The sequence below is a fragment of the Amblyomma americanum genome, chromosome 2 (assembly GCF_052857255.1).
Source record: "Amblyomma americanum isolate KBUSLIRL-KWMA chromosome 2, ASM5285725v1, whole genome shotgun sequence".
NCBI lineage: Eukaryota > Metazoa > Arthropoda > Arachnida > Ixodida > Ixodidae > Amblyomma > Amblyomma americanum.
Window position 1 is genome coordinate 113,111,613 of NC_135498.1, and position 72,089 is coordinate 113,183,701.

Here is a 72,089-nt window from a genome sequence, read left to right on the forward strand (position 1 = left end):
TCGTGGCGACGCCGCCACCCTGCGGCGGTGCGCAACCCTGTGGCGGTGCGCCACCCTGTGACGGCGCCACCACGCTGTCACGTGGTGCGGAGCAGCTGCCGGTGGCGCGGCGCCATGGCTAATCACGTGGTTAATCAAGTGGTTGGTCCGTGACCAATTTCCACTCGGCCAGCTCTAGCTATCGCGTCATTCCAGGTTTAACCACAGCTAAACCACCGCCAATTTTTGTTTATGCTTTCCCATTTCATCCTGTGACACACCTACTTATCAGCACACTGCCCTAAGGCAACCCATGGACTAAGGTCGCATTTATTCGCCAAAAATCAACGTGGCGTTGAGGCCTATGAGTTGCGTGCTCGGCTGGGAATCTGGAGGCCCTTGGTTCATTTCACCGCGCACCTCCGGCAGAAACATTTTTCTTTTCTGATGGCGTTATTGAGCGTTTTTGGAGCACTTTTCCTGGACGCTGATACCGCTGGGTTTCCTTGCTACTGGACCATATAAGCCTTTCGCTTTAATACAATGTTGCGTGAAAAGGGGCCAAAGCCTGTAGCTTAACCCTGCGAGGAAATTTATTTCCGGCGTCGAAGGGAACTATTGTGGTGTCGAAGAGAAAACTGAGTTGCAGGCTGTGCTTCTTCACTAGTGCATATTTTCTGCGCTGCCAGCACGCCGGTAAACACGTCCGCAAGGAGCTCCGCACTGCGCTGCGACACCTGGTTGCCCAGATTGAAAATAACCGGAAAGAGCTCAGCGACTAGGCAGTGTCAAGTAGACGCGAATGTTCAGAAGCTGTCGGCGTGGTCAAAGCGCAAACTCAAACCCAACTTACAGCACTGCAGGCGTCTTGCAGCAAATCGCAACTCGCCCAAACCCGTGCCAAGACGTCTAGAAACGATAAACCATACGTAAGGCTCGGACTACGGGAAAATTACCAAGGAGGTGTCTCTGACACAGGAAGCAAAATATCCTATCATAGATAGTAAACTCAAGAATAGGAGTGACAACCATCTAAATATATGGCAATAGTATTGTAGAGGGCGTAAGAGGAAACAGGGCAACTTACACTAGTATTTTAGTACCAGAGGGAATAAGCCAGATATCCGGGCGCTTCAGGAAACCACTTCATTAGCCAGACTAACAAGGTATGCAATACAGACACACCAGGAAGGCAAGAGAGTGTGTACACTGGTCAGGAAAGACATAACCGCTGTGCAACACGAGATCGAGGAACCAACGGCAGATTACATGCTGAGAGAAATCTTGCCGCATAACAGAAAGAGAAAGAGCACGTTCATACCTAACCTTTACTGTAAACCAAAGGAGAAGGACAGGAAGCAATAAGTTAGTCATATTGAGGTACTTCAACCTGGCCAGCCCGGTATGGGACTGCGCGCAGGAATGCAGGCGGGGTTGGAGAGTACACAACATCATGTTAAGGGAGGGCTTTACACTTATCACGCACCCCACGGGGCCTACACGAAAGGGCAATAGCATAACGAGGGACAAACTCCCTGATCTAACAATTGTCAGAAACATAGGCACGCAGAATATTAAAGTACAGAAGAGAACCTAGGAAGCGACATGAACACATTAGAAATAATTCGAAAAAATAAATTCACAAGAAAGCTCAAGGAGGTAAAAAACTAATTGGGATGCGGTTAGGGAGCTCAGAGGGTATAGAGACGGTGCGGAAATTAGGAAATTTGAAGGATGGTTAGATTATCTTCAAGCGGACATACAAAACAAAAAAATACAATGGAGGTACAGACAAACATGGAAAACCCGGCGGTAGATAAACACCTGATGCACCCGTGGGAGGCGGATAAAATATGTTACGCAGTGGAAAAGGCAAAAGCACAATCAAAAGTTACATTCCTGAATAGCGAAGCTAACCCAGCAGGCAGAGGAGTATGTTGCAGAGCTGTGCAAACAAAATTGGCACTAGGTATGCTGCAGCATGCAAGACGCCCTCGGGATGTCGAGAACATGGAATCTGCTTAAATACATTATAGACCCACATCACACTAGGCGCGAACAATGCAAAACTGTGCAGAAAATTATACGGGATCGCAAGGAAAAGGAAGGGGCCCTAATCAAGCAAATAAAAGAAAAAAATTCGCGGTGGTTTAGCTCTGGTTAAACCTGGAGTGACGAGATAGCTACAGCTAGCCGAGTGGAACTTGCTCACGTGACCAAACACCTGACGAACCACGTGATCAGCCACTGCGCCGCACCACCAGCAGGTGGTGCGCATCACGTGACCAACCGCATGACAGCGTGGCGGCGCTGCCACGCCGAAGGCTCGGAAAGCTACCACTACAAAATACGTAATCAGAGAGAGAAGCAAGACCACCTGCCCTATAGATGGGCAGAACATGAGGAACTAGACTCGGAAATAACGGAAGATGAAGACTGGGAGGCCCTAGTTACGCTGCGAAAAAACCCGACCCCGGGGAAGGATCGGATAATCAACAAGGCTCTAACCAATCTTGATGAATATGCAATAACCGAGCTCACTGCCCAAGCAGCACAAGTCATCGGCCCAATATTGCAACAGGATGGTCCCACTGTGGTCCTTTGTAGAGCCGGCCTTTGCGAATACGGCTCCAACTTTGGGCTAATTACTTGTGCTGCTTGGGTGCGTACTTTAACAAATGCTGGCATGAAGGCGTGATCCCACACGCATGGAAGGACGCAGAAGTCAGACTCATACCAAAACCCGGGAACAAACCAGGAATTGCAAACCTCAGGCCAATATCACTGACATCATAAGTGGGAAAGCTGATGAAACACATCACCCTGGAAAGACTGCACAGACACATGGAAGAAGACGGCATGCTTTCAGACACAACGTTTGGATTCGGACAGCACTCATCTACACTGGAAGCAATAATGCAGCTTAAAGAAGAAATAATTGCAAAGGTAATAAGAGACCTATCAAGGCAATATTAGCATTTGCCTTTAAGAGAGCATTCGACAATGTAAAACATGAAGTCATACTGCACAAATTAAAATACAAAAATTGTGGCAGAAGAATATATGACTACGTTAGAGACATTCTTAGCGACAGAACAGCAAATATAACCAAAGGGGTACCCGCCGAAGTGGCTGAGTGGTTAGGGCGCTCGGCTACTGATCCGGAGTACCCGGGTTTAAACCCGACCGAAACGCATAGGCACCCGTGGGCTGTGCGATGTCAGTGCACGTTAAAGATCCCCAGGTGGCTGAAATTATTCCGGAGCCCTCCACTATGGCATCTCTTTCTTAATTTCTTCTCTTAGTCAGTCCTTTATCCCTTACATTACGGCGCGGTTCAGGTGTCCGCCGATATGTGAGACAGATTCTGCTCCATTTCATTTCCACAAAAGCTAATTTTCAATTTTCAACCACAGGGGAAGTCAGGCCAGAACAGATCCAGCTAGGCAGTAAGAGCACACCGGAAGAAGTGGAACTGTCGCCCATGGTATTCAAAATAATGATAAGGAACTTGCCAGCTAAATTAGCAGGAATAGAGTCGATTACACAAACCCTCTACGCCGACGACATCCCAATGTGGAAGAGTAGCGGATTTGACGAAGCAGCTAACGTGCTGCAGCAGTGCGCAGAGACGTGCGGAGTCGAGTGCTCGCCACAAAAGTTCGAATTATTACTTATTAGGAAGAAAAAACGTGCAGAGGAAAACGACTCCAATAATCATGTAGAATCGGGTGAGAACATATAACAATTGCCAACACCATTAAGATACTGGGCATGCACATCGAAGCGGATACTGGAAACGTCACGGCACTCAAGAAGCTCACCGACCCCACCAATCAAGTATTACGACTGATAAAGCGAATCATGAACAAGAAACATGGGATGAAGGAAAAGGATGCGGTTAAGCTTACAGGACTTTATTATTACCATAATCACGTACGCAATGCCCTACAGTTCGCCAAATACCAGCGAGAAAGAAAAGATCTTTGTCATCAACACGAACCGGAAGGAAAGTATTGGAAACGCTTAGCATTAAGCCATTAGAGCAGAATAAGAACGAGGACCTACGCAAGGAACTCAGGAAAAGAATAAAAATCTTGCAGGTACCAAAATAATATGCATCCCGAATACCAGAAATCAAGAAGAGCAGAAAGAACAAGAGAGAGAGAGGATTTATTGACGGGAAAGGCAGAGAGCTTCGCCTGAAAGATAAATATCTGGCCTCTAGTCTACACCGAGGAACGGGAAGAGGATAAAAAAGAGGATCACGATGGGAAATTTTGATGATGGAAGGAGGCAGATGAAAAATACATAGGAAAAACAAGGCCCACTTTCTAACATCAGAAACGCGTGATAAGATCCGTGTCGCTTAAAAAGCTTGAGAGCGCTCGCGTTGCCTGTGCAGTTTTCAAACAATCTGGCCAAACGGCGAGGATCAAATCATCCGAGAGGGGCCTTGTGCCCATGACTTCAAAGCTGACGCGAGCACGAGTCTTTCACGTGCATGTGCTAGACACACCACTAAAACACGTTCTATGTTTCTAGCACGCCACATGTGGTGCAGTCCGGGGAGTCTGCTTGTCTTATTAAGTGTAAGTATTTGCGCGTGAAGGCAACGTTTAAACGTAATCTATGGATTATGCATGCAATAGGGCGTAGTATTCCGCGAGGAACAGAAAGGTCATCGCCGGATCTAGTCATTGAAGGCGGATGTGTCGACTGTCTGGCAGGGCCCAGTACCTAGGCGTCACACTCCTCACTGATTCCGAAAGGAGACAAGTGGTGTCCAGTCTAGAGAACAGCGCAGCTGTACGCAGGCCACTGCTGAAGGTGCTCCTTGCTTCAGAGTCGGCGGTCTCTTTTCCATCGAGTCTGCGGTGTCCGGGGATCCACTGGAACACTGTACGGTGGCCCTTTTCCTGAGCAGGTGACAGGAGACTAATGATATCAAGAGCCAGACCTTGGTAGGCGGCGTTGCATAGGAAGCATCCCAAAATTTGCCGCGCAGGTTTACAGTCAGTGAAAATGCACCACTCCTGAGGCCGTTCAGATGTGGCGAATCGCTTCCCGGAGGCACGCAAGCTCTGCAGCGGTTGAAATAGACTTGTGTCCTAAAATGAATCTGCGGGTCGTCTGCTGAGCGGGAATTATGAAAGCTGCTGCGGATGCCTTTGGTGACTCAGATCCATCTGTGTAGACGCGGACACTCTTTTGGTATTCTGACCAGATGTAGGCAAGAGCAAGTTGCTTCAGTCCGCTAAACGGCATCGCAGATTTCTGGGTTATGCCAGGAACATGCAGGCATACTGAAGGCTGAGCCATCACCCATGGTAGCTGCAAGAGATGATAAGGCAAGGCGTCGTCTGATGGCAATTCGGATCTATAGAAGCGTAGTAGACGTGAAGGACTGCTGTCCGGTCGCTCATCAAAAATCTTAGTCAGCGGGTGAGAGTGGTGCCGTGTAAGCGCGCGTAAATATACACGAAGTGGGTTCGTGTGACAGGTAGATCATTATTGGGCACGCACAAGATTCCTCAATTGTGCCTTTGTTCAAGGCACAACGTGGTAATCCGAGGCATATCTTGAGCACTTGTGCTTGGACACTCTAATATCCGCAAGCATGAAAAGCTCATGGTAGAGTACACGAAGGCTGTAACGAGTGTAGCCTATAAAGAGAGTATAGTAAAGTCTTAGCAAGGAATGCTCCGTTGGGCCCCCTTTAAATACCTGCTACGAAGTGAAGGACATGGCAAAAAAGAGTGAGTCTTTTCTTTAGCATACTTCTATGCCTCGACCATGACAGATCGTGGTCAATGATAATGCCCAAAATCTGTGGTGGGGGACATGGTATTGCAACCCCTTGGAGTGTTACCGGGTAGAGGCAGACAGACTTGCGCGTGAATGCGACCATTGCACATTTTTCAGCTGCTGAGTGCAAACCCTGACGTCGTAGGTACCTTGAAGTAGATGACACTGCACGCTGTAATCTCGCGCGCATTTGCGGACGTGTGGAAACCGACGCTCAGATGCAGATATCATCAGCGTAGGCACTGATGTGAATGTGAGTGGGAAGTTCACTCACCAGTTCAATCAATGCCACGTTAAATAGGGTTGGGCTGAGAAATCCTCCCTCAGGAACTCCACGGCGAACCTGATGACGCGTAGTCTCTCCATCAGGCGTAGACATGTAAACGGACCGTCCGTTGAGGTGGCTCACAATCGATGTGTACATCCGACCGCCAACGCCTATGTCGTCAAGGGCATCAAGGATAGCGTCATGAAGTACATTATCGTAGGCCCCTTTGATGTCCAAGAAGACAGCAGCGACGACTCGGCGACTACGTTTTTCATGCTACACTGTCGATATGAGGTCGATTACGCTGTCAATCGAAGAACGTCCCTTTTGGGAACCCGGTCATCATGTCCGAATAGAGAGCATTCTGCTCTAAGAACCATTCGAGCCGCGCCAGAACCATTCGCTCCATAACCTTACTGACGCAGATTGCTAGTGCAACTGGCAGATATGAGGTAAGCTCATAACGAGGCTTTCCAGGCTTCAAAAGAGCAACAAGGCGGCTGATCTCCAAGTGTTCTGGAGCGATTGCGGAAGTCCATGTATCATTGTAGTAACTGAGCAGCACAGTTCGGCCTTCCATGCCAAGGTGAGAGAGAGACAGTACGAAATCCCGTCAGGACCAGGTGTAGATGTGCGCCTACACGAGGAAAGAGCAGCTTCCAGCTCAGGCATTGTGTATAGAATGTCGTAGTGGTCGTCTCGTGAAGGTGGCACAAAAGCTCCAAACTGTGGTATTCAGAACGCGACCTACTTGATTATCTGAAACTACAAGGTGTACTGCACGTGAAACGATTTGTGCGTCGTGTGGAGTTTCCAGGAAAAGAATGGGCTGCGAAACCTACCAACTCTATGGTGTTGACATTCGCTCCCAACTCAGAGCGCCCCGAAAAAATTGATTTGGGATTCACAAAACACGCAGTTGCAGATTTCACTGAAGCTCCTCCACGGTGTTTTAGATGCCAACGGTTTGCGCACGTGGCCAAAGTTTGCACAAAGGATCGACGCTGTAAGCGGTGCGGAGGCGACCACGACTTTAAAACCTGCAGGGCAGATTTTGCTTGCGCCAATTGCGGTGGCGATCATCCAGCGAGTTTCGGAGGCTGCCCCTTTCATGTGAGCGCTCTGCACCATCGGATGTCCTTTATTGCTGGTCCAAAAACCCCACCGACTGAGACGCCTGTCCCTGGATTAGACGAGTTCCCAGTATTGGAGTCTGATGTTGTTGCGTTGTCCAACAATGCCCCTAAGAGACTTGAGTCCAGCAAGACGCCAAGGCCCAGTGCGCGCGAGTCGACTGTTCGACCTCCAGCAAAAAGTGTCCATGTTCTTGAGCGGCCGGATCACAGCCAGACTCCACGGCAAGGGGGACCCTCATATGCACAAGTGACAAAAAAACCAGGTACTGCGGCCAAGAGTGTGTCCCAGTCGGCATCTTTTATCGATGTTGTAAGTGAGTGCGTTGCGCAAAATAAGGAGCTCAAAAATCAAGGTATGTCTGACCTTCATGTTTTGGGGCCCTGCGTTCACATGTTCCAGCGATGGCGCCTGGGAGCCTGAAGAACTTCCTACAGATGGTGCTTTGTTTTGAGTCCCTATTTTCCACCTTCGCAGCAAACGTCCTGGCGAACTAAAATACATGGGGCTGAACCTCGTGGATCTCATATGCACCGAAAAGTGCCGTTTATATTGCAGTGGAACAGCGCTGGGATTATAAGTCGGTTAGCAGAACTCAAACTATTCTTCAAAGAGACTTGTGTTCCAGTATTGGCCCCGTCAGAAGCTGGCCTGTCAAGCGGGAGATGTTTGACTTGATATGTCGCCCATAAAAACTGCAGCATAAAGTCATTTCCTGCAGGAAGAACTGCGCTTTACATAAGAAGAGAAATACCACATGTTTCTCTAAGCGTTGCCGATCTTTGCACGGGTGACATTGAGGTAGCGGCTGCAAGAATACAGCTCGGCTCTCGAACCCATTCTATTGCATCCGTGTACGTGTCTCCGCGGAAGAAGGTAGCATTAGATTTGTTTCTACAGCAGCTCTGCGACCGCTTCCCAGCACCTAGATTCATCTGCGGTGATTTCAATGCCCATCAAGCCATTTGGGGACACCGGAACACGGATTCCCGTGGACGCAAACTTGTAGAGGTTATTGACAGTTTGGACCTGTGTGTTGCCAATGACGGAAGCCCCACTTTTTTCCGGCCTCCAGCCTCAGCGACAGCTGTAGACCTGACACTGCATTCACCTGACGTCCACGTGAGTTGGTCAACAGCACCCGACCGCATGGGATGTGATCACTATCCGATTTTTGTGTTTGCTGCCGACTTTCGTATGCATGCTCCTAAAATTAGCAACGTCGTCAACTGCGACGAGTACAGAAAGTACCTAGAACGTGTTTCTGGTGATGTTGACAAAATGATTTCTAGTAAGCCAGCAGCAACTACGGCGGTCAAGTTACCTGATTATTTTCCGGCCCCGTATTTAAAACTCAGGAACCTTTGCGCAGCGAGAAGAATGACGGAGCGTCAACTCGTGCGGAAGAAGGACGACAGGCAACTGAAGACGACCTTCTATAGGCTGAATTCTGCTATTAGACGGCACACGAACAAGCTGTACAGGTAGCAATGGGCCTCATTCTGTGCTAGTTTCACTGTGTTCTCACCGATAACGAGAATATGGCGAGATATTGGCAGCCTTGCTGGAGAATCTCGCCCTTCGAATCCTTTTGAAGCTCTTGCAATACGCAAGGAAAAACCTATTGCGTACTTGGCAGAGGAATTTGCGGACGCACTCGTACGCGCTGATTCTGGAATAAATATATATTCACCACCTGCTTCCTCCAGGTGTATCATGGACGTCCCGTTCACACTTCGTGAGCTTCAGACTGCGCTCAGTGGCCTGCGGCGCCGGTCTTCACCAGGTTCCGATGGCATCACCAATGAAATGCTGAATAATCTGGCCTTGCAACTCAGAAAGGAGCTCCGCAACTTCATCAATCGAGTTTGGGAGACTGGCGATGTTCCTCCGTCATGGAAGGTGGCACACGTAGTTCCGGAACTGAAGCCTAGCAAAGACATGACAGACCTTGCCTCGTATCGCCCAGTGTCATTGACCTCCTGTGTAGCTAAGTTGATGGATAAGCTGGTAAATGAACGCTTATCATGGTGGCTTGAGGACAGCAAGGCACTACCATCCTGTATGACAGGATTCCGCCGAGGTCTTAGTGCCCAAGATAGCGTCCTAGACTTGATCAGTCACATTGAACACCAGAGAGCTTTCGGCCTTTCCACCTTAGCCATTTTTCTTGATGTTGCGAAAGCTTACAACGTGCTTCAGAGCTCAATTCTAAACAGTTTGCAAGGCATGGGCATACAGGGCCATATGTTAAAATTCCTTTACAAGTTTATAAGTGATCGCGCGGTTCGTGTACGGTTAGGGAGTACGTTAAGCACCAAAAGGGTTCTGTCACGAGGTGTGCCTAAAGGAAGTGTTCTTTCCCCCACGCTCTTTAACGCCGTAATGGCTGACCTACCCGATTCGTTGAAAAAAGTTGCAGGCAAGTGCGTATGTCACTTTATGCTGACGACATCTGTATTTGGATTACTGGCTACCAACACAAGTGATTAGCCCTGATAGCTCGACAGGCTATACTTTCGGCACAAGCTTACCTTCAAGGTGTGGGGTTGTCTTTGTCAGTGGACAAATCCGGCTTTATTCTGTTTCCAGGTGTAGTAAGACGTCAAGCGCGGTTGAAGATAGACCTCGGTCACTCTTGCATCCGTCAATTCAATCACGCGCGTTTCCTGGGCGTCATTATTGACTCCCGTCTACAGTGGCGAAAAGCTGTAGACGCGATTGTTTCATCTATATCTTCTCGTCTCAATGTGATCCGTAGAATTGCACGTGAGCAATGGGGAAACCATCCTTCTTCAATGGTCAAACTTCATGAAGCGCTGGTGGTCAGCCGGGTAATGTGTCAATTACCTTTAATTTCCCCCTCGCCATCACAACCTCAGCGTCTCGAAGTTGTCCGCAGAAAGGGCCTAAGAAGAGCCATTGGAGTTCCCCAGGCAGCTGTGAATAAGGCAGTACTTCATGAGTCCCCATCAAAACCTCTTAGCCTTATCGCTTCTCAGAGACTATTAATGCATCTTGACCGCTTAGGAGAGACGGTAGCTGGGCGATCCCTTCTCCAGCGGCTCTGCAAGAGATATGAGTCGAAGGCTTACTTGGCACTCAATACTCTTAGTTCTTTAGACATTAATGTCCGAAGGCAAAGGAAACGGTTGAAACACCCCTGGTCTTTTCCGACCCTCGACTGTAAGGTCACAATTCCCCATGTGAGCGCAAATCGCAGCTCTCCTTTGGCAGCAACGTGTTCGCTTGTACTGGAATACTTGGAAACAGAGTATGCCTGCCATCTTCAAATTTTCACGGATGGTTCTGTGGACAAGGTCAAACAAGCTAGCGCAGCGGCTTTTTACATTCCTTGTTTGGACTGTAAGTGGTCCGTACGTTGTACTGCTGTTGTATCCTCCATAATGGCTGAAAGTGTTGCTATTGAGGCCGCTTTACGGAAGTTAGGGTCTTGTCCGGCTCAACCTGTTGTCATCCTAACTGATTCAAAATCTGCCCTTGAGAGGTTAGAGCGCGGATTCCCTACTGGCACCTTGTCTCTAAGCTCTCTGCGCTTGGTGCAGAATCTGCACAGCAGAGGCTTTACTCTACATTTCCAGTGGGTGCCCTCTCACATAGGAGTCAACGGTAATGAGGTGGCATACAGTCTCGCCCATAAAGCTCTCTCAAGGATTCCATCAAAAAAGTACCTCAAGATGGGAAAAGTCTCTGCAGGAGAACGGTGCTAGATCACTTCAGTACCCTGTGGAGTGCGTCCCACAAGCCATGTGTGACCAAGGGACTGAGAACATCTCAGGCGACCCTTCTATATCGAATTTGCACGGCCTCTGATCGCACTCCTGCATGGATGCATAAGACCGGCATAGCATCGCCTCCGCTCTGCTCTTTATGTGGTGTGTGCGGGGATATCGAACATTATATTATGTACTGCCCAAAGTACAACGCGGAAAGGCATGTGATGTTCGCTTCCTTCAAGTAGACAGGAACCCGTCACAGCACAGTGCAGGACATTGTCTACCCGAGTGGAAACCAGACATGCAGAATGGAGGCTGCACGCCTTCTTTTAACATTTCTGCAGAACACGGATCTTGTTTTTAAATGGTGACAGCTGGAACGGACAATGGCCTACTGTGATTGAATGTGTGCGTAGATGGTGTCTTCCGGAGTGGACTACTTTATACTGTGAGTGAATGTGTGTATGGAGTGTGGCACTACAATGGCCTATGTTCTAGTGTGACTGAATATGTGCACAGATGGTGACTTCTGGAGTTGACTGTGATGTGAACTGTGTGGATTGATTGTGTGCATAGATGGTGACTGCGGGAGAGAGTGTGTGCTATTATAAGAGTCTGTGCGCTTAGCGGGGTAGATGCGGCATTGTTAATATCGAAGGGACGGTGCGGTGGAGCAATTGCCGGCAGACAAAGCAAGGCTAACCCCACCTGTAGCATTCAATACCTCAACCTCAACTCCAAACTGTTTGATGCTACCCGAGTTGTGTCCACAACCATTTTGCAGAATTATTCTTCTGCTACCTCTAAATTATTACGGCGTTGGTAAATGGACAGGGCATGGAAAGGTTCCCGTTCTTGTGGGTTAATCGCAAGCTTCTGGCTGCATGCCAAATACGCTACAGCGGTTTTTGCAAACGCCCAGCGATGAACAGAACTGCCTCCAGCGTTGTCTCCCTAAACTCGTGAGGCGGCGCTTTGTTTGTAGTTGAGCTCGGCGACAAAGGGCGATATCACACGTGGATTTTGTTCTTCTGTATTTCCTTCCTACGTGCCGACGGACTGCGCATAGTCTTTAGAATTCCGCGTAAATAGTAGATCCTGGCGTAGGCGCACATATATACCGCGTGGTATCACGGCCTTCTATTTTAGACGGTGTTGTGAGGTCCACACAGGAAGTCTCAACGGACGTCCGAAAGGCAGGCTAGTCTGTATATCGCACGCGATACCAAGTAGTCGGTGCGTACTATTTGACGCATATATACGTTGGAAAGTGGTCACTCCAATGTGTTTACACGTCACTGCACCAGCTAACATAAGACTGGAGACTTGCTGAAACAAACGCCAGATCCAAGCAGCTGCTCTACGACGTGCCACGAAGAAACGTAGGTGAACCATCATTGATATTGACGAAATTCTGGGAATGCATAAAGTCAAACAGGTTCTAGCCTCATTATTCATAACAGCACTGCCCCACTGAGGGCGATAAGCTTTAAAATCGCTTACTATTACATGTGGGGCTGTGCTACTATGGACAGGAGAATACAGGTACGAAGTACTAATGACATATCTGGGTGGAATCTAGGCACCAATTATCAAAAAGACCCGTCCTTTTAGCGTGACTGTCAAACAGATGTAATGGTTTGTATTGTGTGGCTGTAGGACTTGGCGTATGCAAAGTAACATTTTGATTGTTTCGTTATCTTCGCGAGACCAAAGCAGCACGTACCCAGAAAGGCGGAAAGGAGATGGCATGTTGGGCTCACATATAACAAGCACAGGGAAGCGGTAGTTTTGGACACGTTAACGGAAGTCACTCGGACGACCTCGTAGGCCTCGGGAATTCTATTGCACCACTACACTACGGCGCACGTGCATTGTCATAGAGGAGGTGGGTTTTGGTTGTGCTATAATTAATTGCTGCAATGCCGCCAAGAGCGGCTCAAGTGCATCCAAAAACTTCCCAATAATCTTTCCTGTTGGCGAGGTAATGCCTGAAAGGAGCACGCGCATTGAACATACAAGCCTTTTCAACATAATAATCACATACTGACCTTCGAGCTTGCCAGCAGTGTCATCTGGAGTAGCAACCAGTCTTGGTATTGTCGTAGCGATGTCCTTGGATGGCAGAGCAGGCCATTCAGCATCAGAGCAAGTTGATAACACAAACGCATTAGGCTGAGCCACTGCAGTAACAAGGGACACTGTCGCAGGCGTCTTGTTATCGCTTTTAGGCTCATGCTGCTGTGCTGGCTGAGCTGATACTTCCTGCGATTTCGGTGCAGCTGGACTGGTATTGTGTAGATCCGGACGACACCGCCGGGAACAATGTTTGCGGGGACGAATACGCGCAGCCGCTTCTTGGTGGGTCGAAATGCCCTTCACAATCTTTCTCAGGATGAGACTCTTGTTTTTCATCTTAGGGCAGTCCTTAGCTGTGGCTTCATGGGCACCTGAGAAGTTGGCGCACTTTATAGTCTCCGTCGTGCAGGTGTCATGCTGGTGCATCCCGGCGCATCGACGGCAGGATACCTCATTTTTGAAAACAGCACTCACATGACCTATCTTGTTGCACTTGTGGCACTGAACAGGCGTTGGAACATACAGGCGGACAGGATGCCTCACATGGCCCACCTTGACGTGGGATGAGAGAGCGTCAGCTTAAAAACTAACTTGACACAATTGGAGTGGCCGAAACGCTGAACGTCAACTATCCGGGCCGTAGATTTAATCAGCCTCCGGAGGTCCTTGTCATCTATCTGCGGGTCAACATCAGTGATAACCCCAGTGGTAGTCCGCTTCCAGTGAGCAACGTAGGAGCGGACCGCCATGCCACCGAGGACAATAGTTTCTTTCAGGTTGTCTACTAATGCATGAGATTTAACATCTACTGTCAGGACATTCTTCCATGCGTTAATTCTGACTTCACAGACTGGTCCCGGAACCACTCGCAAGATACATTCAGGACTTGTATGGCAAATAAGCCGAAGTTCTATTAACGGATTTGTTAGAATACAGATACAAAGAGGCTATGATTGTGGCAGAGGTAGATTAACAACCTTAACATCAAAGCGGCAGGAACCCTTAAAGGAGGTAAACCGAAGGAAACCGAGGAGACAGCGATTGCATTAGTGATAGCAGATCCAAGTAACCAGATTGTGATCACAGACTCGGAAGCTGCCTGCAGAAACCTCGTCAGAAGGAGAATTGACAAGAAGGCGGCAACTATCATGAAGCAAAATTTCACCAGGATAGGGAAGGTCACCCTAATATGGACACCCGTTTACAAACCCCTTTGAGGCAACAATGATGCCCATGCCGCAGCGCGAGCACTTTCTTACCGGGAGTTATCCGAAGTTAGTGAGAAGGAAAGACTAACCACATACTGGGAGTTATTTCTGCATTACAGACTGGAAAGGAAAACATGCCCACTGGCTCACAAAGAACAAAGGAGGAAGAATAGTACTACGGGAACTGCATACTAATACTTACCCACCCCTCAGCCTTCTGCATGAAATACAATTACGTTATTTTCAGATAAATGTCCATTTTGTGAGGAATACTCGAATATAGTTCATATGGTGCGGGCATGCCAAAAAATCGAGGAGGTAGCGATCATGAGAAAACCCACAATTGAGCAGTGGGATGGCATGCTGACCAGCTCAAGCCTGGGGGGCCAGAAAGTCCTGGTGCAGTGTCCGAAACGGCGGGTCCTGGACTAAGGACTCCACTAACATCTTTTGCTGCTCATAAATAAAGTTTTATTCATCCATTCAAAGCTTCTCGGCTTTGCATAGCTGACAATAAGTAATGTAAACGTTGAGCATCATCTTACTGGATTTAGAAATGGCGCGGCAGTAGTAGTAAGGAAGTGGAACGTTGCCCCCTAGAAGCGCTGACAAATATATGCCCTTGTTACTGAGGATTAAAAAATACAATAAAAGTAGCTCGCGAACCTTTCCGTTAGAACAGTGTCCGACGAAACGTCTTCCCAAACAGGGGAAGGATCGGTGGCTACATAGCCTTCTTCCTGTTTGACTTGAGGTTGTATTGTTTCTACCGTTGCATTGCCCAGCCCCTGCGCATGACAGTTCACGTCTTAAAAGATCGTCAGGCAGTAATTCAACGCTAACAATGAAATAGCATCGATGACGCTTGAGCAAGCGCTCCATTTCGTTACGGTTAAAAAGCTCCCTAGAAAAGAAAATCAGTAATAGAGGTCGAGAATAACGCAATTGAAATAGCGTACGATGCTACAAATGATGTATTTGGAATTAAAGGGTCCGTGCAACGGTTTAACTGCATGCAAGAAAAGCGAAATACTTATAGGAAATGAATTGCCCATCATGCTCTTGAAAACATTTTCCATCTCTAGCTGACGTAGCAGCGGAGATTCTACCTCTGCATGGCTCTAAGTAGCTGCCACCGCCCCCCTTCTGATCTGCGCGCTGACATCGTGAAGGGAGTCGCCGTACCGCGGACCACGCTCCGCCTTAGTGGCATGACGCGATAGCCAATGGGGTAGCGACCCTATACGCATAATTGGTCTTTCGTTACGTTCTCGTACCGCTCCTGGAGCAGTAGTTCAGCGATTAAACGGTGCGCCACTGCTCTGGGATGGCAGGTGCTGCCACCTGATGCAAGCGCGCGCACACACACACACACACACACACACACACACACACACACACACACACACACACACACACACACACACACACACACACACACACACACACACACACACACACACACACACACACACACACACACACACACACACACACACACACACACACACACACACACACACACTGCCATGCCACTGCAGTCGGTCGATGCCATTGGGTGCAAGGGTTCCTTTGAGATGCACTTGTCTCTTCGTTCTTGAGTTGCATCCAACTATGCTAAGTACGCGCTTAGTGTTTGGATTTTATCCTTGTCAGTAGGGACATAGATTGCTGACTTATCGTGGGCCTTGCAGTGCGTACTCAAAGATGGGTCCATGAAAATCTAGCGTGGAGGCCACAGAGTGCATTTGTGTACTGCAAATATTTCGTGGCAAAACTGTACGTTACACGCACGAGCCTTTCTTGACACGCCAGAAAACAGGACGCTGCTTAAACGCCATTTTGATCATTGTATTTGGCAATAATCTATCATATCTATCTGCAGTGTAGAGGCAATTAAGCCGGTATGGGAGTAAAGAGAGAGTAACCTGACCTCTAGCGCGCTCTCTTTAAAAGACACGGTGTTTTTTCCAAGTTCCGGAGAAGATTTTGATCACTAAATATAAAGAATGCTTATTCTTGTTTCTAACAGACACATATTGCTAGTACAAGGCATAGTAACTTGACGCAGTAAGTAGTGGGAGGATTGTTTCAAACGCAGCGCCAGTCGTCTTTACGTTAGCAAATAAAGGAGACTGAAGACTTGGTTATGGTCTTCGTAACTGCTAGAACTCAGGACATTTTCAAGAAAGATAATTTCTTTCCGCTGGCACCTGTAAGGATTCCGCATTTTACTAAGAAATCTACCCCAGGGCTTATAAAACACGCCCTCCTCCTAAAAAGGAGTGTGCTAGAGGACAGCTTATACCATTTAAAGCGTATATAGGCTGATTCCTGTTTAGAATGTAAGAAGCTGTGGCTCTTCGTCCTCTTGCTGCGTTAGCGGTATGGGTATCATTCCCCGAAAATAGCGGTGTGCAAAACCTGCATGCGCCAAAAGCACCGCCCTTACCCACCTTTCCACAACCCCTAGCTAAGAAGCTGCCAACCCACCCACTTTTACCCTTCATCCATCTCTCCACCTCATCTCACTCTCCAGAAGACTCCACTCATCAGGAGTATATGAGAGGAATCTACCACGCCCCAGTAAAATTACTGAACTACAGCCACCACCCATCTACACCCTGCAGACTGTCTTCCTCCACCGACCATACATCTCCATTGACCAGAAGCACACGCAGTAGTGGGACGAATACAGTGACGTGTTAAGTCGATCAGCGTAATTTTGAAATGTGGGTACAATCAAAACAGCTAATGCAGGATTGTCGTACCACGTCGTATGATTACCCGAACATTTTTAGTTTTCTCAATTTATTTTTCGTTTCCATATGTTTGTGACGGCTTTGGGTAATACCAACAAGTCAGCGTCTTGTACAGTGTGTCTTCATCTACTTGTAAGCATGTCAGTTGTTTTTGAGAGGGGTGTACGTAATTTACGATCGACGGGTGGAGGTCTAGTTTCCTCGCCTGATGGGGTTCTCCCGACATAAATGGGATTACTAATAGGAGGAACAAGTAGCCGAAGTTCCCAGGGAATTGAATCGCCATATCTCGTTGCGGAGATGCGTAGGCAGTGCAGCTGTATCGTTTCCTTTGCAGGGCAATCATACCGAGCAACAAACGCGGTAAGGAAGCGCCACCAAGAAGGTACTCACTTTGCCTTCCGACTACTGGTGAGGACTGGACATCTTCCAGTGTATGAATGAAACTCAGGTATTGTTTCCATTATAAAAATATCTGAATATTTCACTTACGCCGCGCTTTCTGATTTCACTGCGAGAGCATTGGGAAAGCCTTAAAGGCAAACACTGTCCGGAGGCGGCATCTGTTTGAAGCGACCGCCCGTCAACCGTGACCGATGGTGCTTAGGGAATCTTCCTCTATCTACCTGCCACTTGCCAACTGCCCCTCTCCATTTGTTGAGGAGAGGGGCCTAAAAGCGGAGTGTAAGTGTGCCCCGAGTTTCTTGAATACGACTAGTGAGGCCTAGAAACAAGCCAACGCTCTTAGAAGTTTTGTTGGCTAGCACTGAAGTCGTCGCGTGCGTAGTGCAGGGCGCGGCAGATGTTGTGTGTACTATGGAGAACAAGTGGGCCACCACCGGTGTAAAAGAGGTGAGTCACTGCTGCAGCTTGGAAAGGGTTGAGGTCATTAAGGGAAGTATGCGAATAGGATTCCAATAGTTGAGAAAACTGTGAAGCTGGGGTGGTGCCGAGATCTGGGAGCACCATGCCAGTGAACGCTTCCGTCGAAAAATTAGGAAGTCGGCCGTTGTCGGCGGTTGCTGGAGAGTTGCAGCGCTTAATGGAGGCATTTGACAACTACAGAGTTGACAAAGTGTATACTGGGATATCCTTGAAAGAAGCACTAGTGAGAAACCAAATTTAACGAGCAGTGGAAGAGTGCGTTCGCCTTGATTGAGACGATGCTCTTGGATCAGCGATATGCTTAGATGTGACATAAAAAGGTTAGGGCTCATTTAATCTTTTTTGAAAAATGCAATGGTTGCAGAGTATATTTGTTTGTTTTCTCAACGAAACGAACTACCGGGCAAAATGAGGCGCTGAAAGTTGCAAGGGAATATGTCTACTTAGAGAAGGTAGTTTAGATCAATTTCGAGCTGGGCGAGATGGTGCACGACTATTGCTAAGAACGAGTTGCGCACATATAAAAAGACGAGCACATGAAAGATGATGAATACGCATAGAATGCAGTTAAGTCTTCATCGTGATTCCTGTTTTCGTAATTTATGTGTGCGCAACACGTCATTACCAATAGGGCAGGTAGTGACCAGAGATCCGGATCACAAAAGTGAAACAACTAGACGAATAAGAATGAGGCGGAGCGCTATCAAGAAGTTCTCTCAGATAATGAATGGAAAGTTACCAATATCTCTCCGGAGAAAAGCATATAAAACCTGTATCTTACCGTGTAGCAGGATTCGGCAGAAAGACGGGCGGATGAGATTAAGAAGTTTCCGGGGATCAGGTGGCCGCAGCTGGTACAGGACAGGGTTATTTGAAGACATATGGAAGAAGCCTTTGTCCTGCAATGGACGTAGTCAGGCTGATGATGACAATAATGATTCTTTTCTTATGAGGTAGTACTCTACATTTTAACTCATCGGACAAAAAACAAAAGACATAATGTAAGAACGATTTGTTTTTACGTCGCAAGCTTCACAATTGGAATATGTGAGTCGACACTTTAAACAACTTCTGGGGTAGGTAATCTACTGTGGAAAATTAGAGAATTGAAACCACTGTGCAACAAGATTTATATAGAGCGAATTGACAAGGACAAAAGACGGTAAACTCAGTTTTTTCTCTTGCTTTTGACCTTGTCAATTCGTTTTAAAACAGCTTGCTCAATATCTGAATCCAACTGGCCCGGGAGCCAGCTCATGGAGTGAGAGATTGCAGATGAGTTCTAGCCTTACTGTGATGTGAATTCGTACTGGATATCGTTCTTCAGGCAAGATAGGACCGAACCACATTCGGTGCTTCGAAAATGCTTCACACTAATATAAATATACACTTCTGCCAGAAATGAGATGGATATCATAAGTTGCATGCTATCATTAAACTGTCATTAAATTCGTTGTTAATAATTATATTTCAAGCAGTTTTGTTAGAAGTTTCTGCGCGAAAAAAATAGTTTCATTAATAGCTTTTGCAGGTACGAAAAAAATTCCTCACGTACACGTCTTTGCCAGCAAAAAACGAGAAGACTGCGGAGTTTTTTTTACAAGTACTTTTATTATGCCGTTAATGGATCATTTAAGAAAGGCATTTTACCCACTAGCCGCCGTGCTGCCGGTTGCGCCTTAATAGATTCTTGCAAGTGGGATGGTAAAGATCAAAAGAATATCCAGGACAATGGTTCAGGTAGACACCCTGACAAGTAGACGGAACAGGTTTTGGTGCAGTGTAGGCCGTCTGAAGTAGCAGACATTCTGTGGAAAAAAATCATTTCAAGGACCGTCAAAAAGCGTTCTTTAGTCACCCACATAGCAGTCACTGAAGAACGCGAGAAGCGTTAAACAAACTTCGAATTGTTCTTCTTGAGAGTGTGCAGAGTTTTCAAGCAGCAATTCCCGTGTGCCTTGTAACTCACTTGCTACTGAAAAATAACTTGCGGGGTTTACTCAAATGTAATCCCTATATCTAAAGGCTGTTCAGTGAACTCTAGCACTGTTGGCGCTTTTTGCATCACATGTACCTAAGCGCCAAGTTAAGACAGAGCTCTCGCTGCCTTAAGTATTTCATTTCAGCAACAAACTGTAAAATGAAACTTAGATTGCAGTAATCTGGTCAGTTGCTGCCTCATAGCATAAGGGTCGGACTGCTACTTTATTGCATTAACAAGCTGCAAAACTAACGAAAATGCTGATAAATTAGCGATGCTGTCAACCATTGCCACAAACTTTCAGGAAGTCCTAGAGATATAACACATTAAAACATTGGTAATTATTGCGGCAGAGAGCTGCGCCGTATAAAACGTTAGCAGAAAACTCTACAATATTCAAAGGTATCTCTATACGGCGTGTCTAGCAAATGCATTTTCAGAAAGGTAACCTTTTCGGACATGGCACCGAAACACTTAAAAACGCTGATTGCAAAATTCTTGTACGTAAGTGAATAATAATCATCAGTGTAATCGTGCCAGCTGCAAGAGAAAACAACTTGGGAGTTACCCCCAGTTAACCCAGTCTTGCGTCAGCTGTGGCCGGTTTTTCACCTCAAGTTTCCCAGTCTCATTGAGCGCCTTACTCTCTTCCCCACCAGCAACATTTTCCTGCACTTGGATTCCTCTTCGTTGCCGTAGCTGGCCATATAAGCTCTCTGCTCTCCTCATTACATGCCCTGCCTGAGCTCACATTTTCATCCTCACTAAAGCTAAGATATAAATACTCGAGTTTTGTTTTCAGTCTCTTTACTGCCTTTAGTCATGTAACGTTACCCTTAGTTTTCCATTCCATAACATGCTACATTGTTATCGATTAAATTTCAAGCATTTTGTTGCAAGGTTCGGCGCGAAAAAATGTCATCGTTCAAAACTCGCCTCTTACGCCGTGGGCGCGGGTGCGCACCAAGATGAAGCAGCCTTGGGGACCAGCGGCATACATAAGATTGAAAAGGCTCATCTCTCCACCTATAATAAAAACACCGCAAAGGATAGTAAATAAATTGCACAGTCTACGCTCTTGGGCTAAGGCTTCATGGCTAACATTCACTTTTTTCTTTGGCCAAAAGTTTATATATCTTAATCCATGATCGAAAAAATTCTGTACACCATTGAAGCCTCACTGTAGCGTCGCTTGTTTTATCACCTTATCATGGAAGTTGACAGGAGCTCCTGGTCGATTTAGGCCAAGATCGTAAATGCGTTTTCTTTGTTTGAAATTTGCGACTAGGGATCTAATTTTGTAGGGGTAATTTTGTAGCCATAAATCCCTGAAGCCAATTCATTATTAAACTGAGAAATTTGCAGGCTACAAAGCTTCACCTCTATGTCAAGGAGAGCTCAGTACGAAATCTCGTCATGACGAGGTGAAGGTGAGAGCCTCCATTGGGCAAGTGCAGCGTCTAACCAAGCATTGTAAAAAAACCATGCGAGATGGGGAGACTGACGTGTGGCTGCGACATGCCTGGATTCAGTCGTAGACGATAGGCACGGAGCAAACTGGCACAGAACTAAAACGAACGCTTTTTCGCCGAAGCAAGTGAAATTCAGCATCGAGGGTAGCAGCAAGTGCACTTGGTGGTCGACGGGCGAAAAAGCCCGCCACTTCTAATGACGTTGAGTTTAAAGATGAGGGTGAATTTTCAAGATAAGGCGCCTAAAACATTGAGAATCTGGAAAGTCGCGGAAAATGCCGCGCCTGATCGTACCCCGTCCGGAGCGCACTGGTTGTGTCTCGGTCACCAAAATGATAAGGCAGCGTTCCGGGGCTGATAAGCAAACAAAAGTAAAAAGCAAATAAAGTTGTGGGGCAATACGGAGGTGGAACAAAGATTTCCAGCGAAGGAGATGCGGAAATTGTTGTACCCAGGAGCGTCTTGAAAAAATTATTACCTCTTTCTTCCATACAGCGTGGGTAAAGGGCTAAAGCACGGAGAGACAATTCTTTGTCGCGACAACGCCAGCATTCAATGACTTGCTGAACTTGAGCCAGCCATCTTTCGAAAAACCAGAGATGTTAATTTTTTCGTTCAGTCCTCTAAGCACGGCGCCGATCTAATCACGGGTGTCTCGAATTCTGTATAAGTAGTGGTTCCGGGCGAGGACACACTTAAGATCCTTGTGGCGTCCCGCCCGGAGGGCGCAATACAGAAAAACCAGAATTAGCGAGACTCCTTGACACATGTCAATGTTAGACTGGAGTCACTTCCATACTTTTCGACATCGATAAACCAGCTCACAGAAACAGGCCTTTAGATCCCAACAGCTACTGTAGGATGTGCCTGCCAAATACGGAAAAGGATCATACTTGATGGTCACTAAATATTGAATGTGTGTAAAGATCGGCGGGTAGCTTCCACAATTATGCATAAAATCTGTGCTGTGCTGAGGGTGATGGGCGTTAAAATGATAACAATGGGCTGAGGACTCCTCAAAGTTTTGATCACTGAGGACACGGTGCAGTGCCCAGTCTCTTGTGCTGGAGGAATTCGGCCGCGAAAGATGGAGACGAGATGCTTCTTGAGTTTAGCTTCAGTGATATCTTGTGGCTACTGTCACGGGACCTCAGCGGATAGAGAATGTTTTTCATGTCACGACGTATTCTCTTAAGACCTTGCTCGTTTAATGTGATACTCGAGTCCATAGGGGTGCTTAATCAGAAAGCACGAATGAAATTACATTCGAAACTTGTATGCCTCCCACATTTAACTGGTATCCGTGAATACGCTGTCTGAAATCATGGAGCTGCCGCGTAGTAGCCGGTATTGATGCCAAAGGGCGCTTTGCTACTTATGGCACAATGACAATTCATTTTAGCGCCGCTAAGGTTTGTCTATCTGCGTCTAACAGGGAATCAACAGTTTTTCTCCGGGCTCCTGCAGGCTTCGGCGCAGTCCCGACATATAATTGCAAAACTGTTCTAAGTATTGCATTAAGTATTCAAAGAAATAATATGCACTTTGCGCGTCCATTTAGGATTTCGTTAAGGATATTTTCAGCTCCATACTTATCCATATTTATTTAGACAGTGACAATGCCTAGATAATTATTCACGACGTATATAGCGGTTAACGTGTGTGCACGCCCAGCAAGGCACTGAAGTCCAGCTTGTAAGAGTATGTATAGACGGCACACATTTATCTTCACTCCTAACTACTCATGCAGAGCTTTTAGAGAATTTCAGAGTGGAACATATCGTGTGCTCAATCTGCAGACCATATTGTCAGGACTCGGTAGAACCCCGAGGAGAGCTGAAGGTAAAGCGGTTTACTGGTTAACCAGAAAAAGTCCCTGCACACTTCAGCTTCTTCCTCTTCTTGCCTCGCGCTCGTAGACCAAGTCTTCATCTTTGGCGTCTTCTTTGATGCGGCATTTGCCCCGCTCCTCAAGAAGCATCGCCTCAATTGTAACAAAAGGGAGTAGGAGGTCAAGATCAGTTCGAGTAGTACGGTTTCATACGTACAACATGGATGACGTCGACTTGTTGCTGGCGTCGCTTGGATGTCAGTTACCCGTCCGGCACCACCTCATACGTGACGTCGGTTAAACGTCGCATCACAACATAGGCCCCAAGTACCACCGTAATAATTTTTCGGAGAGTCCACGACGGCGAATATGCGTCCAGACCCACACTTTGTCGCCAGGTTCATACATGACATGTCTGTGGCGAAGATTGTAGCGTCGTGCGTAGCCTCCTGGTGAGTTCTGATGCGCACACGCGCTAGTTGGCGAGCTTCCTCTGCGCGCTGTGCGAATTCCTCGGCGTCCTGATCGACATCGTCGCCGTCGGCATTCGGGAGCAGCATGACATCTAGCATAGTTGTCACTGGTCGGCCATGAAGAAGGCTGAAAGGCGTCATGCGAGTGGTGTCTTGTTGTGCCGTATTGTAGGCGAACGTGACGTAGGAAAGAATTCCGTCCTAATTCTTGTGGTCTACGTCCACGTACATACAGAGCATGTCGGCGATTTTCTTATTGAGGCGTTCAGTCAATCCATTGGTTTGGGGGTGATAGGCCGTTGCTTTACGATGACTGGTACCGCTGATGCGAACGGTTTCCAAAAGCTCGGCAGTAAAGGCAGTCCCTCGGTCAGTTATAATGAGTGCCGGAGCGCCATGCCTGAGGACAATGTTCTCAACGAAGAACCGAGCTGATTCGGCGGCGGTACCACTGGGCAGAGCCTTTGTCTCCGCGTAGCGAGTTAGATAATCGGTGGCGACAATTATTCATTTATTCCCGGCAGTAGACGTCGGAAATGGTCCCAGGAGATCCATGCCAATTTGCTTCAAAGGTGTCTTTGGCACTTGAAGAGGGTGGAGTTGCCCGGCTGGTTTTTCAGGGGGGGGGGGGGGGGATTTACGACGTTGGCAGTCTACGCACGTCCGTACAATATTTTTATTTCCCAGCGCTGAGTTACTTGAGTGACTTGATTTGAGCAAACAGTCCCACCCACTTTACCGCGGAAGCAGTGACACAGATCGTTTCTCCTGTTCTCAGCGCGTCCTCCTTCCAGGAGGTGAGGCGAAGGGTGTCAGTAACTGCGGTAAAATAATGGTAGCTTCCTAAAGTGGGGATTTTTAGGCAGAGTATGCAAAAACGCCCTAGAGGGGCTCCACAAATGCACGTTCAATTGGAAATAAGGCTCCTATTCTAGAAAAAAATGCTGAAGGGCCCGGTATGAGGGGCCGAGGTTCCAAAGGTCGCCACGTCGCCCTCACTATTGCCGCGTTGGACAAACAGATGCGATGTCCTGAGGGCGCAGCATTCAACCTCACCTCCGAACGGTGAGAGATGGAACCTTAATTAAGAATGAAACCTATACAATGGGCATCCAATGAAGCTGTAGCAGGTTTATGGTTTGGTCAAAGCGGCGAGCTTTGAAAGTTCGCTTTGAACTTTTAAATTATCTGCATGTTTTGAGACTTAAACACTAGTCAAGCTACTTAAACGCGTGGAACGACGGAGATGATATAATTATTTTAACCCCGATGTCACCTTGCTGCACTGGTCCGTAAAATTCCGCCGTAGTGTGCACCAGCGTAGTGCAAGGTCTGGCGAGCTCCATGTTAATGCTCACGCGGGTTTTCAAAAGCTCCAGTGACGTTCAGTCATAGTGCAAAGATTTATTCCTTTCTCACCATCGAAATCCAGCTGCCTTCCCTAACTCCAATTATTCGGAGACAGCGAAGGACTAAAGTGAATTGCATTTTTCAGAACTGCGAATGTCAAGTGTGAACTCAAATGTGAGTTTCGAACCGCGCGACATCCAGTTAGACACGCAAGCGTTCTAACAATGGTATCGGAAGTTTGTTTCGTGAAGTCCATTTATATCGCAGCGTTTCATCGGCACAGTGCTGCGGAATTTCGTTCAATTAAGGAATGCGTGAGGGCGACGTGTTTTTACGGCTTACTTGACATGCTTTGAGATCAGGCCTTCATAGAAGGCCTCATACCTTTTCCTTGAACACGTACTGAAAATGGTTTCTGAGCTGTTTGGGCTTGTATTGATGCGCAGGGTGTGTCCCAACTTACGGTTGTGACCTGAACGGCCGATCAAGCCGCTTTATCTATTTGTACTTCCACTTTAGTCATGCTGTCCTTCATTATAGTTTGATTTTCCCAGCGAGAAGTAGCAGTAGAAAGGGTAATATCTCCAGGCGAGCTGCCTGGATTTCACTATAAATAAACTCTGCCCGTTTCTGCTTCACTGGTAAACGACCGTCGATGAAAAAAATTAGGAAAATGGCAGGTTATACCTGAATACAGGTGCCATGTACAGCATTCTTGGACGAAAGTTTTGAATATCAGAAAATTGTAAGGTACTGTTGTGAAAATATCGAATGTAATGTTTCTTTCTTTCGTTGTGCAAAAAATCGTTTTTAATATTAATTATTGATCCCTCATAGGCCCCGAAGAGCATTGAGTTAAGGGGACCTCAAGAAAGAGGAATATAAAGAAATAAAAAACAACAATAACGGTACAATTTACGCGGTACAAAGCAAAAAAAAACGAACACAAAGATGATTTACAACTAAGCAAAAATAACATCTGAACAAAACAATACGAAATACGTGCGAAATGCGGGTATGTGAAGATGTAGTAATCAAGACAAACCAAAAACAATAGTACATCAGACAACAATATATAAGCAACTGAAACTGTAGAACAATATTTGAAATCACACTAAAAGGATAAATGCATGCATAGTGCCGTTTTAAACTGTATGAGATCAGGACAGGAGATTTTGTTGTCGGGAAGATTATTCCAGAGCCTGAATACTTTAGGTAATGCCGACGAATTAAATGATTTAGCTTTGCCACGTGTAGAGATGATTATGCAAGCGCGCTGAAGAGCGGAAAGGAGATTCTAGAGGTAGAAACGAGGGGCGGGTGTAAGCATATTGTCACGAAGTCGTGACTGCACTCCGGAGAGCAGAAATGCAGTGAAACTGGTGTATGAACTAAACTATTTATTTGGGCTGACTTGCATCTACAACGGACTGAATAACTCAGCGGTTGCGTAGCAACAAGCGTGCTCGGCGGTCGTCGAACAGAATGCCCGCCGCTGTCGGCCGTGCTCAATTTAAAGCTGATAGCGAACTTTCGCGATATAGCGTGCACAGATACTAGAACATTCCGGAACAACGTAGAATCAGCTCTGCCTGGCTGCGATCAATCGAGATAAATCTAGGCTCGTCTTGCGTCGCAAACAAAGCGATAAAGTGGCGTGGCGGCAGATTTGAATAAGGAACAAACACAGCAAAGATTCGCGGCATTACTCCCCTCTCAAAGAAGCATCGACCCGATGCATTAAAACAAATAATGCGACTAGCAACAGATAAAACGGATCGTGCGGAAATAAACACAGAGTGTGGAAATGCAGCGTCCGTTAGCGCGCACAATAGGGCTTCAGACGGACGACATGGACAGACTTCTGGTCGTACGCGGCGTCACTGGGATGCAGTTATTGCGTCAGGGATGACTTCATAATCGAGTTCAACTAGCTGACGAAGAACCTTGTAAGGGCCGAAATAGCGGCGCAAAAGGTTTTCACTATATCCGCGGCGGAGAATGGGCGCAAAAACCCAAACTTTATCTCCTTGCTTGTATTTCACGCTGCGTCTTCGTAGGTTATAACGTCTGGCATCGGTCTGCTGCTGGTCTTTGATCCGTAATCAGGCAAGAATTCGAGCTGCTTCTGCGCGTTCAAGGTAGACAGCGACATCGACGTTCTCTTCTTCGGTAATGTTTGACAGCATGGCGTCTAGCGTGGTCTTTGCCTGCCTGCCATGGATGAGCCTAAAAGGCGTCATCCGCCGTGAATGCTGTTCCTCTGTCCGTGATGAGCAATCAGGGGCGCCGTGTCGCAGAAGAATGCACTCCACGAAAAATTTGGCGACTTCTGCTGCTGTTCCGTTCGGTGGGGCTTTTGCCTCGACGTAGCGGGTCAGGTAGTCGGTCGCTATGATCCACGTATTTCCAGACGTTGACTTTGAGAAAGGACCAAGCAAGTCCATGCCGATCTGCTGAAAGAGCCTGGAGGGGGTTCTAAGGGGTTCAGAAATACTGCTGGTTGGATGGGAGGGGTCTTTCGTCGCTGATAATCTCGGCAGGTTTTCACATAATGTGCGACATCTGAAGGCAGTCGGGGCCAGTAATACTTGTCTTGAATGCGGCGGAGGGTGCGAGTAAACCCGAGATGTTCAGCTGTCGGCTCGTCGTGTGAAGCCTGTGGAACGTCTTCGCGGAGACAAGCAGGTACAACAAGAGGTAGGCTGTTTGGTTCGCTGCGAAGTTCTTCATGAGAACATCTTTCTGTACACAGAAGGAAGATAGTCCTCGCTTGAATGAGGCGGGGGGTGAAGAAACTTTGCCTTCCAAGTACTCGATGAGGCGTTTTATGTTGGGGTCCGAGCGTTGCTGCTGGGCAAAAGAGCTGGAGCTGATGGGTCCCAAGAAGGCATAGACGCAATCGGCGTCAGAGTGTTTGCGTCCGGACTTGCAAATGACGGTGACGTGAAACTCCTGGAAGCGCAGACTCCATCGAGCGAGGCCGCCAGAGGCGCCCTTCAAAGTCGCAAGCCAACACAGCGCGTGGTAATTGCTGACTACCTTGAACGGTCGTCCGTACAGATAGGGGCGGAATTTCGACGTAGCCCAGATGATGGTAAAGCACTCCTTCTCACTCGTCGAATAGTTAGCCGCGGCCTTGGAAAGGGCACGGCTAGCGTATGCGATGACTTTCTCCAGCCCGTCACTTCTTTGAATGAGGACGGTGCCTAGGCCCACGCTGCTTGCGTCGGTATGAATTTCAGTATCGGCGGTTTCATCAAAATGGGCGAGGATCGGTGGGGACTGTAAACGACGCTGAAGTTCTTTGAAGGCTTCTGCTTGCGGGGCTTCCCATTTAAATGGCACGTCTGCCTTCGTCAGTTTTCTCAGGGGCTCGGCTTTGCTCGAAAAGTTTTTCACAAACCGTCGGTAATATGCTCAGAGTCTGAGGAATCTGCACACTGCTTTCCTATTGGCTGGCGAGGGAAACTGTGCAATAGCAGCAGTTTTCTGAGGGTCTGGGCGTACTCCTTCCTTGCTAACGATGTGGCCTAGAAACAGCAGTTCTTCATAGGCAAAGTGAAACTTCTTTGCTTTCAGGGTTACGCCAGACGACTTGATGGCGGCTTGTACTGTTTGAAGTCTTTTGAGGTGCTCTTCAAAGTTCGAGGCGAAGACAACGACGTCATCTAAAAATACCAGACAAATTTTCCACTTCAGGCCTGCCAGCACTGTATCCATTTTTCGCTGAAACGTCGCTGGTGCGGAACAGAGACTAAATTGCATCACCTTGAACTCGAAGAGCCCATCCGCAGTGATGAATGCCATCTTCTCGAGATCTCTTTCATCGACCTCAAATTGCCAGTAGCCGCTCTTGAAATCCATCGATGAGAAATACTTGGCGTTGCAAAGCTGGTGAGTTGCGTCGTCGATGCGGGGGAGGGGGTAGACGTCCTTCTTTGTTATGCTTTCAGGCGACGATAATGAACGCAGAATCGAAGTGCGCAATCTTTCCTCCTCACTGGAACAACCGGTGCCGCCCATAGGCTGTTTGATGGCTGGATGACGTCGTCGCGAAGCATTTCTTCAAATTGGTACAAGATGGCTTGTCGTTCTCGCGGCGACACACGGTAGGGGCTTTGACGGATAGGTCGGGCGTGCTGGTCGGTTATAATGCGATGCTTGGCAATCGGCGTTTGTCGGACCTTCGCCGACGATGAAAAACACCCACTGTAGTTTCGAAGCAGATTGTGAAATCAGGTCTTGTCTCGTCCGGGGCAGGGCTGCTTTGATGACGAAAGTGGGCGAGTTCTCTGGGTCAGACGAATCTTCTGCGGAGGGGTCGGGGAGGGCGCAGGAGTTCCGTACGTCGGATATATCGTCGAAGAAAGCAATCGTCGTTCCTTTGTTAATTTGCCGATATTCTTCGCTGATGTTAGTCAGCAGTACTTAAGCCTGGCCATTGCGGAAATGTGCGATGCGTCTTGCGATGCTGATTCCTCAGTCTAGAAACAACTGCATGTTCCCCTCGATGATTGCTTCAGTGTTAATGGCTTTCGTGGCACCTGCGGACACGATAACGCTTGAACAGGGTGGGGCGCTCACTTCTTTCTCCAGGACACTCAAGGCAACGTGATGGCTCAGAGTTTTAATCGAAGGGATGGCCTCGTCCGTCGAAAGTGTGATCAGCTTCGATCGCAGGTTGATGATTGCCTGATGCGGTAGCACAACAAATGACGCAGTATAGGTATGTCCTTTGACAGTCACTCGCGCTGTGCATCGCCCTGGTGGCGTAATGAGGTGGCCCCCTGCGTTGCGAATTTGTGGGCCATCCCAAGCGGTCATAACTTTCCTCAGCTGCGCAACGAATGTTCCATTCATCACCGAGTAATCGGCTCTTGTGTCGACTAGAGCGGTAACTTTCCGGCCGTTGATAGTCACTTCTAAGTCGGATGTCCTGGCTCTTGCATTGCAATTCGGCCTCGGCGTTGAGTCACGTCTTTGTCGCGTATGCGAATCGCGGGTGGGGTGTGTCGTCGAAGCTTTTCTCAGTGGCGGCGTCGTTTGAAATGCAGTTCGTGTCATGGTCGGGGTTGCCATTTTGTGCGGCGTCGGTGCAGCGAGTGCGGCGTCTTCATGCAGCGTAGCGGGAGCAGGGTCTTCATGGGGCGAGGTAGGTGGAGGATCTTCGACGTTTCGCTCGTGAGCGACCTCACCTCCAGAAGTTGATGTCTTTAGTTTCCCTTATGGGGCCTGGGAGACCTTCCTCGTACCGCGGCTGCGTAGTTCCGGTGTGGCCACGCAAAGCGCGAGGCTGACGGCGATGGTGAGCGCGAAAGGCGGATCGGCGTCTCTCACGTATGTACTCGTCGATTTCCTGCGGACGTTGGCCAATGCGTGTTAGTGGGGTATCAACGGCAAATCCCTGAAGACCGATACGTCGTTACGGGCAATGAAGAAGAATATGGCCGGCCTCACCGCAATGGAAGCACAACGGCCGGTAGTCGGAAGTCCTCCAGGCGTCGTATTTCCTAGGGCTTGAGCGTCGCTCATAGGCTGGGTGGGCGTGGGCAGGGAGGCGGCTTTCGGGAACAAGTGGTTCATATCGGAGAGGACGTAGCGGTTGTCGTTGGGGCTGAGGAGTTATTACTGCAGCGGCGTAGGTCATGGCCTGGGGCTCTGCGGCCGTCGGGGTGCCAAGTGCCTGTTGCACTTCTCCCCGTACCACGTCCATGAGAGTCGCTGCTTGCGGCTGTGGGGAGGATGGCAGTAATCGGCGTAGCTCATGGCGGAGGATTTCACGGATCAATTCCCGCAAGTTGTCGCTGGTGGTGGTCGTCATGTCCGGACACATTGCACAGACAAAGGAAGAGCGGTTGTACGGCCTCCCCCGGACGTCGAGGGTCTTTTCGATCGTGCTAGCTTCTTGCATGAATTCCTCGACTGTTTTTGGCGGCTGTCGGACGAGGCTGCTAATGAGTTGTGCCTTTACGCCGCGCATGAAAATCTGAAATTTCTTTTGCTCGGTAATCCCGGGGTCAGCGCGGCGAAAGAGGCGCTTCAATTCTTCCACGTAACCGCGGACGGGCTCATAAGAAAGCTGGATCCTTGACTCGGGGAGTCGTTCGTATCTTTCTTTCCTCACGACACTGGTGAATGCGTGCAAGAGTTCCTTTTTGAATAGCTCCCATGTCGTTAGGGAAGACTCGTGGTTTTCGTACCACGTGCGTGCGGAGCCATCCAATGAGAAAAATACGTGTCCAATTTTTGCCGCATCATCCCACTTGTTGAATGATCCCACGCGCTCGAGTTGGTGCAACCATTTTTCGGGGCCTTCGCCTAGGGATCCATTGAACGTTGACAGCACCCGCGGCTGCTGCAGTATGATCGGGGTCGACATCTTTGGCGAAGTAGTGGTGCTTGTAGTGGCGTCCTTTCGCTGTCTGGTGCGGTCCGGCCGGGTCCCGAACTCAGGCTCCTCTCCCTGGAGACGTCGACTGGCTGGCTGAGCTGCTAGCTCCTCCTCAGTTGCAAAGCGCAGAGGGGGCGTCATGACTTGAAGGGGGCGTCCGGTACATGGAAGGGTATCAGCACCTCCACCAGATGTCCCGAAGTTGTGACTGCACTCTGGAGAGCATAAAGGCTGTTAAAATGGTATCTAAACAAAACACTTTATTTGGGCTGACCTGCGCCCACAATTGACTGAATCACTCAGCGGCGGCGTAGCAACAAGCGCGCTACCAACAATGCCTGCCGCTGTCAGCCGTGCAAAATTTGAAGCTGATAGCGAACTTTCGATATAAAGCGTGCAAAGTTACTAGAACATGCCGGAACAACGTAGAACCAGCTCTGCCTGGCTGCGATCAATCGAGATAAAACTAGTCGCGTCTTGCGTCGAAAACAAAGCGAGAAAGTGGCGTGGCGGCAGATCTGAATAATGAACAAACCCTGCAAAGATTCGCGGCAATATTAGTGAAATAAACACAGAAGTGATACAGGACAAATTTCAAGTATCGGTTTATCATTATGGGTTTTAGGCTGAGAAACACTGGCGAGGGGACAATAATTACTAACAATGTACCGGGCAGCTGTGTTTTGAATAGTCTCAAGCTTTTAATTAAGATATTTTTGATGGGGTGACCGTATAGATGCGACGAATTCCAACTGGGGTCGAACAAAAGTTAGGTATGCGAGTTTACGAATTGAGCTAGGAGAGTTGCGCAGGTTACGGCGTATGAAACCGAGTGTCCTCGACGCTTTGTTGCAGACTCCTAAATGTATCAAGACCATGAAAGATTTGGTGTGAGCTGAATTTCGATATATTTGTAAGACATAACGTTATATTGGAAGGTGTTAATAATGGAGTATTTGAAGTTAGACATATCATGTTTCCTGCTAAATGTAATGGATATATATTTAGCTGGGTTTAGAATCATTTGCCGGTTTTTGCACCAATCAACAATAATGCTAAGATGACTTTGAAGGAACAGGTGGTCAAAAGCCGCCGCGGTGGCTGAGTGGCTACGGCGCTCGGCTGCTGGCCCGAAAGACGCGGGTTCGATCCCGGCCGCGGCGGTCGAATTTCAATGGAGGCGAAATTCTAGAGGCCCGTGTACTGTGGGATGTCAGTGCACGTTAAAGAACCCCAGGTGGTCGAAATTTCCGGAGATCTTCACTACGGCGTCCTTCATAGTCTGAGTCGCTTTGGGACATTGAATTCCCATACATCAAATAAAATCAAATCAGATCAGGTTGTCAGTCTCGGCAGTAATCTTGCGGTAAACAACACAGCCATCTGCGAAAAGTCGTAAACGGGATTAAATGTTATTAGGAAGGCCGTTAATATAAATTAGTGAATGCAACGGTTCAAGTACGCCTTAGAATACACCACATAATAGTGAGGAAGATCCATTGATAACAGTGAAGTGTTGATGAAATGAGAGAAAGTTACGAAGCCAAGGTAATGTGACAGAATCAAGAGAAAGGGTAGATAATTTAGTAAACAGCCGGCCGTGTGTCACTCTGTCAAACGCTTTTGAGAAATTTAAAAAAATGTAATATGTTTGCTGGTTATCGTTCATGTTAAAATGCAAGTCAGTACTGGGTATCACCCGAGTAGCCTTTCCTAAAATAATGCTGATTAGAAAAGAAAAAGTCATTACGTTCTAGATGGCCGTAAATGTGGGAAGCGAGAATATTTAAAACTATTTATAGCATATGCCTGTTAACGAGATAGGGCGATAGTTATCAGGTGAGCTTTTGCTAAAGGTTTTGAAGACACGGATGACCTTGGCAATTTTCCAGTCTGTAGGCAGTTCTCAGGGTGTTAAAGATTGCTGAAATATATTACACAGAATCTGGCTGGAAATTGAAATGGAGTTTTTAAGAATCTTCGAGTTTATGTCGTCCACTCCGACAGATGAGGATAACTGAAGGATTATAATGACTGATGCAATTCTCTTGGCACTAATGCTGTTAGGCTCCATGAATGGGTAGTCAGAGTCGGGAAGAATAGGCACACTGGAATGAGCTCCTTAGTAAATACTGGTGGAAAAGTCTGTTAAGCGCCGTCGGACATTCAGTGTCATCTAGCGGCAACCCATCACTATTGTGTAGTTGTATGAAGTGTCGTTTACATTCGGGAGATAGAGTTTGTTAAAACTTCTTAGGATTAGTCTACAAAAGCATTGGGAGATCATGAGTAAAGTATTTGTTTTTGACAGCGGTATAGCAGAACAGAGTGTTTTCGGGCACTGTTTATGGCTATCGAACCAGGATGGGGAGGGAGCAGATTTGGCTTGTCGGTACAAGCACCTCCTTTTATTTCCTAATCGACGGAGGGCCTTGTCGAACCATGGACTGGTTTTGTCATTAGGTATTGAAATTAGCGGAACATGCTTGCCTATCAGCGTAGGCAGTTTGTGTTTGAAAAGCAATTAGTTGGCTTGAATAGATCGTTGGTTACTTCGCAGCAAAAATTCTTCATTGAAAATTTCGGTAAGCTCTGTATTTCTCTCACTATATCTTGCTTTACTGTAATATCTAATGCTTTCTTATTTTACCTGCAAACAAACTTGGAACTAGAATTTCAAACTGCAGAAACTTATGGTCGCTAAATCCATGAAGGTGCGTCACCGGCCCTATGGTATCGGGAGCGGTGGCTAAAGCTAAATCTAGTATATTAGAACCACAGGTATTCCGGCTAATGACATAAAATAAGTTGAAATTCAAAGTTAATTTAACAAATTATTTTGCAACAGTACGAGATGAAGACATATTAACCGAATATTTTCGAGGAAAATTGAAATCACCGAGAAAGAAAATGTTACTGGGCGCACATTGGTCAACAGCGGCAGAAATGCTATACCGGATATTATGAATGGAAGATATCCCACAGTCAGGTGGGCGGTAACGCACCCCAATAAGAAGGTTTGAAGGGACAGTTTTGAAGGTGGCCAGTACTATTTCGAGGTCAAAGTTTGATGCAATAGCGATGGAAGGTAATGTTCTTTTGATTGCAATGAGCACCACACCCCCTCTTTTATTTATACGGTCATGTCTGTAGTTATTGTAAGCATGGTCGTCGGGAAAGATTTCACACTCTTCGATACCGACCTGCAACCAAGTCTCTGTTAAAGCAACTATACCAGATTCACTATCTTCTAGAAAGGAACAGAACTGATCGCGTTTAGGCACTAGGCTTCTGATATTAGGAAATGAAAGGGACAGTTTCGGGGCGGAAGTAGATGACGTGAGTTGGGGACGCCGTCGCAAGCTGGCAGCATTGCCTAGCTATTGTGAGACTAGAGTAAACGAGAACTACTTTCATCGTTTGCATCAAGCAGTTAAGAGCGCCATAGGAAACCAATGGGGTACGCTTTTGACGATAGCAAAATGTTAATAGGAAACAAATGCATGCCTGTCGACGGGAGATCTCAGGAAAAATTGATCGTTATAGTGAAATCTTACAATAGATAAGCATTTACGCTCACAAGCTATTTCCCGTTTAAAAGTGCTTTTGTCCAAATTTGTGGGCCATATAGGTGAGGAAGGTATCTTTATATCGCTGATCAAAGGCATTACCTGCAAGAACGGCGCGTTGGTTGATATGTAGCTGCCATGAAGTTATTTTGCTGGATATAAACACAAGCACTAGCGACATGCCGGCACCTGAACCTATGCGGTTTAGGAGTAATGAGAAATTCGAAGTGCATGGCGCACAGTTAATGTCACCTTTGTTAATTTAGTCTCGGTCTGTCTTGGCGACAGTGATGACCATGTTAACGCAGGGTTAACAAGACCGTGGAAAAGGCTGAAAAGAAATTTCTTGAGCGCCGCAGCTTGCCAGCTGAGTGACTCGTTCAGTAATCTATGCGTACAGGAACCAGAGACAGGTTAATGCAATCCCTCATTTTGTTTCGCGCCAAAAAAAATTTATTAGATTTAATGCCTGCTTCATGCTGATTATTATCAGAAAACGCCCTTTAGCGCTCATATTTCTCTCCGGCACCATTTTTCGCACACCCCACTTTCTTTCCAACAAAAGCCAGCATGCCGTTTCTGTTACGTTATCGACTTACCGAGTTCAGTCATAAAAGCGGCTGCGTTATGCACACTGTGCGGATGTGTCATTGAAGTAGCCAGTGGTGTTGGAAATATAGTGCTTTGAAAGAAACACGAAAAGGGAATGCAGTTAGTTACAAGAAGCTGTTGTTCTTACGACATGTACGTTAGTAGTTAGGCCATCACGACGAAGCAAATACAAGTACCGGCGATTATCATGATCAAGATGAGGAGCCTCAGTTCATCCACTACAGCGGCACTAAACATAGCTACTTCTGGGCGCATCCTTGGTATTATTGTGTTTGTTTTAAACTTCCACGATAACTACGCTCTTGTTTGTCGATGGTGGTAACCCTGTGGGACCCAGACTTTGGTTGCTCGGCAGTCTAACAGGAGTCAACAAGGGAAAAGGAAGAATTCACTCTACTACGTGTGACAACGGCTGGAGTGAATGCGGAGCGTTAGACGGCAGACGCGCACTTTGGAGAGAATTTAAAATCAGTAATATCGATGTTGAAGGCTTGCACAGAGCGTGACTGGCAAAACGCAAAGTCCAACTTAATATTAATGATTGACAACACTCAGCGACTCTCATGCGGCTTGCCCAGAAAACAAGCCAGAGGCGTTGTCACTATCGCACAAGTTTTAACTGGTACGACTGCCGCCATTTTTTTGTTTATGCCCACTAATAAATTGTGACCACCATGTGCTACTTTAAATACGAATATTGATTTCTAATTGTGTGCACAGGTGGAGAGCGAGAACTGCACGAGGCCGCCTTCCCTGCGCACTATTTTCCCGGGTAAACAGCGCGTTGCGCTCGCTGTTTGTTCCTAAGCATTGGGTAAAAGGCACGAAATGAATGTAACGGCTTTATGATACAATGTTTTCATCACACTATACTCGGTTCCTACTATCTATCCGTCTCAGAGCGGAAGAAAATATAATGAAATGGAGATCAAATAAATGATATTACCCGTCCCCAACTTCTCCGTTTATAACAAATCATAAACGCACGCTTCAACAGTGCCTCTCTCTAGAGAGACATTTCCGCACTAAACTATTCGCACTTGAAGTGCGGCCGTTAGTCGTGTCTGCTCAGCGATGCTAGGTAACAAATAACGGCTTGTAATTCGTTCGTTCATCGGATCACCTTTTAGAAATAGGCGCCCAATTCATTTCGTAAGAACTCGGTTCTCATGGTCTTGCAACCGCTCCACAGCACATCGCGCAAACTTCGTCTTCATGCTGTCTCTGTTTTGCTGGAATCAGAAAACTCGCGCTGTAAATGTTACCAAGATTTCAGTCTCGTCATCATGCACACATCCACGTAACAGCGCTATTAAAATGTACTTTTAGGCTAAAACACTGATAACAGAGTCTGAGTGGGCCGGTGAACCTCGCACATAGTAGCAGACATCGAGGTTCTGCGCTAGATCCTTTTCAGACTAGTTCGCGGCGCCACCGCAGCTTAGCGTTCATTTTGTGAAAGTCATCGATATTTATTATTATTACACTCACTATTCAGTCTGTTGCGGGTTGAGTGCCGTATACACGAAATATCGGAAGGAATTAATTCCCAAGCGCTCGTCCTTTCTCATAGCGTGGCAGCGAACGATGGTATTCGAAGGGAAGTTCCGTCTTCTGACGAAGAGCAGATCGTGTACTGTGGTCAGCTGTAGAAATGCATAAAAAAAGGATAAAAGATCATCACCACCACCACCATCGTCATCATCAGGCTAACTACATACGCTGTTCTCCGGTAGCGGTCGCCACCTTATTCCCGCAAACTTATCTCAAGTAGAACGTACATCTACATAACGCTACATAAGGTGCTGCGTATTTGCCAGTAATTGTATATTGCCTGAATAAAGTTGCCGACGTGCTCCGTCGCTGATTATATTAGGCAATGAAAATTGTTTTTACGGCGTGGGCCTTTTACTGATTGCTCTGTAAGCCCTCTCGTAGATGACAGATCCATCCAAGATCACCGATCGGAACGAAACAAGAAGATGATGAGCGCCCAAAGACAGGAGCCGCGATGGGAGAAGGAAGGGAGGTGGGGACAAAAATGGAGGGAAACTCTAGTGGACAGACAGGTAGGAATAAGAGAAAGAACTCAAGGACCCTTGCTTGGGTGACACGACGGCAATGCGTAAGCGGTCGACCTTATGAACTACGCTCATTGACAACGTCATCATCATCATCATCATCATCAGCCTTACTACACCCACTGCAGGGCAAAGGCCTCTCCCCTGTCTCTCCAATTAACCCTATCCTTTGCCAGCTGCATCCACCCTTTGCCTGCAAACTTCTTAATCTCATCCGCCCACCTAACCTTCTGCCGCCCCCTGCTACGCTTACTTTCTCTTGGAACCCACTCCGTTACCCTTACAGACCAGCGGTTATCCTGCCTTCGCATTACATGCCCTGCCCAAGCCCATTTCTTTCTCTTGATTTCGACTAGGATGTCATTAACCCGTGTTTGTTCCCTCACCCACTCTGCCCGCTTCCGATCTCTTAACGTTACACCTATCATTTTTCTTTCCATGGCTCGCTGCGTTGTCCTTAACTTAAGCTGAACTCTTTTCGTTAGCCTCCACGTTTCTGCCCCGTAGGTGAGTACCGGTAAGATTATGCTGTTGTACACTTTCCTCTTCAGGGAAATTGGTAAACTGCCAATCATGATCTGCGAGAATTTGCCATATGCGCTCCACCCCATTCTTATCCTTCTAGTTATCTCCCTCTCATGATCGGGATCAGCTGTCACTACCTGCCCTAAGTAGACGTATTCCGGCACAATTTCTAGGCTCTCGCTGCCAATTGTGAACTGTTGTTCCCTTGCTAGGCTGTTGAACATTACCTTGGTTTTCTGCATGTTAATTTTTAGACCCATCGATCTGCTCTGCCTGTCTAACTCGTTGATCATGATTTGCAGTTCACCTCCTGAGTGACTCAGCAAGGCAATGTCATCAGCAAATCGCAGATTATTTAGATATTCTCCATTTATTCTTATTCCCAACTTTTCCCAATTCAGGCCTCGAAAAACCTCCTGCAAACATGCGGTGAACAGCATTGGCGAGATCGTGTCCCCTTGCCTGACGCCCTTTCTTATTGGAATTTTATTGCTGACTTTATGGAGGACTATAGTAGCTGTGCAGTTGCTATATATATCTTCCAGTATTTTGACATAAGGCTCTTCTACCCCCTGATTACGCAATGCCGGTATGACTGCTGAGGTTTCCACTGAGTCGAATGCTTTCTCGTAATCAATGAAAGCTATATAGTGAGGTAGGTTATATTCTGCGCATTTCTCTATCACCTGATTGATGGTGTGAATATGATCTATTGTGGAATATCCTTTACGAAAGCCTGCCTGATCTTTTGGTTGATTAAAGTCTAACGTTGCCCTGACTCTATTAGCGATTACCTTAGTAAATACTTTGTAGGCAACGGATAGTAAGCTGATCGGCCTGTAATTTTTCAAGTCCTTGGCGTCTCCCTTCTTATGAATTAAGATAATGTTTGCATTTTTCCAAGCTTCTGGTACAGTCGAGGTCATAAGGCATAGCGTATACAGGGTGGCTAGTTTTTCTAGCACGATGTCCCCTCCATCCTTCAACAGATCTGCTGTTACCTGATCCTCCCCAGCTGCTTTTCCCCTTTTCATTGCTTCTAAGGCTTTCTTTACTTCATCTTTCGTTACTGGCGGGATGACGCATTGCTGTGCACTGCTGTCTTTCTCATTAGCGCTCTGATTACATTGGCTACTGTACAGGTCTGTGTAGAACTCTTCGGCTACGTTAACTATCTTATCCATATTGCTAATGACATTGCCCTGCTTGTCTCTTAATGCATACATCTGGTTTTTACCTATGCCTAGTTTCCTTTTCACTGTTTTTAGGCTACCCCCGTTCTTTATAGCATGCTCGATTCTCTCTATATTAAACTTCCTTATGTCGGCTACCTTGCGCTTATTTATTAACTTTGATAGCTCCGTTAGCTCTATTCTATCGGTAGTGTTAGATGCCTTCATGTTTTGGCGCTTCTTAATCAGATCTTTCGTCACCTGAGATAGCTTCCCGGTATCTTTTCGAACTGTCCTACCGCCTACTTCTACTGCGCACTCCGTAATTATTGATGTCAGGTTATCGTGCATTGAATGAACATCAAGATCATCTTCCTCAGTTAAGGCCGAATATCTGTTTTGCAGCGCTATCCTAAACTCCTGTGCTTTCCCTCTTACGGCTAACTCGTTAATGGTCTTCTTCTTCGCTAGCTTCTTCCGTTCCCTCTTCAAGTCTAAGCTAATTCTAGACCTTACCATTCTATGGTCGCTGCAGCGCACCCTTCCGAGGACGGCCACATCCTGAATGATGCCAGGTTTAGCGCACAGTATGAAGTCGATTTCATTTTTAATCTCACCATTGGGGCTCTTCCAGGTCCACTTCCTGTTTTCTCGTTTGCGGAAGAAGGTATTCATGATCCGTAAATTATTTCTATCCGCGAATTCGACTAATAACTCTCCCCTGCTATTTCTAGAGCCTATCCCATAGTCACCTACCGCGTGGTCGTCAGCCTGCTTCTTGCCCACCTTCGCATTGAAGTCGCCCATCAGTACAGTGTACTGCGATTTTACTCTATTCATTGCTGATTCTACGTCCTCATAGAAGCTTTCAACGGTCTGGTCATCATGGCTGGATGTGGGTGCGTAGGCCTGCACCACTTTCAGCTTGTACCTCCTATTCAGCCTAATTACTATAGCTGCTACCCTCTCGTTAATACTGTAGAACTCCGCTACGTTGCCGGCTATATCCTTATTAATGAGGAAACCCACACCTAGTTCTCGTCTATCCTCTAACCCGCGATAGCACAATATGTGTCCGTCCTTTAGTACTGTATACGCCTCACCTGTCCTCCTAACTTCGCTAAGCCCTATCACATCCCATTTAATTCCCGCTATTTCCTCAAACAGCACTGCTAGGCTAGCCTCACTAGCTAAAGTTCTAGCGTTAAACGTTGCCAGGTGCAGATTCATTGACAACGTACTGATTTCTTTTTAATATATGCTACTTTTCGTTCTTGGTGTCTGCGTTCTTTCCATATCCTTTTAACGTCGCGACATCAATCATTCCTTCCTTTACAGCCGTACATCTCTCGGAGGCCTCACACCAATCCTGGTGCAGTGGTGCAGCGGTTAGGCGATGCGCCACTGCCCTGCGTTGGCACGCGCTGCTATCCACGGCACTTGTACAACCCAGGCTGCTCTTGTGCGACCCGGGTTGCTCTTCCCGAGCGACCTCTCGCGATCAATTATTAATTTAGCTGCCGCCTGCCACGGTAGGCAGTTTGCTCACATTCCGGTGGGCAGGGCCGCACTCGTAGAGCTTCAAGTAGGGTGTCACTTTCTCCTCGACATGCCCCCTCTAATGCTCGCGCTTTAAAAAAAGCTGGCCAGGAGAAGAGAGAGGGAGAGAGAAACAAGACTGGCTACAGTGGGAGGAAGAAAGCAGAAAGGGGAAAAAACGAAGGGACGCGGTTACAATAGGAGACAGCGAAATAAGAGATCTGAATCTCCAGTTGCCAGGGTAGCTGTGGAAACTGCACGGGCACACGGGCACGCTGCATGGGCCGCCAAGGAAAGAAAACAAACCGAAAACCAGCTCCCACGGAAGGCGCAGAACTTGCTGTGCCGCAGTGCATTGAGTGATACGGAGGACGCTTGTCGCTCTAATGAGGCTCAGTGTAGGCGTAGACAAGACCCAGTTGTGCTTGCCGGCGAGCAAGAAACCCGTGTGCTCCTTGCTTGATTTTACACAATATTTTACACCACAATTTAGATCAAAATTGTTTTATTCGCAGTCTTGTATTTTTTTCTGATTATGTTCATCTTTTAATCTTCTTTTAGCTGAGCGAGATGAGAAAATAAACAATTCCCTAATACCGATTAGAAATTATTTCACACGTACTGAAAGAGCCAAATTACACGCTGCGATCAGCAAAATGGCACCGTACCGTTCAGTATGCCTGGAGGCGAACAATAGTGAACTGCGCTATTAGTGCTCTATATGAACCGTACAGCGATGACATCTAGAATTATTACCAATTTCTTAGTGTCACCTCGAGGTACTTCTTATGCAAAGAGATGTAACCGAATCCTCAATAAAATTTAGAAAAATTGTAGAAAGCTCAAGCTCCGCCTTAAGCATATGACGCAGCAGCGAAAATGGGTTGAAGCTAATATGTGCGGAAGTGGTCATTCTCTGTTTTGCATTGATTGACACCTGGGAGTCTTCATACAATGCTGGCGCAGTGGCGCAGCAGTTCAGCGATGCGCCATTACCCTGCGACGGCAGGCACTGCCATCAGTGGAGTTTGTGAGACCCAGTTCGCTCTTCCCCAGCAAACCCTCGCGAACAATCATTAATTCAACTACCACATGGTACGGTGGGCAGTTTGCGCGAAATCCGGTGGGAAGGTTGAGATGAGGTGAGAAGGCCACCCCGGGTGAATGGGCCATCCTGGATCGCCCTTATCCGGCTGATTTTTCGCTTGCAACGCCGCTGCCGACGACGACAATGGGTTTCCAGCAGAAGGGGAGCCTTAAAGCAGTTGCGATAAATTATCAGAGATAAATTGACCACCGCCCAGAAATCCGCCACTCCACTCACCATGCGGATCTGCTGCGATCCGAAGTGCCTCGAATCGTCTTCGAAGTTGGTTGCTAACACAATGTCGGCTGCAGCCAGTAAAGAGATACTCAGTGCTGCGGGTAGCATTGCTACAATGGTATAATGAACGTCCTACGATGAAGTCACATGCAAATGCCAGCATAACTTTACGGTGGTGACAGGCGGCGACCTTCTCATTGCATTCACACTTTTAATCGCGTCACTTCCAGATGAATGAATTTTTTAGAGAAAGATGAAACAATGAATGATTGTTAAGTTGATATGAAATAGGCGGCATTTTGTTACTCTGCACTAAGGGAAAGGGACAAAGGAATATTAAGGAGAAATTCAAGAGAGCGCTGAGTTAAATGTGAAGATTATCAGTTAAAGAAGTAAGGATTCCGCATCTGGCAGAATTGTAGAGTATCTCAAGAAACGAAGCAGCGCCGGTTTTCAGACGTGTTATTCGAAGGTGTTGCAAGATATCTGCCTACGCACACAATGTGCGTTAGTTTCATGTGAGCTGTCACATGTCCGGCATACAAAACAAAAAAAAACAACTTCTTAATTATGTGCGCAGCGAACAGAATCTTTACGCAAACTTTCTTCTATTGCTTCGGTAGCGCTAACAATAAAGCGTGATAACTAATATTCCGTACTTTACACCGATTCGCTCCTCTCACTTGCATGCTGCAAAAATGCGGGCTCAGGATAAAAAAAAAAGGCTCACTTGCAGTGATATTTACTCAGTAGCGTGCAAAAATATAGATCTTTTATTTCTAATGAGTTGTGGTGGCCCGATTAGCTTGGAGCAATTCCTGCCTCACTGCTGACAAGGGACTGCGTTTGAAATCATGCCCAGCAACTTTCAATTACATATGAAATATATTTACGCAGGTGGTGGCTGTTTTAACGCTTTATATCACTGGGACTGCAGTAACTGACATATGATGTAAATTCAGCCTTTTGCGCCAGCAAATGAAATATTCTTCACTTTCCCGACATCCGCCAAAGCGAAAGCGCTCAGAACGCTATCGATGCTCGCGACTTATTCGTAAAAATCTGCTCTAGATGCTACTTTGGGTCAAACAGCGGGCGCACCCCAGATTACAATATTCCTGTCGATTGAATGTGTTGCCAATATCCATCCTGCTTTAAATCTGACTGAACTCATTTAACTGTGCGACGTAGTAAGTAGCGATTATAATCTGCGCCTGAACTTCAAATGCTACGTCGTTATTTAGATTGTGTGGCCATCTTCAAACGCTGACAAATTAGGTACTGGTTCATCATCTTGGAATTCACGCGGCTCGTAAACACTGGATCACTGTTGAATAAGCAATTACAGTTTTATCTTGGAAATAACATTCTTTAGCAATAAAGCCTGGCTTAAATGAGAGCTGCGGAATGCACGTGGCATTCGTGATTGCGCACTGAAAAGTTTAGTGCAACCGCCCTAGACTTGATTTTCATAGAAATAAGGCCAGCTGACTATACTTCCGCAGCTGGCCGCATTTCAAATGATCCGGCGAAGTCATGCACATAAGTCATACGGTATCGCCACTCAGCCGCCGTATGCAGAGCACATGTGAGGCAAACAGGAATTTGTAGCTGCCAATTGAGCGATATTACTTGGGGGAAATTCAAAGCGATATAAAACAACGAACCCGATATGTCCACAAAATGAACATAGAATTCCTTGCATATGAAAATACTGCAATGCCCTGCACTACCACAGTTCTTTGGAAAAACTGAGCGCTGAAGACGGGCAGTTGACCCTTTCTATAGGCAATAATGCACTGATAGAACATTTGGGGCATTTTATCGCGGTACCGTTAATTCTCTCGTTCTGCCGAAAATCCGGTATTATTGTTACTAGCGAAAAAGCAAGAGACCCACCTGACTCCTAGGTAACGCGACCTTGTGACGTCGTCAAAACTTGCCCACCATTGTAGGGGGTAATCTGAACACCAGATTATGAGCAAACCGTGCACGGTTGCGGGTGGCAGTGAAATTAATAACTGGTCTCGAGTGGTCGCTCGGGAAGAACAACCTTGGTGCCACAAGCGCCAGCGGCGGGTGTGTTTGATATAGTTACCTGCCGGGGCAGCGGTGCATCACTTAACAGCTGCACCACTGCGCCAGGAGTTGCTTGAGGACTTCCCGCGATCTTTGAATATAAAGCAGAGAATAACCAATGGTGCGAATAGATACGCAAAGGGGACCACAGGCCCACGTTTCTACCGAGAAAGGCCTCGGCATTGCGTTCGCTTTGGAGATGCCGGAAAAAAATTCGCTTTCTCAATATCAAACATCATGTTTGTTGGGACTATGAGCCCTGGGCTGCAAAACCGACCCTCTACTACATACCTGGCCACTCTAAAATCGTCAAGAAAGGTCATCATGGAAAGTCATAACGCAAGAGAAGCGGAGACGAAGATATAGAAACATGAACGGCAGGACTACTAAATAAGGCTACGTTCAGGTCTGAAGAACCGTTTTATGGTCACGCCCGAAGGATCACAAAACATTCCATGATGAATCACCAACAAGCCCGCACCAAGATATTAATCTATGCTATTTCTGCTACATTTGGTTCCTTCCTTTCGCAAGAGGCCACATAAGCATCATGTTTGGCAATTTAATTGCAATCACGACCTGCAAATCAAGAGTTCAGTCGTACTACCTCAAGCGAAAGCTGGTGCTCTGCAAAACCAAGGCTACGTTCGGGTTTGGTGAACCGTCTGGGAGTAACGCCAGAAGGATCACGAATCAGCGCTTGTTCTGCCTTTCCCGTTTTTATATCTTCTTCCCCGCTTCTTTGGTGCTGCCACTCTACATGATGAATCATCGGTTAGCCTTCACAAAGATATTAGAAAACAGGTGCATTGACATTTCCGCCTTGGTAGAAAGTCTGTCGAAAACGTCTACGCATTGCACGGCCGATGGCGTCAGGAGTTATATTCCATTTACAGAGTTTAGCTTCCCAAAGCGACTCAGGTTGTGAGCAAAACCCCGGAGTAGACGGCTCCAGATAATTTAGATAACGTGTGGTTCTTCAACGTGCACTGACATCGAGCAGTGCGCGGGCCTCTAGCATTTCACCTCTATCGAAAAGAGACCGCCGCGGCTGGGATAGTACCCGCATCTTGCTACAAGGGTCATGTTGTTAGGCTGATGAATGGAAATCAGACGTATTCTGTAATTACCTCTGTCTCAGAGACACTGGTTAAGAAATTTAAGAGGAGCGTACCAGAAAACTCCAGGTGGGCAGAATTAGCCGTAAATTCTTATGCACAGCAGTCGGAATTTGGTTTGGAAAACATTGGTTCTATAGGTCTGGTGTGAAAGCAACGTTTTGTGCCAGGCATTCAAGAATGTGTCCGCGGGTGCATGAGTGAGAGAGCTGAAAAAAAGCAGCTCGGAAATTTAAGGTGATTGGTTTGGTTTACGGGGGTTTAACGTCCCAAAGGGACTCAGGCTATGAGAGACGCCGTAGTGAAGGGCTCCGGGAATTTCGATCACCTGGGGTTCTTTAACGTGCACTGACATCGCAGAGTACACGGGCCTCTAGAATTTCGCCTCCATCGAGATTAGACCGCCTCGGCCGAGATCGAACCCGCGTCTTTCGGGCCAGCAGCCGAGCGCCATAACCACTCAGCCACTGCGGCGGCCCAGAAAAAGCTGAACCATCGGAATAAATATGTCGCTTGCGTTGTGTACCGTATTCCATTGCCTTGCGGCAAATGCACCATTGAGCAAACGGGTGGATTCTTAAAAAAACACCTTTGGGAGAGTAGATTGGCGCTTCCTGGCGCCCTGTCCTCTAGTTTAGCCATTGACTAGTTGAGAGGCTGTGCCCCTTTATTTATGAACTCGTCCATGCCGCTTGAGCATTCCACCAAACGCAGGCGTGGGCTTGTCGAAGCTTGTCGGATCACGAATGCTGTTCTTTCTTGCAGGAAACCTTCACTCGCACTCCACTCAAAAAAGGTTAGTTTCTTCGACCGATCATTTTGCTAATCATAGGGCATCTTGTTTTAATATATCCATTCGTGTTGGTTGCTCCCAACGTGCGCATTTGGGTCCTTTGCCTGCTTCTGTAATATTTTGAAATGCGCCGCTGCTGAGCTACGCCCCTTCCTTCTTTGCACTTCTTCAATAAACTTTGCAAACTCCCTTCCCGTAATTTTTTATGCGATACGATCGTGTTTGCGCAAAGTGCCAAAGTCGACTTAATCGTCTCAATCTACTGTGGTGTGGCGCATAATGCGGCGGGCTTTTTTAGCGCATTAACTTTTTTTACACAAATGCAGTGAGCTAGAAAGTAAATGTGACACTAGCCATCGCAACGAAGGCAGATACCAGCTACGTAGCGTAGTAACTTTATGCAGTTATCATTGGGAGGCTTTGAAGCGCAGCATGGGACGTCTTGAGAATTACAAACAGAGAGGTTGAAACCCAGGCTAAGACCTTTGTAAGTGCTAGAACTTCGCATGTACTGAAGAGAAAATTAGTTTCGGCATCCAGCCATAAATATTTCGTTTTTTTATAGATGGAAATCTACACTAGGGCTTGGACAGCATATCCTGCCTCTGAAAGCGAGTACGCTGATTACAGCTTGCTTTCTTTTTACTCCTGTATACATTACTTCGGGTTTTGAGTGGAGTTCAGTTCTAACAAATCGGCAGTCCTCGAACATATATTTGCAGCACACTTCAAGATGGCGCAGAACTGCTCTAGTGCTTGAGACCGTTTTTAAGCGCACAGTAAAAAAAGAGAAAGAGAAGTGGTAGAGGAAAGGCAGGGAGGTTAACCGGTAGATTGTTCCGGTTGGCTACCCTGCACTGTGGGAGAGGGATGAGAGGGGGGGGGGGAGAAGGAATAAGAAGTAGAGCAGCGTCTCTTTGTAGAATCTTGTGTCATCGTCCATCCATTGATCTGGCTTGACCAAGAACAAATAATCTGTAAAAGAATTGAAAATATCCACAAATTTCTGTTTTTGAGATGGCCAGAAGGAAGAGAGTCGTCAAATAGGCACATTTGGGATCACATGCGAAGCCTGGAAAAATGAGAAAACTGAAAGAGATAAAAGTGATTGTAAGAGTGATAGACAAATGGAAGCACTATTTTATTAGAACACTGGTTGCGCTTTTAAACGAAGTAGTGCTCTGGTGTTTACATGTCTGTAATCAAATTTTAAAATCGGGCAGAGAAAATATTGGTTTCAAAAGCACCCCTTGGAGGTCGAGAGATTATCTTATATTAGGGAACATATCTTATTTTACTCCGGAAAGCTTGACACCAAGGAGATGGTTGCAAGGAAAGTCAGAAGGTCGCTATGTATGAAAGTGTACGCTGTCAGCCGCATTTTTATGTATCCGTGGATGAAGGTCTTCAGAGGTGTATAAAGTACCATTTTAAAGTGATACTGTTCGCTGAATGGGACGAATATATCACGACGTGTACATGTTTTGCGCTGCAGAGTCGAAGAAAAGAAAATACAAAGTATCTTTTCTTAACGGCAGAGTAGACCACGTGCTACGCTTTCAGAATGTGCAAATTGGGACAACCAATTGGATGATAGATGTGCAGACATGCTTATGCTCTTGCCTTCACAGTAATTATCATTTTAATGAAGGCTTTGCAAGAGTGAGATTTCCGAGGATATCTGAACTCCCAGCTTTATTCATCCGTAATAAGCAATTTAGGAAAGAAATTCTCTTTCCCGATGAAGCAGCAGCACAGAATCCGAGGCAGTGGATCCTAATCTAGAGAACTTCCAGGAGAAATCTCATTAATATATTATGTGCTGCGATTTTTAAATTATATTCGAGATATATATTTTTTTTTTGGAGTAAAATATTGTTGTCGATGGTTTTCTCGCGTGGGATGGAGATGCATGGTTCACCAATGAGAAATGATTTCGTATTGAAGCGTCTACTTCATATAAAGTCTGGTTTTAAATTTCATGAGGCTGATCAGAAGAGTGATTCTTTTAACTGTCGCGAAATTTGCATTGTTTGTCAGCAAGAGCAAAGGCAGTAACCAATACCCACTGCAGGTTTATGGAAATTGAGACGGCATTCGTACTCTCTGGTTGATCAGAACAATTCTTAAAACTTAACTTGCTGTCCTCACATCGTTGTGCCGCACTCTGATACGCGTTACAAAATGAACGTATGGATACAGCAAATATATATAAAGTAGGATATAAATTCGTCTTAATATAATTCTGAAATTTGGATATCAACAAATCATGCGAAGTGTTAATAATGAGTACAAATTTAGATGAATATGCATGATATATGTTTAATTCATTTTGTATCCGCCCAATTTTATGTGAAAGCAAGATTCTCCTCGTGCTATGAAACATCTCTTTTTCCCTTGATCATTTATATTCTTCCTTCTGCTGTATATTCTAGGCCGCTTCATCTAACGCACTATGGGAGCATCTACGATGTGCTGGGTTAAAATGGCGCTCTAGATATTTATTTGAGTGTAAGTATGCTTCTGCTATACGACTGAGAAGCGCCACGCCTCATTGCATAAATTCTTATAAAGCTAGTTCTCACTGTGACTCATTGGCACGCAGCCGTAATTGGCATATGCTATGCACGTCGAGCGGACCGCCGCAGCCCAGAAGAAACAAATAATACTGTTTCATCATCATTTGCGTAGCTCATGAGTATGTGGCATTTGGGTTCATGCCACATGCTTATGCCAGTGCAATTGACATAGAAGGTAAACAAACCTCATCTCAAGAAATGTGTGGCCTTGTAGTCGATTTTATTTTGTCATTTGAGCCGCTAGAAAGTCATATAATGACCCATATCCTTGCCTTCTAAAAGACGTTTGAAAATACGCATCTTACCCAAGTTATCAACACTTAATCTAAGTCACCGTCAATGATGAAGTGTACTTTTCCCCAGAAAAGCAAAATATCCGAGCAAGCAAGCCGCCTAGTTTTTAATTGGAATGATAGCCCCGCTCTTGCAAGAGAAAAAGTGAAGAAAAAAACAACGAAATAGACTGAGAAAAGTATCGCTAAATGCAATTTGAGTGGTGGCTCTTGTGCATATGTATGCATATAAGTGTTAAGCAGTTTATCGCAGTTAAGTCATCTCGCTTGAATTTTTTCTCCCATTTAGACACGCTTCCTGAAAGCCATAAGTGCACAAAGAAGGTTTGACTGCTTATTTGATTGAGAGATTTTTTACATTGTTCAGGCATGAACAGCTTACATCTTCTTGAGACCTGCGCAGAAGTTTGGTTTTTCACCGTTCATAAAATGTACTTCCGAAGTCCAGGAGTTGTCATGGTCGGAAACGGTTCTTTTTCATTTATCTTTTTCTGCTCTCTCTACGGGTTCCTACGTCATAGAAACATGAGAGGGGGGTATATGGCATCACCAACAACGTATTATGAATGATGTTTACTACTGTGCATACCTAGAATATCACATCTTAAGGCGGAACTCTGAATGATCTTGGTAGAAAATTGTGTTTTTGGTGGTTCTGAGCTGGAAGCCGATTTAGACGGTAGAACCAAATTCGGTGGTCACTACATGCTGTTACTACTACTAAATTCTTCAAATTGTGACTGCATGAGAGGACAGTGATCAATTTCTGACTTCCAAAGGCACTTAGGCAGCATAGGTGATGGATATTTTGCAGACGCCAAGAAGGACGGATGTGCATTACAAGCTACGCGTGTTTGTCGGGGACATCGGAGTGCGGGATATTCTCCGCGCCTCTGTAACCAAATTGATCGTGTGAATGGGGTCGGCAGTTGAATACTCTTTCGAAAAGCCTTTGCTGATAAAAGTACAAGTTTGACCTCAATACCTTTGAATTTCTCTCAGTAGATTCATAAATTCCGTGCAGCCAAAGGGCGGTGATTTAATCAGCATCTATTCAAACTTTTGATCGCACGTTTGATGTCATTGTAAATTGTTTATGCATGCTTCGCCCACATTTCCTTGCACTGGCTCTTGACAGGTTATGTGGGCTCATGAGTAGCTATCATGCCTGACAGAAAACGTTTTAGAAATAAAATGAAGGAATCAAAAAATGGGAGGACGCTTAAGCTTCGCTTTTAAGAGTGGAACGCGAAAGCGTGTTGCAGCACTGCCAGGGAGTCCACGGAACGCCATCGACCGTTAGGCGCGACGCCTTGCACGTTAGAAAAATCGCTGTGCTACGTACGGTGCAACGGACGCGCCTTGCCGAAACGCCCGGGATTCAAGTTGCAGTCATAGTTCGTCGGCACATCATTCTCGAGAAACCCGATGCCACGAACGCCAGCATAGCTTCCGCGCTGAACGAACCGGCAGCAAGCCGTAAGCTTCATGGTGAATGCGCTTTGGATGTGCGCTGCGTTGTTCGCCGCTCACCGCGTGATTCCTGCGTCCCCGCACGGCCCCACTGCGCCCGAACGAGACGAGCGGGAGGCGCTAGTGTTCCTGTATATGCTCCCGCAGGGAGCAAAGTTGCGCGTCTGTTTTCCCTCGCCGCTCTGAACGCCATTCGCTGAAAGGCGGTCACATGATTTTAGTGACGTCAGGTGTTAAACTTTCCGCGGGGAAGCTGACTTCACATGAGCAGTGTCGAGCGACCCATCGTCAGCTCGACGCCTCACGTTAGCCCACGCTGTCGGCTACATTTCACACATTTCCCGTGCACACCTGTGGAGTCAGGTTTGGGGTTCTGCTGTGGCAGTGAGCCATGAAGTTCTCAGCTGTTACTAAGTGCAGTGCGCAACACTGCAGCAACCGCACTGGAAGTTCGGCGGCTGATGTGCGTCGGCGATTAAAGTGGTTTTGAGAATGGGCCGCGTTAAGCACGACGAAATACAACTGAAGAAAAGATAATGTTTAATAGAAACTACGTGAGCTAATAATATCAACTAGAAAGAGTACTTTCAGGGTCCTTTAAAGATTCGCCATTTCAGTGCATTTAGCAGCGGGGAACATTTTGTAAAATGTTTTATGGAATCAATTGAATTTGAAAATTTTTCGTTACGCTAGATTCGCCTGTTCAATGCATTGGTCTTGCTTTAGTCTGCTTGCCTGTAATAAACTGCAGAATCATTTTAATGTGGTTCTAGGGAGAAGCATTTTCATGTTTTCCGTGCATAACTCGCACAGAACATGCGGCGGTGCTAGTTGTGAAAAAAGTAATTCATCGGAATACTCTTTTTTTTTCTTAAGACGCGCAAAGAGGAAGACAGGATGAGACAGACGCTGTCCCAGCCAGAACGGGGCTGCTTGTGCATCTGGAATTATTGGTTCAAGAAAAAAAAACACAAAACTTGCAGACCGTTTTTAGTATTTTTTGACCATTTGTCATGACTACAATTTGCTGTTAATCTTTTGCAATTTTTTTTCAAGCTGTATGCACACCCGCGGCAGATCACAGATTAGATTTTGGCGTTACGTTTAAAAAATTGCGATCGAGTGTAATTTGTACGCAAATAAAATAAACAAGCCCAAGCGCTCTACACAGCGAGCCATGAACGCAGCCCCTGTACGCACGATCGGTGGCTTTCCCGCACAGCTTGGAACATGATGGCTGACCTTCGCGCAACTTTGCTCCCTGCGGGAGCATATACAGGAGCACTAGGAGGCGCAAGAGTCACTGGATAATTTCAGAGTACCGCGAAGGTCCCACCTTGTGTTGGCAACAATGATCGGCGCGCCCATGAAGCTTCCAAACTGCCTGAAGCGTGCGTTCGGCGTGGCTACATGCGAGCCGAAAGTGGGCAAAAATTTGAGTGCAGCAAGGACATTTTCATACTCTACTGCCTTAAGGAGTTCAACTTCTGCTCATAAAACAGTAGACTTTGCTAACTGTATGAGGTAAGCGAGTATAGCAACGTAGCGCGGCAGTTTTCGCGAGAACATTTCCAGCCCTGCCAGCAATGAGCTCTTTCTATTACCCCTGCACCCCACTATTATTACGTTATTTAGGTAGTGTTTGTCTCTAGGGCGTTCTTTACGTCCTCAGTTACCATAAAAATATGCATATCGAGGCAACTCGCCGCTCATTCCCCCGCAAACATGGAAAAAAACTCGCGTGTGCATTCTAATCACGTTCTATGAGCGTATCTGCTTTTCGGTGTCCAACCTGTTGAACTGTATTACAGGAAGCCCATCTTTTTTTTTGCTCCGTGACTTTTTCGCTTTGGAGCGAATGAGTTTCATGTTACATGAGCATCGATGCAAAACTGCTTTGCTGTACTGAGGATAATAAAGCATCCACTGTTCCCTCTTCCATCATTTCAGTTCACTCGATTCTTATCAATATTTTTTGGATGGTGCAAGTCTAAAAAAGCGTGAAAAGGCTCAGAAGAGATCTTCCGAGATTAATACTTTTCCGTGCGGGAATGGCAACACAAGCATGCTCCAGTGTCTGGCTCAATAGTGTTCCACAATGTGAACTTGCTTGGTGGATTAAACTTTAACTAGAAAACAAAAGCTGAAAGTTATATTCTGAAGGTCCCGCATGACAGTTCCAGTAACGGGCAATCATAATTAGCCTGCCATAATGCGATACAGCGCGAATAAAGACGGGGACGAAGCGAGACAAGACACCACAGCGCTGTGGTGTCTTGTCTCGCTTCGTCCCCGTCTTTATTCGCGCTGTATCGCATTATGGTAAATTACCAACTAGCCCGATCTGCCACTCTTGCAAGATAATTAGCCTGGTTGTGTAATAAATTTTCAAGATTTATTCCTTGACTTTCCAGCAGAAAATCCTGCAACTTGGGCGCGTAATGAAGGAACGCCCAGGAAGAACGCAGTGTAAATGTAGTCAAACCCAAAGAAAGAGTTACACGACGGCACTTTATTCTTTCATTGTACAGAAGCCGGAGACAATATTTAAACATATTCATTGCTACTTATCACAGACATACACAAAGCCATCTACATAGCATAAAATGAAAAAAAAAACGAATCATTTCACACCAGCAGCTGCTGCACGCATGCCTATGCTTTTGGATCCACATTTTGGCTGCTGGGGCAATTTTCGTGAAAATTCCTCATTTTTCTTGCGTAGTGCAAATCGCAGCCTGCACAACAGGAACTCATGCACGGTTTTTTCGGCGACATGGTGGCATGCTGGCAGTTCACAAAATCTTTGCTCGATTGATGCTATCAGTTTTTCAACTTGCTCTATTTTAAGGGTTCCCATTAAAAGTGAGTTCTCATTTGACCTGAAATAACTCTCGGCTGTCTCAAGCAAAGCTACTACGGCTTTGGAAGGTCTATAAAGCGACATCTTGTTAGAAAATTTTTTCAGCTGCAGCAAACTTAAATCTTCATTGCTGTTTTCAGCACTCTCATCTACTAACGCAGCTCTACATTCTCCGCAAAGCTTGTGCTTCTTGGTGATGTTCCTTGCGATGTACCCTGACAGGTACTCTAAGGAGTGGAGCTCCTCTGGTACAACGTTTTCGACCTCTTCTGGCAAGTTTATGCTTTCAAGCTGAGCACACAGGTCAGACCTTGAGCTCAAGAAATCTGCCAGTTGCACAGAGTCGTAAATATCATACGATCCATGCTTGCTAGGCTTGAAAAATTGTGCCAGGACTATAAGTCTCAACCCGTATTTGAACTCCCTTGCCCTTGGCACTGGAGACTTTACCTTTAGAGTACTGAACAGGTTTTCCAAGGCGTCTTGAGAAAAACGGCTCAAGAGAAGAAATCTGAAACCTCGGTCCCTCACATAAAATTGCCACAGGTTGAGCGCTGTGGTGGTAGTGATGATAACACCAGCTTGGACTGGTTTCCATGCTGGGTTACGTCTGCCTTTATCAAATATGCTTAGTTTCCTGAACATATCCATAAATTCAAGTAAAAAAGCTTCAGCTTCCTCAGCCTTCCCTCGACGAAGGTAGCTGAGTGCAAGTGAGATGGATCTAGACGTCATTAAAGAAAACCACCTGAACACACTGTCTAAAAACGATGCTGTTAGAGCTTCTCTTTCTAGCTTGTTTTGGTCAACAAGAAGCCGCAGTGCAGAAGAAACGGCATGATTAAACAGGGCGCAGGCCGTACCAACATTCATTTTTTCAAAATGGCTTGGGTCCAAATGCTTAATCTTTAACCGTGGGGCAAGCTTAAGGTTGTTCTTCTCATCAATCTCGCAGAGCTGTTGCACGTACTTTAGGGAGACCTGAAAAATCAATGAATTAGTATGCATCAATTATGCACGCCAGGATGTGAAAAGCCGACAGCTGTTACATGAGGCAGTTTGCGCAACAGACGAGACGAGACTCAGTTGCAACATAACAGAATGAAACTTCAGAAGCGAGGTATGTTTGCAGCTATTTAGCGCATGCTAGCTTAAACCACACAGTAAAATAGCATTATTATGGTGGAAGAAAAAATTGGGTCAGATCAGTGTTATTTATGTGGTTCAATTTTGCATGCTGTTTTTTGTACCAATGATGGTGAGCCACTACCAAGCAAGTCGCCCTGAACAGTTGACCATGCGAAGGTTGAGTGACTGGCGTTTAAAAATAATTGCTGCAGCTTTCTTAGCCACTAAATTGTACTGTGTTATAAAATGTCATGGTTACTCAGCATGCGACTAAAGTGATTCGGATGATATTTTTGTCGCAGTTTCATGTGTAAGAATCATATACGCATGTCTCAGTTTTTCTCTGGTGTTTAGGCACTTATATATTTTTGGGAAGCTTGTATGTTTTCGTACTGCTTTCTGCATCTATATACGTTGGACTAGGGAAGTTTAGGAAAACTGTATGCTCATCATTTCACCTGTCATTTACTCTATCACTAACATTCAAAAGTATTGCTTAAATTTTACAGATTGCACTACCGCTTTTTAAAAGAAGTATTCGCTTCAGTTCTGAAATAAAATGGTCTAGCTGCAGCAGCTTCTAAGCCGAGTAGCGGTTACTGTTCTTGACCGCTGGCCCGAAAGACGCGGTGTCAATTCTGGCTGTGGCATTAGCATTTCGATGGAGCTGAAGTACTCGAGAACCATATGCTGTGCCATGTCAGTGCACTTTAAAGAACTCCAGGCGCTCGAAATTGTCTGCATCCCTTCACTTTGGCGTCCCTCATAGCCTAAGTCACTTTGGGACGTTATCCTATATTAAACAAAAGTAACCCTAAGCTTACAAATATCAAAGCCTGCCTAATTTAGGCAGCAGTGTTAAGAAAAATGCTGTAAAATTAAATTCAAGTTCACTCACTTCGTTGGTTGGCAAATTGTGCCTCTGGACAATTTCGTCGTCAAGAAGTATTCTTTGCTGCCGTACCATGTGACCTCGGAGATTCTTGAGTAGATGGGGCGCATCTGCGAGAAAATGCAGGCTTCGGCCATCTCCGCAGGGATGGGGACACATTGTCCTAGCACGGCCATATTTTGAGGCCACAATGTTGCACAGCCTCCAGATGGCTTGGTTTCCGCTGCCCATATACGATGTCACACAGTCTACTGAAAGACCAATGGCCTCACAGCGTTGAATTATTTGAAATAAGATATCCAGCACCTTTTTAGCATCAAAGGAGTCACCTATAGTTGAAGGACAAAACAAGCATTTAGTCAATTTTTTTCACTCCATTTTCAAAGAAACTATTCCACTCAAAGGAACATACCCCCCTTTAGTAAAAGGCTGTATGAAGCAATCACTTTATGCGTAGGTATGAATGAAAAATACATGACAGATAGGTATAAACAGTAATTCACCGGTGAAATGGTAGGCCACTGTTTGTTTGCACCTTGATGTCACACCAGCTAACATAAAAACAAGGGCATGTGTTGCCATGCCGGCCGTCGCTCCAGGGTCCGAAAAAGGCACGGTTGGATGTCGTAAAAGACAACAAACAGATTTAAAAAAACTGCAGGGCGTGTTTTACTATAGGCTTTACCGATGACAGATTGTGTAGTGTTGTCATATTCAAGGCCAGCAGTCAGCAGAATTTCATCCAACATTATAACTGCACTTCTTTCTTCTGGATTAAAATGAGTCACTTTGGCTTCAAGAGCGTTGAGCATCTCTTCCAGAATGCCTAGAAAATAATTTTAGGAGGTGCAAATTAAAAGGTATATATTGCAAACATGTGGTATTGGTGATCAAATGCCAAATGCAGAGAGAACATGGTGTGATGCAGGAGCTAGGCATACCAGGAGCAAACTTGAGATCCTGAATATGTGGTTGGAGTGTTCTCTCTCCAGGTAAGGGCCACCCATTTTCTCTGAGGTGCTCATAGCCTTTTGAGCCACACGACAACCTGAGCTTCAATGCTTTCTGAATAGCTTTCGCTGTCCATGAAGAACCCCTCATGCTTTCTTTCTGTAAGCAACGCATTTGGTCTTCCTCAAGGAGGTGGCTAAGGCTGTCCTTCATGTTTTTGCACTCAGTTTCCGCCTTGATTCTTTTTTTCCTTTCCATATTCAGCCGACGCTTGAGAGCTGCAACCTCTTCAGTGACCTTGTCAAGCTGAGCTGTTTTGTCGAAAATTTTTTCTACGCTGCAGTCTTTCTGCACTTCTGTTGGCATTTTGCTGATTTGTCCTGAAATGTATTCATACATGATTTGTAAAAACATTTTGGCATAAAGTAAAACGTAATGATATGAGCAAAATGTGGCACACAGAAGTCTCACCAAGGGTAGCGTCTTGTTCTTTGTCTTGAGTGCTAGCTAACTCCACAGAAATGGAAGTGCTGGCTGCTTCTAGTGATGCTGCCTCAGACACAGTCTGAGCTGTCACTGAAAGAATTTGTGATATAATTTAAGCACATGCCTCACTATCATTAAAGTGCATGTACAGCCACATATACATTGTACTTGAGTTGCAGCCGCATAGCAGCTACAAGACAGTAACTCCATTCGATTCAGTACCTGTTCACAGCATCGTTAAAAACAGTTTGGCATAAAGCAAAATACAATGATATCAGTCAAATGTAGCCCACAGCAGTCTCACCAAGGGTAGCATCTTGCTCTGTGTCTTGAGTGCTGGCTGCTTCCAGTGATGCTACCTCAGGCACAGTCTCAGCTGACACTGAAAGAATTTGTGAGATAACTTAAGCACATGCCCGACTGCCATTAACATGCATGTGTAGCCACATATACATTGCACTTGAGTCGCACCAACATACCGGATACAAGACAATAGCTCCAATCGATTCAGTGCCAGTTCACAGCATCGTTAAGAACAGTTCGGCATATAGCAAAATACAAGGATATCAGTCAAATGTAGCCCACAGCAGTCTCACCAAGGGTAGCATCTTGCTCTGTGTCTTGATTGCTGGCTGCTTTCAGGGATGCTGCCTCAGGCACAGTCTCAGCTGACACTGAAATAATTTGTGATATAATTTAGCACATGCCTGACTATTATTACCGTGCATGTGCAGCCAAAAGCCAGATGCAGTGGTTCTTTGCACCACAGCGGTACCGCATCTGCATCCAGTTCAAGCAAGGAAGGCAGTGCACGGGAGAACTCTGAACTGATGCAGTGAGCCACGGCTGAATCGAAGGCACTTTGAGCATGCTTATAAGTTACTTGTTCAAATTCTCACACGTTCCTAGTGGACAAAACTGCTCATTTCTGATTTGTAAAAAACTGCACAATATTCCTTCATTACAAAAAGCTCTCTAGCATGAATTAATTTGTTTACTATTCTAATATCACCATATGAACATGTGCAGAAAAATTTGTAGCCACCCACTACTGCGGTTTCAGTTTGTACAGGCACAGCTTCCATGTTTTCTACAGCTGGCGGCAGCTGCAGTCCACGCGGAAATGGTGCCTTTCTCAGCTTCCGTGGCCCACGATGAAAAAATACGCTTGGCACCGCTTTCTATTTCAGTTTTTTTTTCATCTACTCTTGGCTTTTCGAAGTCCTCGGGAACAAAGTGGTCCTGAAAATTTATTTCATGCCATAACGTTGAGAAATCAAGTGTACACAGTAACATCTAAAAGTTATCTTTCATACGAGTGGCACTTATCCCAAGTCACATTTGATTTGCAATTATCAAAAGGCAATACCATAAGCTGATACAGTTATGCTAACAAAAAACTACTAGATGAACAACCAATTTCATCTTGGCAATAGGCAAATACTACAAGTAAGAGGCTATAAGTTGTTCTGAAAAGCAATATTTATATGAAACAGACAGCGCGCTATATGTCTCAAAGCACACATAGCTAGAGGAATATAGCACGTACGCAAACGCTATCTTGGTGAATTTTTTTGCGATTTCAGCGTTCAAAAGCTAACAGCTAGTTTCAGAACCTTGTGAACACAAGTATAGCTTGGCTATGCAAATTAATTAGATCGAGGTTAAATTTAAAAGGAGTGCTGAATGTTGTAAAGTAAGCAGCATTTTTCCCTGTACAATTTGTGATAGTCGTTTGCTACGAGCGTCATCACTTCAAAAAGGCCACTCAGTTGCATGACGAACACGGAAACCCTAAAAATTTTTAACACTGACACATTAGGAAACAAGCTCATAACCTTGGAAGAATCTAGTCTTGTGTGTTGAAAGAAAGCTGAACACTTCGGCAAAAAAAGAAGAGTAGCGCAGTACCATATGCAACCCCTACAACCCGAGTGACGCAATAATTCACGCATAGAAGGCGAGACAAGCCCGAATGTTCAATGTGCGGTCGTTCGAGCGCGTAACGTTATCGCAACGACCTCGTTATTATGCACTATTGTTTCATGGTCCCCTTATCCTGCATTTGATCATTTCAATGAGCCTGCACATGTCTGTCAGAGAAATACCATGCACACACAGCTCTATCGTTTGCTGTCGATTCAAACTACGTCCTCGTACAAGTGCGGACATAAGCAAAAGGAGCACGCTGTTCCGTGTTCATTACAATCACGCCTTTCCTATCGGGCATAAAATATTCTTTGTTCAAGAGCAAGCGCACTCGCGTCCACTGAGAGTCTTGACATACCAGAGCTTGCAGTTACAATTAGGCATCATGCGGCAAATGTTAGACGGCAACAGCGAGCTCTGTTTGCTTTTGTCCGCACGTGCAGCAGTTCTATTACAACCAAATTTCATGCACTTTACGCTATGCCTAAGACCTCTGCCATGAACCAATCGAACTTACCTCGCACAAGCGTGTGTTTCTTGTCGGCACGAACTTCTCCCGGCTGATCCTGTGAAGCCAGGCAAGGCGCCGTTTCTCGTTGTTTTTCCCCCGTGGAATGGAGAAAAAAGTCTTCCCAGACTCTGTCCTGCTGCTGCACCCGAAAGCGCAGCAACCTGGCATGTTGTCTCGAAGCGATTTTTTATTCCAAACCTGAGCGACAAGCGCGAAACATTGCAATCCGCACACTGAAACTGCTGCGAGAGGCGTCCAAGCTTCGTCTGTTTGGAAGCTTGCGAGAGACCGCAGGCGGCGGCAAACCACGTGGCCTGTGTTGACCAATAGGTGGCGCCGCGGCGCGGGGCGGCGCGGGGAAAAGATTCGCGGTACTCTGATATTATCCAGTGACTCTAGGAGGCGCTGCCGTCGCGCGCCATCTGTTGGGGCAGTGGCGCAAAATTGCGAGGAGGAGGAGGGGAGATTTTTCGCTAACGGGGAGGAGGAGAGATTTTTCTGTCACGACCGACGCCGACGACAGGCTTTTCTGCGACACTAGCTCCTTAACGCTATCGCTTTAAAACTGAACAATGAGTTCAATGGTTGTATGTCGATAAGAGAGAACCGCATTCGTCGCCTCGAATGTCCGGTGCGTGCTCTTGTGAACTGACCACTGTCGACAGCTCTTTAACTTGTAGTTCGCAACACTTCGATGTGTATCACTGGGAACGTAGGTTTTGCCGCATTCGACATTGCGAGCCGGATATACACACGCCGCGCCTTTTTCTAGTAAAGGACTCAATAAAGTCCTACGGACGAATTGTGCCGCATGATAGGCTTTATAGATACAGAGTTGCGTATTCGAGATGTGTCCCGTCCCCGGAGGGCTACGTTGTCGGTCGTGTTCCAGGCGGTATGTGATAAACTAGATATAATAAACGATTATGTACCGTACTTTTTACTAGCGCGGCTGCGTATTGTCAGCGCAGTTCTTATTCAAGAGAGACAAGAAAGCTCCTTCACTGCTGGATAGCAGCCTGGCTGTTGGCTTGCTCGATAGGGCTTCACTGACGTCAGTAGTTGCGTATATTGGTTGCTGCTTTTGCCAGCCCTAACTTATTTCTTTGTGCAGATCACTTACAGGGGACGTTGCATATGCAGATTTGGAAGGCCTCCAGCAAAAGAAAATATGCGTGCTCATACTCCTTATTAGATTCTTACCGTTAGAATAGCATGCATTTCGTTTAACTTTATAATACAACCTTGTCGTTGAGTCTCAAAAAAGTCCGTTGTTGCTTCATTTTCAGCACAAGTCTCACGATAGAGAAGTTCAGTCTCAAATAGAAATTGGAAGAGACAGTAAAGCTCTGCCTTAAGGGTAGGACGCCACAGTATTAATAGGTTAACGCCCATACATGCGGAAATGGCCAGTCCCTGCTCAACATTCATTGATCCCTGGGTATCCTCATACCACTGCAGCGATTAGGCGATACGGCACTGTCACGGCAAGTGGATGTTTCAAACGCACCCACCGGTGGGGCCACCTGCACGACGACGACTGATTTTCTGCAAAACGGAAGCTTTAAATGTATGGCAATACAATTTTTTCTACCGGTTTGTACTCCAGGTACCTCTTAAGAAAGATGCAATGAAGGCACTCTCACTCACTTTTTCACCACTCTCTCGCGTTTTCTAAGTATCTGAGAGTAGAGGGGAAAGTTTGCTCTAGAGTAGCTTGTGGAGGCAACCATCGCGATCGCATTATTTGATATGGTGCTTGCGCTCATATAACTCTTAGCACGTTAGCACAGGGGACCTAATGTCTGACAGAGAAAGAAATTAAGAAATGGTAGCTTCTAAGAAACGCTCTTTAACACGTCCAGACAAGGGCAATCGTCACTGGTGTTCTGTAATGAAAATATGTTGGCACGTTGTTACAACTAAACGCAGCCACACCGTGCAATATCAACACCTATCTATTATCTATCTCTGGCAGCAGGGTTGCGAGCCATAATAAAATAGACGTTGCTGTGATGGATCAAACCAGTAAATGAGGAGGGAGCACCTTAACACTCTTTCGTATGTCACGTCGATAGGTACGGCCAAAGGTACGGCAAGCAATACGGTGTTTTCAACTGGCTAATTAAATCTTAGAAAATTGTTGAGTAGATGAAAAGTTCAGGTTAACGTGCATTGATAGATCATTGCGTGCTGATGACAAGCAGCCTATTTTCACTGAAAGCAACAGCTTCATAAACCAGAAAAGGTAAAAAATGCAATGCCGGTAACGCCATCACCAGACGTTTTACTAAGCAATCACGATCAAAGCAAGGCAGTTTTAAAAGCGATAGCATTAAGATTGCCATTCTGCGCAAAATCCGCCGTTGTCAGTGTTGTGAGCCAACACTCTCCTCAAACACAACCTAGGTGGGCCACCTTGGTCACGTGACCTTGTGGCGTAATCTCAACCCATCTACCGGATTGTGAGTAAACTGATTGCGGTGGTAGGTAGCAGCTAAATTAATGACTGGCCGCTCGGGAAGAGCAACCTGGGGCGCATAAGCTCCACCTGTGTAAGCACCTCCCATAGCAGGGTAGCGGCGCATCACTTAGTCGCCGCTTCACTGCGCCAGGAGTGGAATGAGGACGCCCAGGGATCTATGAATATAAAGTAGAGAATGACCAGTTCCGCATATATGAGCACCAACCCCTTACCGGCATCGCTTCATAACCTTAAGGTAAAGCTTAATTGTCCCGTCCAATTTTTTAAATTTCCGAAGCCAGGCTACACACTGACTTTTTTTGCCTTAAGCTATGTTACACCACCACTAACTTGGCGACGGTGAAAGGAGATGTTTTTAGTCTTGTAATCGCCAGGTTTAATTGAAAAGTCGAAAAAATTCAAAATACAGTTTTCTACAACACAAAAAAAAATAAAACAAACCAAAGTATAGCCAGGAAGAGCGGTGTACAACATTTTTATTGTGAAAAAATTTACTTAGCTTGTCTTAAGTCTTGAGCCATCGGGCTTCGCGCAATTATTTAATGTTTGTATTCTTATGGTGCGTTTCTTGTTCAAGGCAATATTTTTTGTGTGCTCTGACAAGGCGCATTCAATGCGGCTTCAGTTAAATATTGCCCTCTTTTCATGGCACCAATCGTTATGGAAGATGTCTTTCGACTCAATAATGACAGCTTGTTGGTCACAAAAATCTTGAGCCCCTTTTCGTTAGAAAGTCAGAAAGAGCTCACATGGAAGAGAACTGGAAAGCTACCACGGAATACGTGGACAGTAAGGCCCAATGCCAATTACTTCGTTCCTGAGAAGAGGGTTGCACTGTCGTGTTAACCCCTGCTTCTCACCGCCTCACGAGTTGATAAAAAAAGAAAACAACCCACGTGCTGAGGCAGTCAACTCAATCCTGTGAGGAATATCATACCCAACAATTTTGGAGAAGAGTATTTTGAACGGGATCTAGTTTATGAATGCAGTTCTTTCACATTTTGTAAGCTGTCATTATTACGATCAATATACCCGTAGCTCTCCATCGGCAGGCTTGAATTTTTTTGCTATTAATGTTTTTGCTGTCGCCAAAAGCGTTTTCAATTGGGCTTTTATGTCAGTCTTGTCTGCTCGATGCGAGCGAAGAAAAAACTTTAAAAGGAAGATTTTGCTACACATAGGGAAAATATACAACCCAATGTCTCAAGAGACTATTCACACGAGGGACGTGAAGAATTGGCTGAAGCATTGGGGGTGGTTGTAGGTTCCAACAGTAATGAGAAGCGCTGTTAGGACGCGTGCAATTTCTGCGGTACTCATCTTCAATTTTAGACAGCTGCTCTAGCTGCGTTTTGAAGCTCCACGCTCAACACACCTAAATTCAAATTATATGCGGCAATATTCTCATTATCGGTCTAGAAAGCGCATATAAGACTGATGCATTGCTAATCAGCAAAAGAAATGACCATTTTGGTACCTTCATCTGAGCGCAGCTACTACAGAACTGCTGCGACATCCAGTTTACTTATTGCCGCGAGTGATTGTTCAAAAGCTTGCGCGGCTTCTAGACTACTGGTGCTACTGCCCTGTAAGCGGTGTCGAAGGCCATACAGTGCACCAACGGTGTGGCAGAATCGAGCTACCCTCTAGTTAGACTGCTGGTTCTACTGCAGACTGTGTTCTACGCATCATCTGCTTCAGCTGCTTCACACAATCGTTGAGCGCTTCAAGGAGTGACCCACTGAAAGGATCAAAATTACAGTATGGACACTCCGTTTTTGCTAGAGTAAAGAGAAAGTGCGATGCCTCTTCTATGTACGGTCGTATTCGTGGCCGAACTACGAAAAAAAGATACGCCGAGGGTCGACTATTTCACTCTCCCGCAGGAGGAAATGCCCAGATATACGACCACGCCTTTCCACTTTCGCCCGCCATAACACGGATATTCACACTCGTCACACTCAGGCTACGTAGAGTCGCTAGGATACTGCCCTTGCGCGCTTAGGTCCCTGCGCCAACAAATGTGAAATTAATCTGACCGCACGCGTTTTCGCCATTATTACGGCTTTTTTACACTGAGCTCAGTGTACACATAATGTCAAGTCTACATCCTCTGCTTACAGGATCCCAGCTTGTAACTCGCCTCGAGGATTCACGCCGCGTTCATCACCAGCTCCTCCTAGGTTTAGGAGTGCATCCCGGGCTTCGTTAACACATTCACCTTCGGGGCCTTCATCCGGGCTTCCTCCACCACCGCCTCCACAGCCGCCTCAAATCGTGGGGCCTCTAGGCCGGCCATTTTCGCCACCGCCTCCATATCCGGGGACTGACTCCAGCATTTTGTTGGCACCGCAAGCAATCACGAGGACTGAATCCTGGCCTAATTCTCCACTGCTTCCACATGACAGGCCTGCATCCTGGCCTTATCTGGAACCGCCTCCATACCCAGAGCCTCAGCCCCGTCCTTTGCTACCGCCTGCATACACCGGACTTTCTCGCCAGCCTTCTTCGCCGCCTCCATACCATGGTCCTGCACTTTCACCTGGTGTATCCTGGCCAACAGCTCTCAGCGTGTACTGCAGTTCTCTGCACTCTTTCTGCCTTCTGGTTCACTGCCTGTAACTCTTCCTGGAGTATCTGCAATTCCTGCGTCGTCTCGACCTTCGGCTCCTGAAGTTTCACCACGACCAGCTTCATATCCTAGACGTGCATCGTCATCTCCTGTCCAGGAACGTATCTTGAGAAGACAGTCGGATATGGAGTACACATAGGCCCCGGGGGTAATTTTGGCACTCCCTCTCATTGTTTGACAACCTGAGAAGATATACGGGTACTCTAATAAACGCCTCTTCTAGCCGCCGGTGCCTTCAAAGTAGGTTGTGTCGTAAACCTAGTTTTTAATAACTTTCCTGTAGGCTACAGGAATCCTGTACTAACGCAAAAAATAACAAAGGGTGGCGCCGCCATTTCTCTTGTGGAACCCTCCGGCGAAGAAAACGAGCCTGCTTCCGCGTCGTCACGGATGGCACAGGCAAAGCATGACATTGTTGCACAGTGCTGAAGCAGTAAAACCGATGTGGTTTGTCAGGTGGCAGGGTAAAGGCGCAAGGAGAGTGCGCGCTGCCGCCCTGCCACCGTTGCAGGCTGCTACTACCTGCTATTTCATCTGCAGGTCTTCACATTTTCAGCATGTTGTGGGCTTCTTCGGAACGGAGACATACTGATCAGCGTTGCATCATTGTGGGCCGAAAACACTGCAGGTTTCCATGAACGACTCTAAATACTACTCTGTGTTGTCGACTCAAAAGTTTTGCACCCTTAGTAGTCACCTTCTGGCAGAGGGGCTGTGGTGCCAAACTCAAGCAAAGTTGCCGAAGAGAAAGGCTGCCAAATATTGGCACAAAGTGGCTGAGCGTGCATCAGTGCTAAGTGGCGGGAGGAGCCAAAATGGGGTGCCAGCAAAGAATACCGGGGAGCCGTCATTCCGCTGCGCAGTCCGACAGGAATTCGCGAAGAATTTGTTGGAGATACGGTTTTGCCACTCCTGTTGTGTCTACGACCGAGTGGAGTTAGAGGATGGACTGAGGGAAGTGGGTAATCGTGTGAAGAGCCCCTTCCATCCGGAACTAGGGACCTCCCACGTCTTCGCAGTATTCGTAGCGCTCCTACGTTCACTGGCAATGTGCCTGATTTGTATGCTAAACGATATCAGAAACGCCGAGAAAACAAAATGCCTTCCCTTGCTGGATTGCACTGGTGCCCTCCTCCAGGCTTTCCCAATGATGGTTTAGGTTCGGTTTACAAGCATTTAAGGTCCCAAAGCGGCTCAGGCTATGAGAGACGCCGTAGTGAAGGGCTCCGGAAATTTCGACCACCTGGGGTTCTTCAACGTGTAGTAAAATTTGCACAGTACACGGGCCTCTAGAAATTCGCCTCCAACGAAATTCAACCGCCGCGGCCGGGATTTAATCCGTGTCTTTCGGGTCAGCAGCTGAGTGCATTAGCCACTGAGCCACCGCAGCGGCCCTATAAGACCATTCTTTATTCCTCATTTTTTTGTCAGCAAGTTGGAAAAGCGACTGGACAAATCGGACATTCAAAAACTTAACTTTTGCCATCCAAAATGGCTCCTAATTTTCGTCGTTTCTTATACGCACGCTGTTTAAAGTTTTAAATGTTTTCAAACAAGCGTCGAACAGATAATAAATACTAATACCAAATGTAGTTTGCAAATGTGATACCGTGGAATACGTTACACATACAAGACTTCTGTCCACAACCTCATTCTGTGCTCTGGCCCGTTTTTTTAAAAGAGTTTTCAAGTTGAGAGCCGAATAGCAATGGTTGCCGGAATCATTCGGCTTCGTCCACTGATGTCGCGCCCGCCATAATCTCAAACGTTAAACGCCCACCGGCACACCCCATTACTTCTTACAGCGTCTGGACAACCATCAACGACGCTCCGCCACATCCCACCCTACTTCGCTGCTCCTGTCAAGCTGGACGTGACGTCCGTCTTACATGAACAGATGAGCGATCATGCGGCAGCCGTAATGATGTACCATACACTCCTAACCAGCATCTCATACTTCTACAAAGGGCTATTAAACCTCCGAATGGCATCAGCAATTGCATCACCCCAGCTGCACCTGAAAATCATCTTACTGCGCATTAAACGTCTGATGAATTTAAATATTTGGGTGCATTTAACATCTTTTTAGTTGCAAGCTAGAAACCCGCACTTCTCAGAGCTATTTGGTTAAACAACCCGCGACAGCAACTCGTCTGCCACGGCACTGGTCAATATTTCTTGGTCAATATTAGCGCCTTTTTTCTGATGTGGAAGCGAACGATGGACGCTGAAAGAGTCCTCTGGTGCATGCCCTTAGGAATGCAGCCACGTGGCGTTAATAGCAGCTTCTAAATGTTCCTTATTTTAAGGGCGGAAGCGTGTAACTGTGTGATTTTCGTTCGTGGTTGAGGGAAGCGCCAGAGAGGTTTGCAGTAGCTGTTGATGTTGCCGTGTTCCTTCTCTTTTATTATGCAGCATCGGTGCGCTGTACGTTGGCACACGGTCGAGTCGAATGACACATTTCTGGCTAGGGATACATCCCTGAACCTGGATCAATTTGGCTTTGCAGGGATAAGGTTTCCTAGCGCATGAAAGTGGCTATCACAATTCTAACCCCGCACTGTTTCGCATGTCAGCCTGAAAGTTCACTAGGTACTGATGACGTTGTGAGAAAGAAAGCTGTGTTTTAGCAGAAAATGGAGGTTTGGGATGGCACCCCCTATCTTTTGCTTCACACACTTTCTTCTTCCGTACGGCTTCTCAACTGCGTCGTGCGAGTTCGCTTGTCCAGAAGATGAAAGCGGTGGGGGGGGGGGGGGGGGGGTTGAATCATACCCAACTATTTTGAGCAAAAGTATTTTTGAACGGGAAAAGTTTATGAGCAAAATTTTTCATATGTTGCGGGATTTCACTACACCAATCAACAAATCCGGAGATCTGCCGTCGGCAGGCTTGAATATTTTTAATGATAACTACCTTGCTATCGTCAAAAGCGTTCCTCATTGGTTTTCTACAGCAGTCTTAACTTCTCGACGCAAGCACTGTAAACCATATCAAAAAAGATTTTGCTATATATTGGAAGAATGGATCATTACCTTTTAAGTTTTCTAATACTCAACGTTTTTGTCCAAGTATGTTGGACATGCATATACAATTATTTCTTTCCTATCCGACAACAGCGCCATACTCGCTTAATTCACTTTAGTTTTGGCTCCTGCCTAAAACCGCAAGTGACATAATTGTGGGCCTTAAGTGAGTTCAGTGCTTTAGAGAGATTTTGTAGAGTTGTGTTTTCTAGATAGTTCTTAGTATTTCAAGTGACCACAATTCAAACAAGGCTGTGGGGGACCTTCTGAAATCGGCTACAGATCTGCACACGTGAAAAGAAGAGTATCGAAACCGCTGCACTCGACAGCAATTACCGCTGCTGGTTTTGGCTAAATTCAGTGGTAAATTAACAACGCAGAAGGAGGACAAGCCGCGAAGATAGCGCATATTGGAGCAGCTGCGAAGAAGCTTATCGCCCAAGTTTTGACTGGCAGAATATGTATTGAGCTGCACTGCCGATTTACTTAGCTGCTTGCAGCCAATGTTAGCTGTGCCTTGCTTTGATTTCACAGCAGGTGGCAGCGCAGAACAGGTTTCTGAGCGCCATAAGGTTAGAATTATGATGCGTCGGAGATTCTGGGCGTTTATTAAATTTGGACATTGCTACATTTATAGAGGGCTCAGAGATGGTTTCTACAAAGCTGCGAGGTAGAAAGCTCGGAATTTGCAGAGGAGGTCAAATGGTCCTCGGTTAAAGGAGTCACAGTGACATACTTTCATTCAGTACGTTTGTTCTTTTACTCAGGTGTTTTATTGAGAAGATATAAAAATGTTAAATAAACTAAATGTTTTGAACGTTACAAAAAGGAATTTACTTTTCAATCGGAGTTCTGCCGCAAGGGCGTACCCAAGGTTGGCAGAGTTGGTTCTCGACATCTTAAAACAAAGCTACAGGAACGGCAAATATTAGGAAAGCAACGAACACGGACACGGCGCTGCTGCAAGTAAAAAATTATTAGACGTACTAAAATCACCTGGTATGCACACCAGTGGGAAATAAGAACATAAACAAGGTGACAAATATATGGCTAAAACATGAAACGTACGGCTAGGTAAATGGAATGTCGCCATATGCATGGCGTACTCGGCCAGATATGTGAACTTTTTCGCCAGTGATACTGATTTTCTTCTTCCAGCCGATTTTCTTCTGATTTGCGGCGATACGCGCACCTGGAAATTGCCGGTCCCCACCGTGGGGTGTGGTTCGCCGCAGCAGTTGTCCACAACACCACCACAGTGGCAGGACTCAAGTTCCGCGCCTGCAGCACAACAGACGCGGAGGAAATCGCGATTGCGCTCGCACTCTCCCTCCCACAAGTGAAACACATCATTAGCGAGTTGGAGGGGGTCTGTCAGAATTTGCGAGTTGGGTTGGATACCTCCTCTCTCCTGGCGCTTGCAAAAAAATTCCTACCGATCCAGCGCTGCTCCAAATTGTAACCTCATCTGGGCTCCCGGCCACCAGGGACTCCAGGGCAACGAGTTAGCCGATCAGGCTGCCCGCGCGCTCTCTATCCAGGCACTCACACTTGCTCTGGAAGTCTACTACAAGCCTGCCCAATCATTATTTACATTCAAAGACATCACTGTATATTATAAGCACAGTCATCGTCGCTTTCCGGAACAATGTACGAATCTCCGGAGAGCAGACGACCGGCTCTTCAAAATTTTTACAAATACAATGCTGTGCCCGGCAGCATTGAAGCACTTAAATTCAGAATTTGATTTTGGCTGCAGCCTGTGCGGAGAGACGTTCTCGCACATTTTCCACATGGTCTGGGCCTGCCCTTCCAATCCCCATCCTTTCGAGTCGTTCATCTCCCACCCTTCTATGGAGGTCTGGGAGGCGGCGCTCTCAGCTTCTATGACCTACAGTCCAAACGAACCTTGAAAAAACGCGGTAACTTTAGAGGTACCGTACTAACGAAAAACCTAATCTCTCTTTTTCACAAAGTGCGGAATTGTCCGAGAGCTAAGTGACATGGAAGAACTAGTTTCACCAAAAAAGCAGAAAGGTGATCGCGGTAAAAAATAATGATGAAAAATCGGTTGCATTGTACTCTTAAAGGTAGGATAAGGGATGTCCATGTTTTTTTATTGCTACACGGAATGCGTTTTTTGGGGGTGTTATCAGTTGGGGTTGAGTTGTTACAGCTTATTAATGATTTTTTTAATTACCTACCTGAAGTATACTGTATTAGTGTGGTGAGCTGCGTGGGCAGGAAGCCCATTCCACTTGGCTCTCTGGGCGAAAGAGCGTTGAGAAGGGCAGTGGTTTGTGGAGATTGTCGCTACTCTTCTTTATCAAGAATAAAGGCACACTAAAGACTCCCGAGTTCGTATTTTAATCGCGGGAACTCCATCTACACGCTCTGAGTTCTCTTATAAACTTTGAATTATAGCCCTTGTGGCCGATGTTAAGGTCAAATCGGCTTTAATATTTCGGCTCCCGCTTTTTTTTCTTTTTAACTCACCGCAGAGAGTAGTAGCAGTCAAACAACGCCCGGAGGGTTTCAGCCAGTCGTGCGGCAGCTTGCCGATCTGCCGTCTGCGAATTGGTACGTTTTAATACGCGGAGTGATCTTCAAAAAATGTGCGGGTTGCTTGTCGCACTAAGTTCAGCCGTTAAAATTTTGTCTGTGCCGGGATATTGAGTTAGAAAACTAAGCTGCGGTCGAACTGTATATACTTCGGTGGACAGCCAACCTTGTTGCAATATCATATCACATCGCGCCTCTTCGTGACAGGGCCGAGAGCAGTGCCATTGAAAACGATTGCTCTTATGGCAGCCCTTCCGAACGCGACGATCAGAGTGACGAAAGCGATATCTCCTCCGCCGCTGCGAACACAACGGATGGCGACAGCGATTCGGCAACGTGGACTTCTGAGTGATATGAGCCCTATCATGCAGCTAGCATGCATCACTGACATAAGGTTTCTGCGAAGGTGCAGTTCGATAGCTGCGCCATCTTGCCCAGTGCCGTAGAATGCGTTGGCTGCCGGTAATACCGGGTCACCGTGCAGAAGCAGTCAGGTACGGGCTGCGTAACAGTGAACCCAGGCTTCGAGACCACGTACAGTCGGGGACAAAATTCTCTGGTCCACACATTCCTTAAACGAAGCCGGTAGCTTTTCTATTAGCCGCCGGCTGAAGACCACACTTGTGAAGGTGAGTCAGATTTTTTTTTTCATTTCTACAGGTGTGGTCTCCAGCCGCCGGCTAATAGTTAAGCCATCGGCATTGCATGAGGAACGCGTGGTGCAGAGACTTTTGTCCCCGACTGTACCTTAACAGCGGAGTACCAGAACTTGCTTCTTGAAACATGCGCTATTACCGTTAGCCAGGCAGGGGCGACTCCACTTAAGAATCAGTACTGCGGCAGGCTTCACGAAACGCTTTGCCTCATTTATCGTCCACAGTATTGTCCAGGGCGCATACGCATGCGGCGCTGTTCTACTGAAAATTCGGTGTCGCCGCTGATCGCTCGGGTCGTAGAAAATCTGGTGTCGGCGTCGCCGTTGATCATTAGCGAAAAATCCTCGACAAATCTCAAGCGAAGCAACCTAGGAGGCTGGTAGGCCATTATGTCGCGTAACGTGGCGGTGTCATCACAACCTTCGCACTGGATTATGAGCAAACCGCCCACCGTGGCAGGTGACAGTTAATGATTTTAATGACAGTTAATGGGCCACACAAGGCCCACCGGTGGCAGCACCTAGCATTGCAGGACAGTGGCGCATCGCTGAACCGCTGCACCACTGCGTCTGGAGGGCTAATGGGGACTTCCAGGTATCTATGAATTGAAAGCCGATAATGACCTTCTGCATATATAGGAGGCTACTCATTACGCTATCGTGTCATACCCATAAAACGGAGCCTAAGTGTCTCCTCCAAAATTTAATCTTGATGTTGACGCAGCGCATTTCGCATGAAACAACGTAACATAATGAAAACCGGAGAAATTGAAAGTGCCGCTATGCCAGAAATATTCCGCGAAAAGCGAAAAAAAAAACGACAAATCCTATGGCTGCTTCAGTGACGCCCAGCTTGCTAGCCACGGAATAAACTGCAGCAGAGCATGTTATATCTACTTCTGCTGAGGGATATCTTAGACCCGGTTGTGGATGCTTTGACTACAGGTGGCACTCTGTAATAGTCACACTTTTGTTGTACTCGAACCATGTGAACCGCTCTTGTGTGCAGCAATTATGCAAACAAAGACAACCCTGCATGGTCAACGTGCTCCTCGAAGGCGGGAGGGGGTATATTCAGCTCATTAGACGTTTCTGATATGATCAAACACTATTTACATCTTGCTGGCTGAAAATCCAAGGTTGGCGTGCTGGAGTCCTGGCGAAGGTGCCCGCAGTCGATGTCGGCCTCACGAGAAATAGATGGTGGGCGATAAAAACGCACACTAAGTAAATACCTTGGTCTCCATCGAAATAACAGAGAACACATCAATGTGATTTACATCTTGGTTTGCAATGCAATCGACGTCAATATGATTTCGGTGTTCGAAAACAAAAAAAAATTGATATTTTCCCTTTGAAGATTCTATCGTTTCAGGGCTGTTTCAGAGTTAAAAAAAAAAAAACCTCCTGCGCAGGGTTTCTTCCACCGGCACTGCTTTGGGGTGCAAAGA

The 72,089-nt window shown here is 46.4% G+C and overlaps 1 protein-coding gene and 1 long non-coding RNA gene across 2 annotated transcripts; both read right to left on the reverse strand.

Annotated features, from left to right (window-relative positions):
* Positions 1 to 20,766: 20,766 nt before the first annotated feature.
* Positions 20,767 to 42,322, reverse strand: LOC144119998 (uncharacterized). Its single transcript, XM_077652485.1, has 4 exons — positions 42,184 to 42,322; positions 37,034 to 37,188; positions 35,530 to 35,612; positions 20,767 to 20,867 (listed from the first exon to the last, which is right to left on the reverse strand). The coding sequence occupies exons 1-4, from the start codon at positions 42,289 to 42,291 to the stop codon at positions 20,767 to 20,769; spliced, it is 447 nt and encodes a 148-aa protein (XP_077508611.1). The 5' UTR covers positions 42,292 to 42,322.
* Positions 42,323 to 56,610: 14,288 nt separating this feature from the next.
* LOC144121763 (uncharacterized) lies at positions 56,611 to 59,486 on the reverse strand. The gene is made up of 3 exons (XR_013312687.1): positions 59,285 to 59,486; positions 57,143 to 57,220; positions 56,611 to 56,732 (listed from the first exon to the last, which is right to left on the reverse strand). It is a non-coding gene; the product is annotated as an uncharacterized LOC144121763 (long non-coding RNA).
* Positions 59,487 to 72,089: the final 12,603 nt, after the last annotated feature.

Coding starts and splice junctions, on each gene's coding strand:
- LOC144119998 (XM_077652485.1), bottom strand. CDS start 42,291: ATGCTACCCGCAGCACTGAGTATCTCTTTACTGGCTGCAGCCGACATT. Junction 35,613..37,033: donor AACCCGCAACAGACTGAATA/GTGAGTGTAATA, acceptor TTTCTTTCAAAG/CACTATATTTCCAACACCAC. Junction 20,868..35,529: donor CGCTTTTATGACTGAACTCG/GTAAGTCGATAA, acceptor TTTTTATTATAG/GTGGAGAGATGAGCCTTTTC.